This window comes from Phragmites australis, chromosome 13, assembly GCF_958298935.1.
Source record: "Phragmites australis chromosome 13, lpPhrAust1.1, whole genome shotgun sequence".
NCBI lineage: Eukaryota > Viridiplantae > Streptophyta > Magnoliopsida > Poales > Poaceae > Phragmites > Phragmites australis.
In genome coordinates, this window is record NC_084933.1 from 612153 (window position 1) to 680727 (window position 68575).

The following is a 68575-nucleotide window of genomic DNA, read 5'->3' on the forward strand; positions in this document are numbered from 1 at the left end:
TTGCTGCCATTGATTTTTCGTTGGCAAGTATCTCTCCTTGTTAATTCATGAGTTGTTTTATGGACCTCTCTCTTTCGTTTACAGTGGTGTTGCAAGCTTGCAGTGTTGTATCATAATGTATACGTACTTGCTTTCTTTACAGATAGAGAATGACGAAGATGTTCTTTGGGTACCAGATGTCAGAGAAACCTTTGAGTCGCTCGCAGTGAGGGGTTTGAAGTTTTTGGACTGGTAATTTTCTTTTCTATGATCAATTAATTTATTTTCTTTGAGTATGTGATCATGAAACACTACTACCATCTTGTATCACTTTTGTTTGTGCTGCTTTGTTTGAGTAAGGTGGCATTCGATAACTGCATGCTTTGCATTTGAGAAAATTGCATGGTAGATCCCTAAACTTGTAAGGTTGTACCACTTTACTCCCTCAACTTGCATTTTACATTCAGAAGAAATCTTCAGAGGAACACCAGCAAACTGTGAGCTCCGGTCGCTGGTGTTGGTTGACAGAAGGTGAGCCCTGCGTGTGTGCCTGTGTGTCAATGGCGTTCTCTGTTTTTTCCATAGGTGATTGATCGTTTTGCACTTTCTGTAACGGCAATGATGTATCTTTTCCATGCTGCAGTATGCTTGGGTCGGATTTACCTAGTTTCAATTACCCTGGCAAGATTCCAGCCGGACTTGATCTGCCTAGCGATGTCGCGGATAAGAAGAACCTTGAGGAGCAAAGTTGTTACGGCGGCGTGGCGTGATGACCTATCACCTTCACAACTTTACAGCGACATGACGCGTGGCATGGCGACACTATACACACGTGGCGAATACAAACATTATAGTATAGGATATTAGCACAAAAGATAAATAGCAATGTAAATATAGCACAAAAGACAAATAGTAATGTACTATGTAGCATAAAAGACAAATAGCAATGTAAATGTAGCATAAAAGATATAGCACTTTCTCATCAATCATCATTCAAAGTTTCAAGTCTCTCATCTCTCAAAAATCATCCAATGCAAACTCATCGAAATCGTTTGAAGTATCCATGTTCTCCGCATCATCTTCAGTAGCATCTATTGGTTTGTCACCAAAATCATCAACATCAACATCATCCACAATGATATCTTCTTCCTCTCCCTTCTCCTCATCATCTTCAACCACTCTTGCTTCTTCAACCACTCTTGATATATGTCTTGCACGATGAGCGTAGGTCCTAGGAAGGTTACGACCTCGAAGCTCATGTGATGCACCAATTGCTTCATCAACTTGGTCCCATGTGATGTCCAAAGCACTAGAACATTGAGGTTGAGCTGTTGGGTCAATCCATTCATTTTCCCAATCGAAGTCTTCCATAACCAAAGGATCATAGCTTTTACCCGCTTCCTCACGGCGTTTTTAGAACCTACTAGTCATTTTCCGATTGTAGGCAACATAAACCAAATCATTCAATCTTTTATGCTCTAGCCGGTTTCTCTTCTTTGTATGAATCTACAAGCAACCATAAAAGCAAGTAAAGTTAACAAAAATGTATTATTAATTTTGCTAATTGAAATGTGAAACTTGAGTACTTCACTTACAAATTCAAAAATGCTCCAATTACGCTCACAACCAGATGATGAAGCACAAAGACTAACAATACGCTTAGCAAATCTTTGTAAGTCAATAGATTGGCCACCATACGCACGCCACCAATCAACTAAATTGACAATAAACATGCATATATTACGGATTAAGCTACAAATAACATGCTGTAATTAAAATTTTAAATCACTTACGAGGGTTCTTCGACTTCATAGTTTGGAGGGCTATACAATTCTTGAAGATGCCTCCACGTTGATCTTCATAGAGCATGGATTGTTCTTCAATTTTGTTTCGAAGGGTCTCATCTTGCACCATTCGTGCAAGCACATCATTGAAACAACCCCTTAGGTGCCCAACATATTCATCATTCTCTTTTTGGATGGCATAGAATTTTCCTGGGTTCAAAAAGAGGGCAGCACCATAGAGTGGGGTGTCCATTTGCCTATCCCAACGACCCTCAATAATTTGTAAGATATTATTGAGCAAGCTTCTCTTGTTTTCAGTACAGAAGGCAGCCTTTATCCTCTCTTTTGCATAATTCATGAGAGAAGCAACTTCTGGCATGGCAGGCCTCTCATCACTATCAACCACCCTCAACACAATGATAAGTGGTAGAGAAGCTCTAAGGCAATCCTCAACGGAGTTCCAAAACTCCCTAGAAAGCACAATATCATACACTTTTTTTCCGGCCTCTGTCTTTGCTAGTTTGCAACTCGTCCAATCATCAGAGGTAAATAGATATCTCAGTGCATCTCTGTGCTTGTGCAAACTTTGCAAGGTGAGAAATGTAGTAGCAAACTGAGTTGCTGCTGGTCTCACAAGATCCTTACCACCTGTCTTCTCCCTCATTGCACTAAGAAGTCTTCCATGCCTATAGATGAAAGTAGTGACATGCCTGGCACGTGAGATAGGCTTATTGAATGCCTTCAACTTTCCAACATCTTCCAACATAAGATCCAAGCAATGTGCAGCACAAGGTGTCCAATAAAGCGTAGGAAACCTGTCCATGAGAAGCTTGCCTGCTGCCTTATAGTTAGCCCCATTGTCAGTGACAACTTGCACAACTTTATCAACACTAATGTCGCTTATTCTTTTCTCTAACAAATCAGCTAGCATCACTTGATCATGAACTTCACTTGATGCATCAATCGACACTAAGAAGAAAGTCCCCTCCAGACTATTGACTAGGAAGTTGATCAAATGGTGCCCTCTCCTATCCGTCCATCCATCTAACATTAATGTGCAGCCATATTGCTTCCATGCATCCTCATGCCTCTTCCTCAAATCATCTGTCTCCTTAACAACCTTCTCGAGCAATGGCTCCCTAAGCTCATGGTAGGAAGGAGGTTTGTACCCAGAACCATATTGTGCAGTTGCCTCTATAGCAATCTCGAACTGCCTAGAATTTGCGGCATTGAATGGTATGCCACACTCATAAAAGAACCTAGCCCACTCCAAGTTGACAGCTTCTCTTTCTTATTTTGTCCTCATGCTAGCTTGGATACTGATCTGAGAAGGACCCTTCGAATGTCTTTCTTCCACAACCTCTTTTGGAGTTCTCCTAAGCATTGAACCGACTGACTTTGTGTTGGGCTCTTTTGGTGCTCTGAACTTCAAAAAGCTAGATTGTTTCCTTTTGGCAGCTGTCCCTGAACTAGGATGCACAATGCTTCTAGAAGCATTTTGGGACTCCTCTGTCACATCAAGCACATCATCATCTTCTCCTTGAAGCTCTCCATCATCATCAAGCAGAAGTGGTCTCTTCTTGCCCTTCAAAGAAGCTTGCATCTCCTGAGCAATAGCTGGTGTGGTTTTGGCACACTTCAGAATATCTCCATAACCACCCACAAGATGCTCCTTGAGCCTTGTAATTCCTCCAGTTACAGTTCTATCACACAAGCAACACTGCAAGAGATCTCTATTACCAATAGTCGGCCAAAATGCATATTTCCATCCAGGATCATTTGACCTTCCTGGCTTGCGCTTTGGATCAGTCTTTGGATCATAATTTGATGCGGCGTCCGAGGCCTCCGCACTTCTAGTCCCTTGAGTAGCCATGTTCTGAAAACAAAGTGACAACAACTAAGAATTTCAGCAACTAGAGATAATTTCAGAAACATGAAGCAGGATCAGAATGTCTGACTCCATTGTTGTAATTTTATATGGTACCAGGTGCTCCTATGAAACAATTTAACACTTTATTTACGGAAACAAAACATAATTACACAGATTTCTAAGATAATATGTAGCCTCCACTGTTTGAGACTTACAGATTCCATTGCTTTAGATTTTCCGCATTTGCCTGCTGGTGGAAATATTTTGCTGGTTCAGCTACTAGTGCAAACAAATTATTTGATCTTACTTCATAGTATCCTAAATATAATCAGTCGTAAGGGTGATTTGTGAATGGCTGAATGCACAAAACAGATAGGGGTGCGGCTGATCGGCCAAGCCCCAAGCATATCTTTGACACCAATTACTTGAGTGACCGGCCATACAGGCCAACACATACCGGGGAGCACGGCACACGGGAGCAGAGAGGGATGTGCAGCACTGCGGCGGCCCGGCGGAGGAGGAAGTGCAGCACTGCAGCAGCCCGGCGGAGGAGGAGCTGCAGCGGCTCCCGGTGGAGGAACTGCAGCGGCTGTGGCCCGGCGGAGGAGCCTGTGGGCTTGTGCCCCGGCGGAGGAGGTACTGCAGCGCCCCGGCGAACAAGGAACTGCAGCGGCCCGGCAGAGGAAGAAGATCCTGGTCGTTGCGCCCCGGTGGAGGAGGAAAATCCTGGCCGCTGCGCCCCGCCGAAGGAGGATGCGGCACAGAGGAGCACCGGGCCGAGAAGGTGTTCTGTTCTGGACTTGACTCCTCTAAATATCTTATCCTCTCCTTTCGATTTACGACGTCCGCCATATGCAACGTGACGCTACCGGACGCCATAACGACGCCATAGCGACGCCATCCTTCTGTGGCGGACGCCATAGTTTTCGGCAGCATGGTGTCGTCGTGGCGAGGTACAAAATACCGCCATGCCGCCATAACAACGATATGGCAACGCCATGATAACCTTGTTGAGGAGGCTCACAAGAACTGAGCCTGCCTGAGGCTGTTTAGCGTTTAGCACAGATAATGAACAAGGATCTGAAACCGTTCTAGTTTGCATTTAATCGAAGCTAAACAAGATCTGCAGATAGGACTTACCATTTCATTAGTACATCTTTACCACAGATACAAGCGATCATGGGATGAAATCTGAGAGTTGTATTATACTGCTCTCTTTTTTAGCAATTATGGGATGATACTTGATAGCAATTATGCTTCATCCATTGCCGTTCTTTTAAAAGAAGCCGAAATTTGTTTGGCGACATGTTCCCTTGATGTATATATGGCTCTTATCACTGGTTAGCTAAGTTAGCTAAGGTTGGGTCTTTTACTAGCTGATGATGACAGACCCCGTTGTTGGGAAGGCCGTGTGCCAGTCTAATACTAATGGCCCAGTTCTCTCAAAAAGTTTTTTTTGAATTAAAAGCTCTCTCAAAAAGTGCAAATCCCAGTTTTCTCAGTTATGCTGTGCTGCAAATACTAGCTCACGATTTGTGAAGTCCATCTGATGGTATTATGACATTGAAATTGATCGACCGAGTAAGTTTGAGGATATATTTGATAATTTCTTTGTGTGTTTCATTCCTTTGGATCTCAGCGTTCTTGATGGTTTCTCGAGTGATTGCGCTGCAAGACGCAACAGCTCAGCATCCATTCTCACAGAATACAACCTACAAGAAACCTCTGTTGCGCTTTGATTTCACCTAGCTAAAGAAATATATAATGTCAAAGTCAGGTATCACAGTCACACAACCGATGGCACCAACAGTGAAGTAAACTTGGGAAAAATCAAGATTCAGCAACCCGTGTGGGTTATTTCTTACGATGATTAGTGACTTCTACACAGGTAAATGGCGAACAACATTCCGATGGGGGTTCTACTTGCAAGTTCCAAATAACAAAATCCACGAAGATAAAAAGTTACACCACAGCATGTCAAAAGCATCAAGTATCTTACATCTTATTATTCTTTGCCATCTCTTCCACGTCGAGCTCTACTGCCAAAACTGGTGTGTCCTGGTTCATGGCCATGCCGCTGTTGCAGAGACAATTGGAACAAATACTCAGTTCACACGTAGGTATTAGATGACATGAGAGACAGAGCTGAATGGACCATATGAACCAACCTGTTCTCGACTGGACCGTGATCCACAGCTGTTCTTAAAGAGTATATCACTCGTCCAAGGATGTCAGTCATAGGCACAGGTCCAAACAAACGGCTATCTCTAGCTTCCTGTCACCAAAACAACCATGAAAAATTACAAAAAAAGGCTTTTGCTGAAACACAATACTACCTCCGATCCATTTAGGTTTGTCCTAAGTCAAATCTTTGTAACTTTGACCATCCATAACCGAAACATCATATAGGTTAACAACATAAGATTGATGTAACTAGATTCACCATGAAAAATACTTTCATAATATATAACTCTTCCCATTTGAAATAATATATTTTTTATAGATATTATTAGCCAAAGTGTCGTATTGGAGACCATGTCCATGTCCTAATGGATTTATATTTGGGATCAGAGGAAGTATGCTTTATTCACTAAATCCACACTTTATGCATCTACAGTCGAGGACGTGACAAAATCTCAGTTTTACACAACAAAGTTGATATATTTTGGTACAATACCAACTAACAGAATTATGCATGTTACTGCTTCATGCATCAATAGCTCAATAACATACATACCTTTGGTTTTAGGGCTTGGTTGTCTGCCAGGACCCAGCACTGGTCTTTGTCAAGTACAAATGGTTCATCCTTCTCGTCATTAGAGACCATCTCATAGCCTTCCAGGGCAGCCAGTCGTCGAATAATTAAATCATCAGACTTCTCTGGGTCTTTTAACAAGACGACGTCCCCAACAAAGACTTGTCTGTGAGGATAATTTTGATGCATAAAAGACTACGTTATGGAGATATTGATGCCAAAGCTGTCCCAATAAACATATTTAGTTACTATTTGAAAAGGACTCCAAGCAATATATAATGCTAAATGTTCTTTGACATATCTATTATCTGAAGAGACCCTATGAACCAACCAAACCAAGCATCCTTCATGTCATGCTTTAAGTGAGTTCGTACAAAAAAAAAAGCATAATAATGCTTATTCCATCAGTTTATTTAAAAGGAGGTATCAGGTATCGGTCAGTCCAGCACAATACATGACAGAACCTTGAGAATTAACTAAACTTCACATAATCAACACAGTTTGAAAATCATGATGTTTTATACAAAGCAGAAAACTACATTAGTAAAAGGGGATCCAATCTCTCAAATGGTATGCACATCAAACTAAATTAGGCATCATTACAAGAAAGGAATGCGCCCAACAGAAGCCAATGTGGTACTAGGGGCTGGGGGTTAGTCTCACCTTGTTAATTAAAGTTTATTAATAAAAATGCAAATGACTTTGTGAGAGCATGGTCTATCCAGCATGCAGTTAGGCCTGGTCATTACATAAATCTACACCAAACCCTATTTCTGGTCCATATCCTAGTTGTGTCTAGTGAGCAAAACCATCATCTAGATCTATATCTATTGTGCTAGTCCCAACGGCATCCCCAAGCAGTGAATAACTTCCCCACATGAGTTGCGGCCATCAATAGCAATAGAACAACAAAATCCAGTACTCAGTTTACAAATTATCAAAAGTTATGTGCCCTGTAATATGTGACTGACATTTTGCTATTTTCGCTGACAAATGTCAACTAAATTTCAGAATCAACATTAGTAGTGGAGGTGGTTAACACACCATCACGGTAATGAGACTATATTGCACCCTGATTCCGTGTTCACACGATTGGTGAGCAACACCAAAAAAAATGTTGGGAAAAATCTCAGTATGAGAAAGAACAGCATATAAATTTAATACTTACAAAAAAATTAAGTTGGAACACTTAATAAAGGCAGAAACACTTCCAGAGTTCAGTACTTACAGTACAGACTAGTTCAGTAGGTTTAGATGTTAAGAGGGTCAGGAAAGGACTAAAAATGTGAATGGGAGGATTGCAAAGCAAAATTATAGGTGTAAATGTTCAAAAATGGCACTGCCAAGATTTCAATCAAATTTATGGAATGGGCAAGTATTTCAATTGTCACTTAAACTGCTCCTGCTATTCAATTTTTTAACTAGCATGCACAGAGTTATTGTTCAACGACAATATAAACATTAGGGACAAGCATAGATTGCTTGATAACAAATATCATGCTAGAGATTGGCAACATCAAAAGAGAGGCGCAGCTAACAGAGGGTAGAGGAGAAGGAAAGTAGGTGATCACGTGGGGCTTAAATTGGCGAGCTTTCTGACAAGGAGGGTTCCTCCAGTCGCAGATACAATGGGGGCCATGGCCTCTCCACCTTTGGTCCAGTGTGTGTAGGTGAGCTTGCCTTGGAAAAAGCTTTTCCATATCGCATCAGTTAGCTCCGTACTGTTGATCTGGCCGACATTATACTTCTGCATGGATACAGATGTAAATATATATGAATGAAGAAAAGAACTGAAAAAAAAAATAGTAACATGATGAGACAACAAAAGGGAAATTTTTTGACACTGTACTTGCAGTTTATCCATGGATAAGATCGTCATGGCAACCTGTAGACGATAGAACCAAGGTAGGAGAAGCAAGGAAATGTGGACTAATGTGTATGGCACTACTACCTAGTTGAGACTGCTGATGGATTGATTGTTGCAAGGTACAATTTGGTGTGAAGTTACACTTTTTGATATCCTTTCCTATGGTCTAGCTGCTTCCCTTGGGTAGCTTAATTGGCTCCAAATCCAAGAGTATGGCAGTGTTGGTTCGATCAAGGACAAATCGATCCAACAGTATAGTACAAGTGGCAGACAGACAGATGAAAAGGACGGGAAGAGAAGAGAGGATAGAGACTGCTAGTAGCACGCACGGATCTAGAGAGAGAAGAGGAGGTAGAGGAAGCATGGGGTAGGAGGAGATGGATACCTTCCATGAGAGGGAGATGGAGTACTCGAACTTGTGGGCGGCGTAGCGGAACCACGTCGACAGCGAAACCATCCTCCTTAACCTCCTCTTGATTGTCTCCTGTACTGAACCCCTCGCCTCCTCGGGGATTCCTCCCGCCTACACGGCGGCGGCGGCGGCGGCGGCTGGTATAGTACTACCCAGTCCCTAGTCAGAGGAGACTCCCAAAGGAAGGGCCAAGGGGGGAGGCGAAGCACGGTGAGGGCGACCGGAGCTGAGGAAGAAGAGGCGAGGCGGAGGCGCAGCAGGGGATATTTTCTTTGTTTTTTTTCCTTGCTGGGTTTACTCTTTTGCCCGCCTGTATTATAGGGTTTTTTCATTTTATATTTCTTAAAACGAAAAATTGCAAAAAAAAATCGCCCGTTTTGAAAAATCGCACATATTTTACCTTCAGTGCAAGGACAGCGTTGGGCATGGGAGTTTACTTGTCAAACACCCATTTTTTTCCTTTTAGAAAGTTTTGTATTTGATAAAGAGATTGTCTCTCAGAACAAATAAATCTTAGAAAAAAGGAAAGAGTATATCTAGTTAGGGTTTCTTACCAACGAATCATAAGTTGGCGGAGAGGAGAGTGCAGTGACATAAGAGGTGGAGAGCAACAGGGGCAGACGGCGGAGAGCTGCACACTCGCGTCTGAACAGGGCCAGAGCGGAGGGGATAGAGGAAAGTGGAGAATTGGCGTCAATTGGTTTCACTCTAAGGTGTCATTTTGATATTTAGAAAAGAGAGGTGGGAAATTTTGATGTCTATTTGAATTAAAGCCAAAATTTGACCGATCAAATTTTTCTATACAAGATTTTGACTCAAAGAAGCCAAGCTACGTAAGATTCTGATGTTTAAAATGGCTGTTTCAATTTTTGACGGCCAAAATTTTAAGTCTTAAACCAAACACTGTTCTATTTGCTTCCATTTTAACATAATCCTAATTTTAATATGAACAGATTTTAACTCGGTTACTTGAGTCGACAACCAAACAGCCCAGAACCCATCCAATCCAGAGGAATCAGTTATGAATGAGAAACTAGGAGCGCGTCGTCACCACATGACTCTCTCCGCCTGCCATCACACTCGACGCACACGCTTCTCGGAAGGCAGATTTGATCGCTCCGCACGCTTGGGATGGGGCTCCATTGATATTCCCCGCGAGCAGTCCATTTGGATCTCGTCCCCTTCCATTGTTTCTTCTTCTCGTTTGCCTCTCAGCCTGTGCCTGCTAAAGGAGTGGAAACAACCGAGATGGGTGGCGACAAGCTTCCTGGAGACACGATTGTTTTTTCTTTTCTTTTTCCTGATTTTATCCCAAACCCAACTTAACACATCCAAACAAGGGAATGGTAAAAAATCTTGTATCACTATCCCAAACCTTGCAACTTAGAGCAATTTCGACTCATTCCTTATTTCTGGTTCCTATTCTTCTGAACAGAGAATTCTTTATTCATATTTTCTTCCTATTTTATAACGTGCTTATGTGATAACTGCTCTTACAACGCGTGTGTTTGTGTTGCAACTCCTCTTACAAATTCTTGTAACGTGTGTGCTTACGTAGTAACTGTTCTTACAACACGTGTGCTTGTGTTGCAATTTCTTTATAAATTTTTATAGCGTGTGTGCTTATGTGGTAACTACTCTTACAACATGTGTATTTATATTGTAACTGCTCTTATAACATATGTGCTTGTGTGACAATTGCTCTTACAAAATCTGATAACACGTGTGCTTATGTGATAACTGCTCTTATAACACGTGTATTTATATGATAACTGCTCTTACAACGCGTATATTTATGTGGTGATTGCTCTTACAACATATGTTCTTGTATGGTAACTGCTCTTACAAATTCTTATAATATTTGTGTTTGTGTGGTAACTGCTTTTACAATACGTGTGTTTGGGTGGTAACTGTACTTATAACACGTATACTTGTGTAACAACTACTCTTACAGATTCTTACAACACGTGTGCTTGTGAGATAACTGCTATTACAATATGTTTGTTTATATGGTAAATACTCTTACAACATGTGTTCACCTATCAGTCCTCACCTGCTCTCTCTCCCCCTCTCATCTCCTCACCTGCGCAAGAGCATAAACATGTGGATAGAAAATCAGAGTTGGTTAGGAAGCTGGTTGGAGAGGTTTTTATTATTATTTTTGCTAAAATTTAAGATAAGGAGAGGAGTAAGAGCCTATTAGAGTTACTCTTACAACCCATCCCATTCCGTTGTCCCAAATCATCCTGCATCCAAGCGTCACCTAAAGGTAAAAATGATTTTCTCATGAGGGCTGAGATGATAAAAGAAAATTAAATTAAATTAACATTGCATAATGGCAAAAAAAAAAATTTAAAGAGACAGTATTTTGAGTGGCAATTATGTGAACCAATCTTTGGAGTGGAAAAAATATTAAGCCTACTTTTTAAAGTGACACAAATCTAAATTTCTCATGTGAGGCTCTGTGCTAGAGTGTGAGCCGATCCCAGCCGTTACATGGTGAGGTCTGAAGGGCCAAAGAAAAGTATTATATAGAGAATAAATAGAACATGAGTATTAAATAGAAAGTAACACAATATGAATTTTTTTCGAGTGAATACAATATGAACGACGAAGTACTACATGCTTCTATGTTATTAAGTAGACAGTAGAGTTAATAATTAAATTTTAGAATAATTAGCTAAAATATTTAGTTATTTTAGTTTTTGTCACCGCTAAGAAGTGGCTTCGCTTATTTACCAGATGATTTTATATTTCATTTACACGAGTGGTATCATAATCAAATGGTCAATCTTTTCAGTGGCAAATTATCATTTTATTCTTTAGAAATATACTAGAAAAATCCTATTAAAGTTAAATTATTTGTGTATTCAAAATTATTGAGTATGGTACCAAGCCACGTCAATCAATGTAGATTAATGCTTATAACCTAAGAAAATGGATCAAAATTATCTAAAGAGTACACTCTAAGGAGATAATATATAAGATGGAGAGTATGAGTATGAAAACATCTCTAAGATTTCAAAATACTACTTGAATTTTCTTCGGACTTTGCTTTAAGATGTGAGGACAAAAAATTCTTTTGCAACGAAGTGCGGGATTAATACTAAGATGTATATAAGGCTCACCTCTAAGCAGTACCACCAACATCTCTAGACCGACTATCGGAAGGTCCCCTCCTTAGCAAAATTATTTAGGGGTTGTTTGGTTCTTGTCTTCAGCAAGTTAAGCTGAAATTTGATTACATCTAGAAATTTTGGCTTCCATTTAATTTAAAGTTAAAATTTAGCCGTGTCACGAAAAACCGATCAAATTTTTTCTATAGCAAAATTAGACAAGATTTTTAGTCTAAAATGACTGTACTAATTTTTGACCGACCAAATTTTAACTAACATAAACCAAACACTATTAACATGATTATATAACCTCAATTTTATTATAATCAAATTTTAACTTAACCTTCTATAGGCTAAAACCAAACAGCCTCTTACACTGACCGATCTGTACTCCAAATAAAGATCAAGAATAGCATCCGCTTGAAAAAGGGTCGCAGACAAGTACATCACAGGACAACACTGACACATTGTTTGACACGCGAGAGGACATACAAAGAGACAGTAACTCGTAAGCATCTTTGACTCACATGTAAATAATAATGAAGTAACTTGTAAATAATAATGAAGTAACGTGTATATACATAAAAGAATGTAAATGATTCGTAAGCACATTTTTTTAGTGAGACAAATGAGAGTGGAATTTTGTGTGTATGGGTGAAATCTGTAATCTACGAAAGGGATTTTTAAATTTTAAGTACATATATATGTTGTATATTTAAGCATTTTCGAGCTGAATCTATGCACACTATTTTCATATGCAAATCTAAATGCATACGATTTATCACAGACAACTTAAGGTGATAACACTCTTCTCGGTCACTATCAGCGACCGTTCATCACTCATGTCTATGGCTGCCATCACTATCAGTTGAAACTATATATACTATGACATCTCAGGCCTTCAAAATGACATAAAATGAAAAGGGACGGTTCCGTTTCTTCAGGTAGAGCTCCTGCAAGCAGGGGAATTGTTGTCAGATGTTTAATTTTCCAGAGCGCTACAGGCAGAACAAGATATTCCAAAGTAAAAGCCTCAAGCTATATTTTTTTCACATTTCTTTCATGCTGCTGTAAACATGTGCAACTTAAATTTATTTGCATTCAAATACTAAAATGCTTCTCCACTTTGTAAACAGGTTCTGATGCCATTGATACCCATGGTGTACGTGACAGTTATGGTAAAAATAAGTGCAGCAGCAAAAATAAGTCAAATGGAGTAAACTTCCTACAAAGGGCTCAATGCATTAGGGTTGATATTAAGGTACATATAGACTTAATGAATATGAGCACAGTCTCTGATTGAAAACCCAAAATATAAAAAGTTTCTAATTGACATGTACAATACCTCCACCGCATAAGCCACTCTCAGTAAGCTTGCCTCACCTATGGACAACCTATCAGTTGCAAACCTATAGGCAGGGCTATCAAAAAAGTTCGTAGCTCATGACCTACTCGAACTCGGCTCGCTAAAAGTTCTATTCGAGATCGATCGCCTAAGATTCGAGCCGAGCTTGAGAGCCTCTTATCCTATTTAATAATTTAACCATTTATACGTTTGATTAGGAATAGAAAAGAAGATTTATTAACAATTTATATGTTTGATTAAAAATAGAGAAGAAAATTTATGAATTTTATCTATTAACGAGTCTACTCAAGCCTACTCGAGCCAAACTGAGCTTCAGTCGAGTCGAGCTCAACTTGTTGACAGCCCTACCTGTAGGAAGGTCTTCCTTATCATGACCAACCTGAAAACAGAAATAGCAACATATCAACGAATTACGGTTTTTCTCAAAATCCTCAAATCTTTTGTAGATTTTTTCCAAACACTTCCACAGAATTTGTATATCAGAAATAATGTCAATGTCATGCCTCAATATTTATGCATCAATAATCCAAAAATTATCACTTTATAGTTTATACTTTATACAGATGCTATATGTACATGACACTACTTATAGGCACAGTTATTGCTGGCAAACCAAGAAGGTTTCCGGCTATGATGAATCACATCAGTAAAAGGTGTATTTTGATCTCTATAGGCATATATCCTGTAACACCCTACTTTGCAACTTAAGCTTATTTTTATTAAAATGTAAAATTTTAGCAACACCTATTTTGTAATTTGAGGTATAATTGGTAAAACATCACTAGCAAGTCATAATATGATACAAGCAATATCAAGACTCCTTATGACTTGATCAAGCCATACAACCTTTTTCAACGCAAATGAGATCAAAGCTCCTTTACACCAAAAGCTTATCTCGAGAACGAGCATCGCACTTTTAGCTAAGTTCATAGAGTGAATTAGAATATAAACAGTTTGAAACATGTAAGCTTCTAATCCAAGTCCCTTATGCTCGCCAAAATGATATAAATGTACCTACGAAAGAATTAATGGGGGTAAGCAATATCATGATTGTTTTTAAATCTCAGCAAGTAACGACTGTGAATATAAACATCTCATCTAGTTAAAGAGTAATTTAGAAACAACCATTGTACTCACAAAGAAAGGCCAAGGCATATGAATTTAAAGGGAGTATTCTTCCACATGACATAATGTCCGTCAACACAACAATAACAACAACAATCTCTGACACAATCTCTCATATATTATGACATTAGATTCTTCAATATTATGTGTTCTTCAAATATTGTATAAATATATGAATGTCATGATGCAACTCCATTTGAGAGTTTTGTGCTAGACGATGCCAGCAGCCTCTTATGCAACTCCATATACCGGTATGAGTCACGACACGATGGCGGTGATTGGCTTTTTATCGTCATATGAAATGCATAAGTGCATATGTATGCATGTGAATTGACATCCATTCTTAATTCGTCTTTTGATAACTCCTCATGATGAACAACACCATTACCAATCCATGATGCTAATGACATAATCAAAATCAATAAAATGGCATGGATTTAATTCATCAAATGCAATATCATCCATGATTTGAATAAATTAGAAAACGCCAAATACTTCAGTCTATTTGCAAAATAAGTAAGATACAAATATAAATATAGCACTGAACTTCACCCTTACGTTACTTGCATTTTACCGATGGCACTGTAGGGATGTCATTTAAACGTAGCATTGAATAAGTAGGAAGGTGCCTATGATAGAGTTGCGGTCATATCTGATATGACCGCAACTTTATCATAGGCGCCATGAACGACATCTGCACGAAGAACAACCTTAATCTAATGCAGGGAGTTCGGTCACAAAGAACTTGGTGGTTGAGCTCCCGTCTCCATAGGTGATCTTGAACTGGCATGGCGATGTCGATGAGCAGGCCAGTTTGCCACCGGCCCCAAACCCTAGCCTAACAATTCGACACCCGGGCTATATAAACCCTCGAGACCCTCCCCTAGAGCATCACAAACACCTTCGCTACTTCCCCTTCGGTTTCCAGAGCTCAAGAGCCGCTTGAGAGCCCTCCCGTCGAGTTGTGGTACCTACGGCGACTTCCAGGTCGATGAAACTACCATTGCAGTACCTGTGAGAAATGTATGAAAGAACAAATGAACTAGAGAGCTTTCAGTCGATGTGGAGGTTTGCAAGTAAATTGGTCGTTCATCACATTACTCCTAACTCTTGTGCCTTGGATCATGCTATCCACGCGTATGACTGTCCTCTTGGTGCTCTTTTTCATGGCACTGAAGAGCTCTGCCTTGAATACTGACGATCGAGCTGCAACAATATATCTATGCGTCCTAAATGGCAACTTTGAACGTGATGTTGTTTAGAATTAATGTGTAACAAAATACGATTCCATATCAACATATTTTAGTTTTTTTATTTTTTAAAAAAATTCAATAATTTGAATGTACTAGTTAAATATTTTGAAAAAAATAAATCAATATTTTATGTAAAAAATTGAAATATTATATAAAAATGTTGAATCGAGTCATTCAAAATGTTGAAAGGCACAAAAGTATAGATATAGTACATAATTATTAATGACATGGATTAGAAGAAAAAAAAAAGAAAATATTGAACTGGTTTTAGAAATTTTTTTATCTAAATATTTAAATATTGAATGCACAAAATTAGAAATATAATTAATGGGTCACTAGGATTAGGAAAGTGAAAGAAAAAGAAGGGGGAGATGGACGAGCACCAAGTGGAGTCCTCCTCCTCCTCCAAGCGCCGGGAGCGCCTCCTCGCCCTCCGCTCCGCCGCCAACGCATCGCCGGCGGCGGATCCTCCCCTGTTGCCTGCGGGGAGCCTCCTCCCGGACCCCGACCCCGACCCCGCGGGGGACCATGCCTCCTCCCCGCACCCGCACCCGCGCTCGCCCCAGCGATTCGACTACTACACCAACCCCGCCGCCGCCTTCTCCTCCTCCTCCTCCTACTCCGGCGGCGGCAGCAATCCCACGTGGTCCCACAGGCGCAAGAGTCCTCCCAACTGCTACCCCACGTCTCCTGCCCCGCCGCCGCCTTACGGTCCGTACCCTGCCCTAACCTACTACTAGCTAGGCTGATGTTTGTCTTCTCCCTACTAATGTTCGATTAGGGTTACATACACGCGTGCCGTGCTTTGCTTACATCTTAGGGTTTAGTTCAATCGATTCTATTTACAGGATTACACTACCAGGCCCTGACAGTTTCACTTTCAGGATTATTACTAGTCTCTAATTTTGATGGGCTGCCGTTATTCGATTTCGCCCTACTCCTTATTGAATTTAAAGCTTAACAAAACCCTCCCTACTACAAGTCTAGAACAAATCTCAACCTATAGGTTAAGGGGGAAAAAGATAGATGCAGGCTTGTTGGAAACCTATAAGTTGGTTATGCCCAACAATACAGCTATACAACTCAATCTAGGTGAATCAACAAGTGTTACTCATCTTTGCTTTCAGTTTTGTCCACATTATTTGTTTGGGGTTTACACATTCTTAGACAACTAACTTAGCATTAAGGGTTTTTCTTCCTAGTTGGGTCATTCAGATTGGGGTTTTCTATGCGTTCTGTTGGCAATGGCTGAGCTTGCGCCTAAACGAAGCAGCTTTTTTAGATGAATTGGACTGTCAGGAATCAGGATAGCGTGTATGTTGTTAAATCAAGAACTCCCTTTGCTTGAGATCTGTAAATTTTATGTAGGATGACATAAGCAAGTAAGCACCTACTTCAGAATCCTGTCCTGACCATTTTTCTGACTTTGCTTGTTTAGCTGAACTAGGGAACTATGGTAGTTACTATCCTCAACACCAGCACTATATGGCCCTATCATCCATTCACTACCCATCCCTGATGCCACCACCAGCCTTTGGCGAAGTCTTATGCAGTTCCATACTCCAATTTCAGGATACCAAGGAACTCCCCCTGGTGCTCCACCTCACTGGGGCCCACGTTCTGCATCTCCAGCTTGAGGTTCATATCCAAATTTACCTAGCTTTGGGTTCAGACTTCAGACACACTAATCCTAGCCAAGGGGGCAACCAGATAAATTATGGACCAAGAGGTAGCCCATACTCATCTTATGGACAAGGTAGAGGCCAAAACTGTTACACAAGCACAGGTTTAAGGGGGGGAGAGGGGGAAGGTGCGGCGCTGGTTTTCAGAAACGTTCTGGATGGCAATACCAGAGGAGCTACTTCAAGTGCATGGTTGATGACCCTTGGATGGACTTGCAACCTATTGTTGGCAATATACTAATACCCGGAGATACTTCAAGTGTTAAAGAAGAATCAAAGCAACCTACCACTGTTTAGATCATCGTTGCTTTCAATTTATTCCAGGACATCTGTATGCGGCGTACACATTATGATATAACTAACTTATTATTAAGGATAGTGTTCTTGGGTATGCATATAGTGGTACCATCCTGGGGGTTTCTATGTGTTCTATCAGGTCGGGACATACATAATTTTGCTTGAATGGGGCTACATTCTGATTTAATTTCTCTACAAGTGTTACAGTTGAATTGAAAAGGCTTGCTTCTGTTTTGAAGCTACTCTCTGTTTAATCTAATCATCTCTTGAGCATAATTTAGATTCTTTTATTCGATTCCAAATGCCAATATACGGATGTTGCATGTTTGAGACTATCAGATCAGTTAGGGATCTTTATTCTGCACTCTTGCTTACTGGTTTGTTAGCTGAGGAATTAGATGGTTAAGCAGTAAAGCATAAAAATTTTGTTGTATCTACTTCACCTCAGACTGATGTTATAGGATTACAGTTTAAACGGTATGTGTAAGATTGAATTTTTTGGGCATTCAGACATGTTTCTTATAACACTTCATTATACTGAAATTCGGTTAACCATAGAAACCAAAGGATGGCACTAAGAATTGACTTGCAATTATGAAAAACAGTAGCCTTACAGTAGTGGCATAATGGATATTGATTGATTGAAGTCTAAAACGCTTTCATTTTACTTATGCTGTGTGCAGTAAGGCTGCTTAATGTTTTGGGTGGCTGTTTGCATTAACATGTGACGATTACCATCATCTATTGGTTCTCACTTGTTTAGCGTAACAGTGCTGTTTTATCCTTTTGTTTCCTGTATGCTTTGATCTTTATTAATGACTCTAGCTCCTTTTAGGAGAACCAGACTGTCTGGATAGGGAGCATAAAGGCATTTTGTTAGGTTGAGAATCTTTTTTTTTTCAATTTTCATGTAGGATGTCATCACTACTGCAGAATCTCATCCTGACCATTTCTTCTTTTAACTTTGCCTGTTTAGCTGGACCAGGGAACTATGGTAGCAACTATCCTCTGCCACACCAGCACCTTATGGCTCCGTCACCAATTCACTCCCCATCCCTGATGGCACAAGATGCACCAGGGAGCAGTCAATGGCGAAGTCCTATGCAGTTCCAGGATCCAATGTCAGGATACCAAGGAACTCCTCCTGGTGCTCCTCCTCCTTGGGGCCTGCATTCTGGGTCTCCAGCTCGAGGTTATTATCCAAATTCACCTAGCTTTGGATTCAGGCACCCTAATCCCGGCCGAGGGGGCAGCCCGATGAATTATGGACCGAGAGGTAGCCCACACTCGTCCTACGGGCGAGGCAGGGGCCAAAACTACAACAACAGCCCAGGTTCATGGGGAAGAGGGGGAAGGGGTGGTGTTGGTTTCCAGAACCGTTCTGGATGGCAAGACCGGAGGAGCTTCTTCAACCAGTCCATGGTTGAGGACCCTTGGCAGGACTTGCAGCCTATTGTTGGCAACATACTGATCCCCAGGGGCCGCGCCAAGTCCTGGCTTCCAGAATCGTTGTGTGCGAAGAAGGAAACCCCTGCTCAAGGCCAAATTAAGTTGACATCATCAGGATTGAGCCTAGCAGAGTACCTTGACTTGTCTTTCAATGAGGCTTCTAACGAGATGTAGAGCTTTTGTATGTATCATTAGAATTGCAGATTGCTGTTGTTTTCCCTATGATTAATAGATTTTCCCTACCTTTCAATTATTGTTCCTGTTCTGTTTCACTTCTTCCGTTGCTGTAGATTCTGCTGCAGGATGTGAGAATGTGCCGCCATGTAACATTTATTACTACCATTTATGCATTTTAGCGATCCTGTTGTATCTTTCCAGTTTGTGTGCATTCTTGCTTGCACCTTTTCAGATCACGGTACCTAACATATGGTATCATGGAACCAGATGTTAAGTTGCACCTTTTGAAAGCATTTACATGCATCTGTTAATAAGAAATCAATAAAGTTTGTTGGTGAGGGAGAAAAGAAAGGGCAGAAGAAACGTTAGGTAGCAGGATTCAGTTTTTCTTTCTTTTTTTTTGATTTGAGGTGTGAAAGTGCTGCTACTTGCAATCCAGTTTGATGCACTCCATCCATCAATGCATGTGATACATATGCTGTTGTTCTGATCTAGTAGTATAATTCTAGCAGAACACAATTATCATTTTGACGATCGAGGGTTAGAGAAAAGTTGGCAAATTATGACGATCGAGGGTTAGATAAAAGTTGGCAAATTCTGTTAGGAAGAAGGTAGGAACCATATCGCTGTCAATTAAGCGTCTGTCAGACTTAGAACCGAAAATGAGTTGAAGATTGTTTTGTGTTTGTCAGAAGCGAATCCGTCTGAAGCTGGCCCCATACTCGTATGGTTTGATCTGATTTTGTTTGCTGGGGTGATGGCCACGTATCCTGGTAGTCATCATGTGCTACTCCATACATTTTTTTCCCCACTGATATTGCTTGCTAGAGTTTTTTCTCCTTTTTTCCCGAGCGAGGCAGGAGCGTTGCTGATTCAATTATGGAAGGAGTTTAAACAAAGTACAAACCACCACACTGCGAGTCCTTGCTTGCAGTGCGTCAAAACAGAGGGATTGTTACTTACCCTTCTTAATGTTCCACACGGTGTAAATGACAAGACCGTTTATATGGAAGCAAATTCTATAGGATTTGGTCCTGCGAAAGATTCTCTCCCCTATGATAATATATGTTTACTCTCTCTCCTCTTCAGCGAAGTTAAACTATTAAATCACGAGATAGATAATATAGATGATATCTCACGAAAATCTTTTTGACAGGATTCTATAGAATTTGCTTTCCGTTTATATCGTGCTGCTTGTTGTTTGGGTGCTCTTGGAGAACGTTCTCACGCCACCAATCTGCCGTGCTATCAAAGTTTTCTGGGACAAGGTTTGCAGAGCAGTTGTGCTGAGCCGTGGACATCACCCTTGACCTGATGGCCTTGGCATATGGGCATAGCATGCTTAAGTGCATGGCTGTCTCAGAGTTGATTCTGACACAAGGAGCAATTTGGTTGGTGTGACCAGCCTTTGATAACAAGATTGTCGCCTGTAGGGATTTTATTTTGGATCATGGTCCAAGCGAAAGAACTTGTATTTGTGTTCCGTCCTTGGTTTCCAAACGACATTCACGTCGAAAAGCGGTGATCAGCAAGCTGATCAGCTCCCATCCGACCTCACAGAACACACGATCAATTCTTGTAAGAGTTGGATTATCATGCTCACTTTCCCCGGTGAAGCTCCTTCCAATATGATTAATTTCTTTTAGCTCCTACTCATCGAGAGTGGTTCTGAAATCTGTCATCAGACGTCGATTCAAATAAGCATTACTCTTGTCTGCCACTTGATAGATGAGATTAAAGTCGCCTATAATAAGGCATGGCTGAGGAGAAGAAGGTCTCATGCCCTTTAGCTATTGAATACACTCTCTGGCCATTATCATCTTGAGGCCCATACACAGATGTTGCGGTCTAGTAGGTGCCATCGCATTTCATCAAAAGTTTAGCTGATACTGTATGGAATGGAGCTTTTGGTCTGATAGAGAGAAGTAGTTGCTGTGACAAGCCAAAAGGATACCTCCTCTGGTTACTTGTGCAGGCAAGACAAAACAATTATCAATGAACCAATCGCCCACTACTTCCAAGAGGATGCTTGTGCTAGCAACTGCTAATTTTGTCAACTGTATCACTGCATTTTTTTTCAGTGAGAGAGTTGAGAGTTTTTCTGGACGGAATGCATTTTGTAGGAAGGCATGTCGCCTAACCTTGCACCCTCCGCTCTGGTTGTGGCATTTGAAGCAGAGGAGGCACAATGTCAGCGAACACCTGAGCAAGAAAGGAGTTGAGCTCGGCCCCTGCTGCTTGATCAGCTTGCTGCACAACCTGTGGCTCAGTTATCGGAGCAACAGCAGTTGCCTTGTGCACATGATAAGCTACAGCCGGCCCACCGTGCACCTCCAGTCCCCTCTCTGGCCTCCGGGCCATGCACAACATCTTCCATTCCTGGGCAGATAGACGAGCATCCATTCTGCTTGCATCGATTCCTGGGAGAAGACCTGACGGACGTGCGAGGATCCCTGTGAGCTTTTCATTCAGTTTTGTTGCATTCTCTTCTCAGTAGCAGCACCAGTTTTCAAATCAGCGTACCTAACATCAGCTCAGATGGTGTTAAGTTGCACTCTTATTTTGAAAGCAGCGCAATGGACGGCATGCACTTGTTAAATTACAACTCCATGGACTTTATTTGGGAAATAGACGGCTGTCGTACAAATGAAAGAAGCAACAAATGTTTGGCGGTATGTATGTCTGTGATTTTTCTTGGTGCTTGATGAGTCACCACTCTTTTCTTGCATTGCATACAAAGTCAGCTGAGAAGGAAAAAAAGAAAATGCTGCTTTAATTTGGAGGGATCACAGTTTGGTGGCAATCTATCACTGTCTGTGTCTGAGATAGATGATAGCTGCTGTGTCGTTGTTCTCTTCTCGTGGAACGTTCTAAAATTGTAGCACAACACAATCATCATGTGTTGCACCGCAGCAGTTTGAATGTTTGACGAGAGGAGCGAAAAGTTGGCAAATTCTGTTAGGACGAAGAAAGAAAGGGGTCGATCTCTTCTCCGGCGGCTGCTGTCGAGTGTCCGTCAGACTTGGAACCATCTGAGAAGGAGTTGAAGATTGTTTTGCGTTTGGCGGAAGCGAATTCCTCAGAAGCTGGCCCCAAGAATTCTGGTATGATGGCGATGGCGATGACGATGTATCCTATCCTGGTATCGACATTGTACAACTCCAAACCTGAACATTAACTATCATGAGATGAGAGCATTGGTCTGCTGAAAAACTAGACATTGTGCCGTGGTACTAGGAGGTGATGGCACGCATGTTCAGGCTGACTCCAGATTAGATCAATTAGCAGATGATGAGATGCCACCATGCACGCATGTGAATAATCAGGGTACGGACTTTGGTGACAGTATATTATTCTCTTGTGAGATTCTCGCTCAATCTCGCCGGGGTTGGATTGGGCTTTGTTGAGGAAAGATATAATCTCCAGATAGTAGTTCACCCCAAATCGGTTGCTGATGCTTAGGCCTTCACCTCTCCATCCCCAACCTTTCTAATTTTTCTTTTCTGAAAAAATAAGATATAGTGGGAGGCGCATGCTTGTTTGTTCTTAATATATATGCGTCATCTCTGATGACATAATATAGTTAACAATCCAGAATATATAAGTAATATACTAGTAGTATATAGGGGTGGGCAATCGGGTAATACGGTTAACTTGGTTCGGTTTTTACGGTTTATAATAATTTAGGTTTTTGAAAATTTGAAACCGATTTATCCTAAGAAATATAAGAAACTGAACCTAATTAACCTATTTATTTCGGTTAAGTTATTTCAGATTTCTATTTTTAACCGAAATCTTCAAAAGGAGGAGCGAGGATTTGTCGCGCAGGCGAGAAGCAAGAGAGCAAGAGCGCGTGGGCGAGAGGTACGGGCGTGGGGCAGTGCGCTACATGCTGCCGTGGTTGCAAAGTGAAAGGGGTTAAAGGATTAGGGTATAGCTATTATGTTGAACTTATTGGGTTAGGCCAAAGTTGTATTTTACATCGATTCGGTTTATTAGGTTAGTTCAGTTTTTTAAAGTTGAAAATTGAACTACAAACTGAAAATCGGCCAGTAACATTTTAGAAACCAAAGAGAACCGAAAACCGAACAAATCACAAAAAATGGTTATTTTGGTCCGGTTTCTTTCTTCGGTTTTCAGATTATTTGCCCACCCCTGGTAGTATATACGTTACATGAGGTGCCATGGATGATTGCCAATGGCTGCCTTGATGGCGTACTAAAATGTAGAGCAGACTAGGAGGAGGAATTTAAGTTTTTTTTGCCACCCTACAAAGTTGGCTTCCTGAAATGTCATAGAAGGGAGAATAAAACTTTCTCATTTGCCGCTTTAAGCCGTGAAGCAACTTGATGCCCCTCTTTTTCTTCTATCTAGTGCACAAGATTTGTGTTTTATTTTCATGTATAATATTTTCTCATGTTTTAATGAATATCTTAGTACATTATTTCTTGGTTAACCTCTTATTAACTACCTAGTGTACAAGATTTGTGTTTTATTGTTAAACCTATAGGAAAATGTGCAAAATTTGCAAATCCAGGAACACAATTGTGAAGATCTCACGAAAATGAAGACAACCGCAAAAATCTCACCCCGTTTGGAGTTTCCAGTGGGAAAGAAGGGGTGCGGTACGAGCACAATGGTCACCTGTACCAGGTCCCCCAGATCCGATGCGTCAAGGTAACAACTTTTGTGAAGGGGGTTAGTGATGGAAAGAGAGTCCTGGATTAATGAACTATTACAGGGAATTCACGATACTATCATCGCACTTAATGGGTTGGTCTAGAATTAATCGCTTGGCGCGAGAAGAGGATTCGCAGACGTCGAAGAGAAATTACCTTGTCAGATCCGAACAACCAGAAGACAGGGAATATAAGGGTGTGTTGCTTAAGCAGCGTTTGTATCCACTATGGTAGAACTTTAATTTCACCATTTATTCTTGTATATCAAATCCTGGCTACACTCAACACTAGCTACATAGCAGTGATGTGTCCCTACCAAGTTTTTACTATATTACTAAAACCCTAGTTCAAATGCTGCATTTATTTTCTTTATAATTGTTATTCAAATTCTGCGATTATTATTAATACAATCACCTTCCCTTGTATCACGACACGTTTGACGAGATTTTGCAGGATAGAAATCCAACGAGGCTCAATATTGACTTATCTCGCCTCCCTGAGGGATTGTAATTTGAACCTAAGGTCACTCTAGGGAAGCAAACTGATAGGAATATATATTCTGTATACTATAAAAAGTATATAAAGATCGAATACATCTTACTTGATGTGGGATTAATCATGGATGTCACAAAGTAAGGTATGTAAAGAATATACCTAGAAACTGCTCATCCTGGATATGTAAGTTATCCTCTACTCGAAAAGTGTTCCTAGATATATAGAGTCTAACAATCTAAGTAGGACACGTTCCAGATATCCAAGTAGGATCACGCTATAAGTTCCGTTGAGTATATAAAGCGATGAGAGAGGTACGCCCAAGACATCAGCCAATTCCAACCCACAATCGCTAATCACAATCGAAACACAAGCAAGCTGCGCCTTCATATCTCCAACATCACGAAATCTCTAAAACTAATCGAGTAAAAGACCAACACCCATCAAAGATCTACGACAGAAGCAACTCGTAGTCGACTAGATCTTAAGTTCTAGACATATAAAAATCCATCTAGTTCTTAAGATTAGACTCATCAATAATCTATATTGTACTATGTGATATAAGAATAATTAAGACAAGACAAGATATATAACTATTAGCCAACTTGAGAGCCTACTCTGTATCTCTCTTCACGGTATATTTCATCTAGTATCTCTATTTTCTATATCGTAATATAGACTAGTTGAGTAGAAGACCAACACTAGTTGAGTAGAAGACTATTAGCCAGAGTCGCGGACTCTCCAAGACTAATTGAGTAGAAGACCAACACTCATCGAAGATCTACTACGCAAGCAACTCATAGTCAACTAGATCAAGTCTTAGACCCTTCAAAATCCATCTAGTTTTTAAGTTTAGACTCATCCATAATCTATATTGTACTCTGTAATTTAAGAATAATCAAAACAAAATAGAATACAAGACTATTAGCCAACTCGAGAGCCTAAACATGTATAACTTTGTTTCTCTCTTCACGGTATATTTCATCTAGTATCTCTATTTTCTATATCGTAATATTAGGCAAGTGGTGCACAGATCCTTGACAGAGACGTGCACGCTTCTGACATTGGAGAAGCATCCTTGGGGACGCAGCAATGACACGGTGCTAAAGTTAGATCGTTGATGGGGTAGTCATTTGCACTGTCTATTAGATAGTTGGTAAATTGTGGATACCCAGCGTTGGAGCTTCAATCGCCCATCAACGTTGATGTGAATGCCCTGGCCTGCGTACGTATGAACTATTTGACTATCTACCTCCAAATGCAATCATCGGCTTGCTTAAAGCACACGCTTCGTTTCTTTTGTTTTGTTTTTTCGTTTCTTTTGTTTGGTTTTTTAAAAGGGAAAAGACAAAGAACAAAGGATATGCTCGACTCTGCTCGTTTCGTTTCTGACGAGCGAGCGGATGGATTCATATATGAATGAAAGGACGGAACTGACACTTTGAATTATTTGACCTTTTCTATCATTCCATTTCCACCAGACTTGCATTTTCTTCTTCATATTTTGTCCATTAACATTTCCTGTCTTTTTCTTGATCATTAACATCTCAATCTCCTGTTATATTATATTACTTTTAATTCTATTTCATAAAAAATGACTGCTGGGTTGAGATGGGAGGAGTAGCAGCAACATAACTGGAGGATTAGGTCTGACAATAACGCAGGCCAGAGCTGAGTGCAGCAAGAACGTACTTATTCGAAATCCAAATAAAAAAACCCAGATTGCCCTTAAAACATTTAACGGGTGAGAAAACATCTTGGGTCTTAAATCTGGCGGGATCTAAAACTTGACGGGGACCCATGAGTGGGAGTGATGGCGGCGGGAGTGATCATGTGGATTGGGCGCGAGCAACGTGGACTGCACTAGGTTAGGCTAGGTTGCGATCAGTTGGCTGAGCTAGGGTGATTTTTTGGATGCCCGCATGCGAACATGAGCCTCAGCACCCGATCTGAACTCAATTCGAATCACTGACCTGCGACTCCTGCGAAGCAAAATTTGCCTCCAATTTCGCCTCCACTAGATGTAAAACTCAGGAAGACCTGACTCGGCCTGTCCCGTTGCGAGCCCTATGGAGGAGGGAAGGAATTGAGTAGCATACATACCCTACCATGCATGCATATAGTATCCATAGAGTTCAATTCCGATCCATGGCCGGCATGCTCGTGGAGAACACACCCACAATATCGATGCGCTTGCTTCAACAGGTAGAGAGGGTACCGCCGAGCACCACTCATGGGTACAATCCACGGAATAAATGTACGTATAAATCTCTGATTTGGCCGGATCCAGATCATCTGCAGTTGCAGCTGAGGATTCCAATCGGATTTGGCCTGAAATGGCAAGGCTGTGGCTCAGGTTGTAAGTCGGGCATAACTTGGCTCTCTCCTTGGAAGGCAGACTAGTACGATGAATGTTATCCCTGCCCTTCTTCTTCCTCCTCCGAACCCTATCCAATTCCTATGTTGCTGCTCTTCTGGAACCTTCTAGCCCCAAGTCCCTCGAGTTCGTGACAAGCAGGCTAGGTTTTGCGAATACACTATTCCGAAAAATGTCTGACGCCCACAGTTTTATTTCGGTATGAATCTGCTGTCGAAAACAGCACAAATTCATGGCTGGGCGTGAGGAATACTGTGGAATGGAAGGGTGGTGTGGCCCAGCGCCAACCTCAACGAAGCCGCGTTGGTTTGAAGGAAGGCTTTTGACCGAGCTGGACTCCATCATGCCCACTTGCTAAGTAGGAGCACAATTTCAATTTGCTGCTAACAACTGCTCAATTTGGTGCTAAAAACTACAACTTCAATTTGATTCCAAAACTAGTTCCTTGTCAAGTCAAATCTTTTCAACTTGTAACACTGCTGCACTGAATTTAAAGGCGATTAGCTTATTTAATTCTACTGTAGCATGGAAAAAATATGTATGAGATCTGTAGCAGTAGTAAAAATGCTGCAAAAACTTCCGGACCTGGCTGACGACGTCGTCTGCCTCTCCCTTGCATCCTAGGCCTTCTTCTCCTGTTGCTTCCTCTGGTCCACGGCGACCGGAGCCTCCTCTTCCTCGCACCTCTCTCTCTCCCACCGTCACCAACCCAGACCAAACTTTCTTCCTCTCTCCTCCAGCTCCATCCGATTCGAGCCTGCCCAAGCCAAACTCCCGCTGACTTCAACATCCCCCGCGATTCGCGCCATGATTATTCTTCCCTCCCCGAGAGCATCGCCCCAACAAATCATCTCCTTTCTTCTTGCTCCAAACGCCTGATACCCAAGCCAAGGAAGAAGAAGCAATTGATTGGTTGGGGGCAGAGAAAGAAGCAGGGCTAGGCAGTCGGCAATAATGGCGTCGATCCGGCGGCCGCACTCGCCGGCGAAGCAGCACCTGCTCCGTCACCACCAACCCTTCGCCTCCTCCTCGCCGCCCTCCTCCCCTCTCCGCCACTCCTCCTCCTCCTCCTCGTCGCCAAGAACCCATCACCACCTCGGCGGCGGCTACCCGCACCCGTTCCACTTCTTTTCCCGCCGCCCGCTCCCGCGCTTCGCCGCCTGCTTTCTCCTCGGCTCCTTCCTCGGCCTCCTCCACTTCTTCTCCCACCTCCCTCAAACACCCCACCTCCAACCAGCTTCCCTCAATTCCATCGTCTCCACTCCCAACCTACACCACCACCAACTCAACCAGCAGCTACTCCCCATCCAACTACAAGACGACGACAAGAAGAAGCTGCTCATCGTTCTCACGCCCACGCACGCCCGGGCCGCGCAGGCCTACTACCTCAGCCGGATGGGCCAGACGCTGCGCCTTGTCCAGCCGCCCATCCTCTGGGTCGTCGTCGAGGCCGGCAAGCCCACGCCCGAGGCCGCCGCAGCGCTCCGGCGCACCTCCGTCATGCACCGCTACGTCGGATGCTGCGACAAGCTCAACGCTTCTGCTGATTCCGTCGACTACCGCCCGCACCAGATGAATGCCGCGCTCGAGCTCGTCGAGAACCACCGCCTCGACGGCATCGTCTACTTCGCCGACGAGGAGGGCGTCTACTCCCTCCAGCTCTTCCAACGGCTGCGCCAAATCAGGTACTGCACTGCTCATCTTCTGATCCATTTAATTCTTGAGTCCTCCAGATTCAGCGACGCACTTGCAAAAGGTGCAATCTTTGATGAATCACTTGGTACAAGAGTAGTACATCTTTAAGGTCATTTGCAATTGCTGCTGTCAACAAGATTTCAGCCTTTGCAATTCTTTTGATTCTAGGGAAAGGATCAAAGGAACCATCTTTTCGCTGTTACGTAGTCTGAGTTGAGTTAAAGATTGAAACTTTATGAAATGCATTGCGAGATATTGCTGAGTGAACAAAGGGCTCAAAATTCTTACCAATCGCCTTCTCCCAGATTCAGTAGCAACAGTGATTTGCTTTGTAGGCTTTCGTTGGTAATTCTTACAATTTAGTACCATTCAACTTAAGAAAGTTAGTTTTACCCCTAGAACATCAGATATCTATTAGTCTGGCAAACATGCTTTGAAATCTCATATTCTGTGTTACTGAGAAAATTGGATGCTGCATAAAAATCAGGTTGTTGACTTATTGCAAACTCTGTGATGATTAGGAGCTTCGGCACATGGCCTGTTCCAGTGCTCTCTGAAAATAGAAAGGATGGTGTGGTGCTGGAAGGCCCAGTGTGTAAAGAGAACCAAGTTGTGGGATGGCACACAAGTGAGGATGGAAGCAAGCTCCGCAGATTTCATGTTGCTATATCAGGTTTCGCATTCAATAGCACCATGCTTTGGGATCCCAGGCTGAGGTCCCATTTGGCCTGGAATTCAATCCGGCATCCGGACACGGTGAAACAGAGTTTCCAAGTAAGTTGCCTGTTTCCTTTCGAATCTCCTGATGCCTGAGTTTCATACTACGTTCTTATTTCTTAATGCTATAGGAGGCTCGTACTATATTCTTATTCATGTTGCGAAGAAGCTTTGTAGGCAATTGATCAAATTTTGTCTCTTTCCAACAATTACTCGAACAAACCTGGATATGTGAAGAATTGAACAACAACAAAAATTGCAGTGGAATAAATATGACTAGAAAATAGTTGTCTAGCCATCAAACACATGGTGATCACCAAATGGGAGACCTTTCTGCTCCCCTTGTTTGGACATTGTTTCTAATGCCTTTCTGCATGTAGTATAACAAGATGGGATGGTTGTTACTTTGCAGGGAACCACATTTGTAGAGCAACTAGTGGAGGATGAGAGCCAGATGGAAGGCATACCTGCTGACTGCTCTGAAATAATGAACTGGCATGTGCCATTTGGATCTGAGAATCATGCTTATCCTAAAGGATGGCGAATTGCAACGAATCTGGATGTGATTATTCCTCTTAAATAGTATCACCATCTATGTTCATCAAAGCACTAACTCCTTTGACAGGTTTGTTTTGTACCTTTTGTAAATCAGCTTTGGTTCTCTACACATGGATTCTTAGTTGTTGCCATTTCTTACATTCTTCAACTTGACGCTAGCATATATATACAAAAGGGTTATTCGGCCCCCTTCAATTGCCTTTTGTATTTCAATGATATCTGCTCCACAAAATCACAGAAAGTTTGCCATCTCAGGGCACACTATAATAGATTAATTGGCTTGTGATTGCGATGCCTTTCAGCTTTGATTATCTACCCGGAGTCCATATGGTTGATTACAGCAGACTTTTACTTTCAATACCCTCTTTTTTAGGCCATAGGTACAAAACATTTGTCTCATATCACCTATGCTTTTCATCTGTGTAATTGGAAGTGTTTGCTAGATTAGCTCGACATTTTGGAAATATAAAAGAATTCCGCTATTACTATCCGTCTCAAAGGCATCCAATAATTTGTAGTAGATTGCCAACGTGATTGATTAGGAACGTGATCCAAATTTCTAGATAGCAATAGTTCAGCGATTAATTGTAAATGAAAATCAATTGATCACTACAAATTTTTAGTTTCTCAAAATTTGGACTATCTATTTGTTTGCATTCATCATCGTTGTCCTTTCCACCTCTCAATAAGTTTACATCATACCGTAATACTATCTTCAATCTCAGCTAATTTGTTGTTATGGTGTTTCAGGCATATACTGTAGAAATTAAGCCATGAAGCTTTGGCTTGACCAGTTCAGAGGAATTCCAGGTTGACTACATTCGAGAAGCAGCTCTTGAGAAGAGGATACTCCAGGTTTTGCACAACCTCGCGTGGAATCTGTGTTGTTATAGTCGAACTTTTGGGAAATATTTTGTAGGATGAAAATTAGTGCGGCGTCAACAAATGAGCCATCTCGCTGCCTTGTATATGTTCGTGTTGTAGCAATTTGTATTCATTTTTTGAGTTCAAAAGCCAAAAGGCAATATATACAAAGTTTTATGTCTTCTGCGTAGTTACGGATTGTTTAAGGAGTTTCAATAAAAGCACGAGTCTATTTTATCTGCAACGCAAGTACCGAAATTATCTTGTGGGATGACCATGTAAAATTTGCTATCCTAGGAGATAATAAGCTGTGGTTGTTGGAACCATGTCCGCCTACAGGACCGAAGGGTTCTATCCAGGTAGAGAGAGGAGTAGAGGTGAGAGGAATCCTCTCCTCTTGACATCTTGAGTTCTTTATATAGGTGAGGGGGAGAGGTGAACTTCCTCTCTAATCCTTTTGTGGGCTTGGATTTTTTTCCTAACAGTAACTCTTCAGCTGTAAACTCCGATGGAACAGCGGGACGAACAGCTACAACTAGAAAAAGGCCTAAACTTATTATCGCCATGTATATCTCGCTAAAAACTCTACCTTGAAAATTCAGTAGGAAAAAAGGATGGAGAAAAGAGCACGTACATGGCAATAATTTTTCTTTACATGATTGCTAGAGCTAGATACATTCTTATCACCGTGCTTCTTCTGCTTGGTGAAGGCTGAAGACTTCGGTACTTGGGGAAGGTATTTCTTCCTTCATAGCCGAAATCGAAGGTACATTTTCGTCTCGCTCAGCAAAGGGGGGCTTGGTGAAGCCTGTTGCCGAGGCTTCGGTAAACAAGGCCTCAACGTAGTCGACGAAGCGAAGGTGGAAAGCTGATGTCGCGGCTCGCCGAAATCGATGTTCACACGTCTCCGCTCATGTGCGCTGGCCAAACTCTTGGGACCCAGGACAGGATTTTAACCCGGGTACCCCTGTAGCCCCTCTTGGCTGGTGTTTGTGAGTGGTGAAAGATGCCACATGGTTGACATAGCCGAAGTCGGCGTGGGAAAAGTCATCGCGATGTAGGCGTATTCGTCGTGGCCGAAGCTCCTTTGGTCGACGGAGTCGCAGTCGATGGAGGCGAAGCCGTCGTGACCGAAGCCCCTCTGGTCGACAGAGTCAAAACCGATGGAGGTGAAGTTGTTGTGGTTGGAGCCCTTCTGGTCGAAGTAGACAGAGGCAAAGATGTCGAGGATTTCATCCAGAGTCTCATTGACGCTGTCGAAGTTGAAGGCGAAGATGATGACGACTCATCCTGAGTCTTACCGGTGTAGTCGAAACCTAAGGTGAGGGAGACTCTCTCTGAGTCAATGCCGATGCCGTAGGTAATGACGAGTTGATGTCAAAGGTGCCAACATAGTTGAAGTAGTAGCCATTATCGACGAAGGTGGTCGACGATGCACTGTGTACGAAGGGATCTTTGGCTCCACGGAGCGCAAATGGCCGTGTTTTCAAGACTTACTGTCTAAGGTTCGAGTGGAGCGTTGCTTTCACCTGAAGCTGAGCGGAAGCTCTACCCTCTTTGGTGGGCTTTTGTCCGCCTTTTAAGTCGATTGGTATGCTGCCTTTACCTAAGGACCAACGACACTTCGACTTCCTATCCTTCAAGACCATAGGTGCTTTGCATCCTTCATGCGCGGAGGATAATACCTTCGTTATATTAGGGCTTTGATGCATTTATGTAATAAATATAGAGGATAATGCTTTGGCGTTCTTGTGAGGAATGCGTGCTTCGGCGCAAATGTAACGAGAACGCATGGAAAATAAAAGCTTCTCTATGCGAGCGAAGGGTGACATTTGATGCATATGTAGTTCCGGCACATGAAGAACACTTGCTTCACACGCGCGAAAGGTAAGAATAGCTGCTTCGATGCACATAAGTAATGCAAGCGTAAAGAAAATGAGTGCTTCGGCAACTGTATTAAGAATTAACGCTTCAATGCATATGTTATGCAAGCGTTCGAAAAAAGTAAACATAAGTGGAGAATATCTCAATGCAATGCAAAATGTGCAAAGTGTATGTATTCCTGAGTGGTGATGCTATGCACATATGTGAAAAGTATGCACACATGCGAAGTGTATATATGCGCAAATTATGCATGCATGCAATTGCACAAAAAATAAACACTTCAGTATGCGAATACAATGTACGAAGCATACTTTTCACCATCTGAAACACATATGAAGGATGGGTGCTTAGTCACACCGAAGAATGAAAACTCTCAAATGAAGGATAAGAACCCTATACAGGGGGCTAAAACCTGCAAGTGAGGAATGAGGTCCCTCGAGCGAAGGGTTATTATATGTATTCAGAAGAGTAAATGCTTCGGCATATGTGCAATGGAAGCACAAAAAATAACCAATTTGGTAACAAGCAAGAATAAATATCATGGCGCAGATGTAATGCGAGTATACGAAGAGTAAACACTTTGACATGTAAAAATGAGTTATATCATGCGAAGGGTAAAAATGAATTATATCATGTTTACTTTGTCTCGAAGGCACGTTGCCTCTTATTAAGGTCAACCATCACTTTGCCTTACAATTTTTGCGAAAGCGATGTCTCGGTTTTGAGGTCGATCGACGCTTCGTCTTTCCCTTGCCGCGAAGGCACGTTGGCTCTTATTAAGGTCAACCGTTACTTCGTCTTACAATTTTTACTGAAAGTAAACATTTGCATATGCGCATTGAAAAGAATAGGCACTTTGACGCATAAAGTAAATGCGTGAAAATTAATCACTTCAGCGTATAACAATAAATTCCCTCTTGTGAAGGTTAATACCCTGCATATGAAGAGTAAAAGGTTCGGTGTCCTTGTATAATATTGGTGCACAAAAAGTAGAGACTTTCGCACTCATGCGAAGAGTTAATGTTTTGATGCATGTGTAATGTTGGCGTGTAAAAGATAAATTCTTCGATGCACTTGTGTGGCATACATGCGCAAAAGGTGAATACGCGATGCACACATGAATAGGAAATGCTTCGATGTGCTAAGGTTATGAATCCGAACGAAGGGTTAGAACCTGTGGATTTAAACCATGGCGTAGCCGGCCAAGAGTTAATTAAATCTTTTCGGACCCACTCAACAGTCAAGCGCTCAGCTCGTTGGCTAACGAAGCCATGCCACCTGTAACCCAATAAAGGTAAACAAATGGTGATCTGCCGAGTGGAGGAAGAGCCGAAGGCATGCTACTGGCTTCCTGCAGGCCCAAGAAGGGCGAGTACTTCGCACGATGAGAGTGCAACAAAGGCTCGAGGATGGCGGACACGTGCTGCCATGACTCCTTGGAAAGCCATGTCTGTGCTGATTGCACGCACGCGCGAAGGCCGGCGCCGTCGGAGGCGCGAAAGCCATCGCCGCTGGAGGCGCGTTATCGACTCACGGCGAAGGCATAAAAGTGCTGACGAAGCCCGGCTGAGGTACACGCATGGTGACGAAGCCTCACGTGGTCTCACGTGCGAAGGCTCCCGTTGCTGTTGTTAGCCATAATCTTGATTTGGTTAGTTTTCCGTGAAGTGGTCAAGTGATCGTGGTGCTTGCATGCAGGCATGCATGGGTGTGTTTGTGGTGCATGCTGTGCGTCTAGTGGCCATGAGTTTAGGAGTGCAGTTAAAGGCTCATTTGTGTATAAATATAAGGAGTGCTGGGTAATGAGAGAAGTGGACAGAGGAGGGAAAATGTAGCCTGTTGTAATCCCTGTGCGTGCGTCGACCAAAAAGCCTATGTTGTGTGTATTAGCTTCTTCGTTGTGTTTCTCTCCCGTGTGCGTGAGAATGTTGAGTTTGCTAGCTTCTATGTGTGTGGACAGTGTTAGCTTGTGTACATTGCTTGTTTTACTTGCTCTGCGTGTGTGCTAACCTCAGGAGAAGAGGAGAGAGAGAGGTGCTAATCAAGTGAATTAGCATCAACAGCTGTAAGCGCAGAATGCGAGGGTCCACACACGTTGATGCCCGGCGAAGGCTCCCCGTGTTGACGATGACCGGCGAAGTCCTATGCATGGTGACGATGCGCAGCGAAAGCCCACGCACGAAGAGGTTGCCATGGAGCCCCGCCGCGCGAAGAACTGCTGGCCTGCTCTTTGCGGAAAGGTACGTCGAGTCGTCGACGACGCCGAGGCCATCCTTGTACTAGGGTGGGCCACCTTTGTCCTTGGAGCGGCTACCGACAACGACCAGCGTCAACGCGAAATCGACGGCGTCTAGCGTCAGCGCGCCCGTCCCAAACGGGTTCGCCACGGGGTGGTCCGCCGTGGCGCCCTCCGGCAGCGACAGCCGCTAGTACCGGTCGTTGAGGATCCGGCTGAGGAACGCGACATCGGTGCACTCCGCCCCCGACCGCGTGCGCGCCACACCGCCGAAGAAGGGCATCAGTAGGACAGTCGTGGACGGAGTCGGGCGCGAGATCGGCGTGTTCCGCCGCCGAGCTGAACCGCACGGCGAGGTGGTGCGCGATGTTGCCACTGGCCGAGTCGCCGGTCATGAACACTCGGCCGGAGTCCGCGGCCTCGGCGAGCCACGGGTCGCCGTCGTCCCTCGCCTCTTTCCACAGCTCCCGTACGTAGCCATAGCAGCGAGTTGTCCAGCGGAGACGAAAGACCTCGGTGCGTCGAAGGCAAGGCGACACCGAAGCTCCTAGGACCACGTCTGCGAGGTGGACGAGGTCCGCGAATGCCCATCTAGCTGCACTGGATTGCACAGACGCCATTGGTTCCAGAGGGCCCACGCGTGTGATGGCACAGGTGCGTTAGCCCCGCTCGCGTTGTGCGACGGCACCCGCGGTAGCGGAGGTCCACATGCAGTGGCGAATTCCGTCTAGTTCGATGGCCTGGCGGCAGCCGGCGAAGGCGCGAGCGCGCAGTGACGACGCCCGGCGAAGACCCATTCGCGACAGCAAAGGACCACTCACTTCGGAACCGGATCCCCGCGGAATCGCTTTAGCAGAGGCCTGCTGGTAGGTGGCCGCCTGTCGAAGGCCCACGCGCGGTCGAGCCAGGGCGAAGTCGTACAGATAGCATCTGCGCAGGTTAGTACAACCAATGCCTAGTGTATCTGTGTATGCAGGCAGGACAAAAATTGGGCAACGAGCAAGTGCTAAAATTTATTTAGCCGTTGCGGTTGCTAGCTTGTAAATATAACTCTCTTTGGCATGGAAAAAGACATATTCGCCAGCGAAGGCAGCAACACAAAGCGATCAAGTTGGTAGCTGTGTGATTACTGTAGTTGTTGGGGGTCCCCTTGCCGGTGGCCCTCGGAGACGTAGTGGTTTGCATGGATTTAAGTCCGAAGCGAAGTCGGGATCAAGCTCTGATCCAGTCAGAGGGTCAATGGATTACCGCGTGGGTTACATGAACTTACTAACTTTTGATAGGGTATAAATATTAAAAAAGACCTTTGTATAGGCTGATTGTTTACATAGGCTCTTTGTGGTCTAAACCTTTGACCTTTCCCCCAACACTGGTATTTCGTAGCATAAATATAAGCAACAGAAATGCATTTGAGCGCAACTCTCAACACAACCATACTGAAGGAAAATTTGGAGGCAATGCGGTAAAAATTGACGCATCAGAGGATCTAAACAAACGTATTGGCTTTATATTGCTTGCCATGCCATTGCAACCCAGATCTAGTCAGCATGATCACGGGATCTAAGTAACTCACATTACAACTACTCATACAAAAAGATTGCCCATCTAATCTCCCAAGCTATAATCTCAGTTCAGGAGCTCCTCTTCAATCAGCTGATCATCAAGCCTCGCATCCCCTGTACCTCTTCAGTCACCTTGCTGGCTTGGATTGTGCTGATAGCACTAGCAATGTTTCCCTGGATCAGATGTATCAAAGAAAACTGAATCAGTTGCACAGCAAACGTTGGTCAATTCACCAGAGTAATCTTTTTAAATAACAAGCTTGAATCAAATAATAAATTCAACATGAAATAAGAGTTTACCCTACAAACTCCAAGCTTTGTGCGCAGACCCTGCCATTGTGGCATCCCAAAGATCCTCTCAGTATGCCGACTGAAATGTACACAGTAGACCACGTATTAAACAAAGTAAGAACATAATATCATAAGATGGACAAAGAAACCTCGATCCACATCCAAAATATGAAGATCAACTGAGGAAGTCTTAAAAGGTGAATGAATACCTGGCGATGACAGTCTGATTAAGCTGATCAACTTTACAATCCAATATCTTGCATGAAATTGCTTTCACAATCCAAGACTCCACCTCATCATCATTGATCTAACAGAGTGTTACAAAAGTCAATAAAAAGCTTCAGCAAGTGAATAATAGCAAGATGGAACAGTCAATTACCTTAAGTGTATCTATGATTGCAGAATAAGGGATCTCGCCAGAGCAACGGCTGCTCAGATCAAGCAAAGACATCAGCCGCATTTTGGTTATGCATTCCTCATGAACCAGTCCTGTCGATTGCTCATAATTAGAAATCCAAGAAATGAAGCCAAAATGTTTAGAGATACTTGAATTGCAAGGAAATAAAACAAATGCTGGTCCAGCATGTGAACATACCATAATCTTTCAGCAAGGTAGTGTTAGCAGTCTGAAACTCTAAATAGGAATCGAGCCTCTGAGTAAGGAATATCTTTAAAAGCTCATAAACCATTTGGTACTTTTCATCCTTCTCAAGCTGTGCAACAGCTGGCATATTGAGCAGATCACACTGCAATAACATTAGATTTCTGTCAAACCAGGACACTGATCCAAATATAAAGCATGTGCAGGGTCATGAAGCGCCATCGCACCATATTTATATTTCATCAAGATTCGGATTTGATAATAACTCAATATATTCGCAGTTACTGTTGACATACAATACATAATCCGTACACTGCTAGAGTAGAGGAGCAAGTTGGTATATGACCTATCTATCCCAGTACAAAACTTGTAAGTCTACTGCTATATCAACTCCATCAATTTATGATCTCACAAGTTCAGGCTTGTGAAAATAATGAGAGCACAAATATGTGCAGTCTATACATAAGCAAATAGCATTAGAGTATCTTTCAATTGTGAAAATAAAGCGGACATGTTAGTAACCAAATTCAACTGTGCGATCAGGCAAATTTACATTTGGTGATACGGTATAAGAGGAATACGTTACATCGTAATTCTGAAGGGGTGAAACTGGTGAATAGTTCAGGATAAATCATCTGTTTTAGGCACTATGTTACCTCGAGTTTTTTCATCCACGCAGATGGTAGGCTTAATCACAGAGGTGTAAACTGGAGAAAGTACCTGAAAGAGACTAGACGACTTCACAAACTCAATGATTGCCGCAACAGCCTCTTGCTTTGCATCATCTATCGCATCGGAGTCATCACCCTTGAAAGTGGCGAGGTACTTGTTCAGAAAGTTGAAGTACTCCTTGCTCATACTGTCAATCATAAGAAAAGGTCGAACTGCATCAATGCAAAATCTCGCCAGGTAAATATTTGTATTCCTAAGCAAATGAAAATAAGGAACTCAAAAGGTAGTAATGAACATCACTTGTCGCACCCCTTCTGGTCTTTGAGGATCCTGGTGACAGCGAGGAACAGCTCCCTCTGCTCCAAATTGCCAATTCCCCAGTCGCTGACGAAGTTGTCGATGTTCTTGAAAGATGGGATGATGAACTCGGCAGCCTTCCCGGCGGTGGCTAGCTCGAGAGCCCTCTTATAGATATATGCCTTGCCGTAGGGGCTCGGGAGCAGATTGTACAAGCTGAAGAGACTACATACATCGGGAGCAGCCCTGTAAGCGAACCTTGGATCCAAGGAACGAACAATCCAATTGATGGAATGCTCTGTTAGTTGTTGCTTACACTTTGAGGCGCAGCGCCGGCTTGTCGTCGGGCTGCTGGGTGAGCTTGGCGCAGATTAGCTCGGTGATCTGCAGCGCCTCGTCCTCGGATCCGGCCTTGGTGACGAGGCTGCAGATGACGGACAGGACGCACTCGAGATCTACATGAAAGGATGAACAAGGCTCAATTCAAGAACAAGCCGATCCTTATTTGGAATCAAGAGAGAGAAAGATGCCTTTGTCCGGGACGCGCGACGGGGAGGTGAGGAGGAGGTCGGCGGAGGCGAGCATGAGGGAGGCCATGTCGAGCCACCGGCCGGCGAGGATGTGCTCCTGCACCTCGATGCAGAGGCGGGTGACCTCGGGGTCGGCGACCTCCGGGCCCGCGTCGGCCCATGCGAGCTCGGCGGTGAAGCGCACCACCGCCAGCATCGGCTCCTCCTCCGTCGTGTTCACGATCGTCGCCATCTTGTTGTTCCTTCGCTGTTGCTGCCGCTGCCGCCGGAGATCGGGAGCGGGAAGTGGCGGCGAGAGGAGAAAACCCTAAAACCCGGAGCGATACCCAACGCCAGCCCCACAAGTCAGCACCCAACCTCACACTACAGCCGTCGGATCAACCATCAACGGTTGGGATGGATTAAAATTCGGATACGAAAGTCTGAACATATTCATTAAAACCGGATGAAATAACTCAAGTCTGGAAGTTTTCTTATTAATTTTTTAAAGTTAGTTTAGGCTAAAGTTGAGATCATGTTTGGCAGGATTTTAACTCTCAGCTTCATCTCATTTATAAGTTAATATAAAATGATTTAAGTACCTATTTTTAATCTAGAATGTAAGCAAGATCACTCACTTAAATACTTCTAATATATCATCCGTTGTAGATCTATGAATTTCTAAGCTAGAAATATCTTGCTCCAATTTTTTTTAAAGTTAGAACCCTACCGAACAAACTTATAAAACTCTTGTGTTCAAGCTTTTTAGTTCAAAGTTAAATAGCCAAAGTCAAGTCAGGCACCCAACCTCACTTTGCTGCCGTCGGATCAACCATCAACGGTTGGATGGATTAAAATTTGGATACGAAAGTCAGAACATATTCATTAAAACCGGATGAAATAACTCAAGTCTGGAAGTTTTCCTGTTAAATTTTTTAAGTTAGTTTAGGCCAATGTTGAGACCCTGTTTGATAGGGCTCCGGCTCTCAGCTTCATCTCATTTATAAGTTAATATAAAATAATTTAAGTATCTATTTTAATCTAAAATGTAAACAAAATAACTTATTTAAACACTTCTAATATATCCTCTACTTTAGCTATATAAATTTCTGAGCTAAAAATATCTTGCTTTGAGAAAATTTAAAGCTAAAGCTCTACCAAATAGGTCCATAAAACTCTTATGTTCAAGCTTTTTAGTTCAAAGTTAAATAGCCAAAGTCTAGTTTTTTGAGTTTTCAAGTTCAATATCTTTAGTACAAATGTGTTGGATATTTGTACATAATCTTAATTGAAACTTCTTTTTAGTTTACAAGTTCTCAAGCTGATGGCTTCAACTTCTAAAACTCACTAATATGCCTGCAAGATAAGGCTGCACGTTCACTACAAGATCCATCTTTAGAAAACTATTGTTACATGCACTCGGTAAGTACATGGGGGAATATGTAGTGGAAATGTAAAAACCACTTCACAAACATGTTTAGAATTTCTAAAAAATTGCGCCAAAAAAGATCAAACTCCACTTTGGTTATGAGATATGAAATTGACAAATAGCAAAGGAAAAAACTATTTTTAGCACAAACATTGTTCATCCTGATTTGTCTTCTTTTTAGTTTTTGTTAATTTCATATCTCACAAACGAGTCGCGTTTGTTCTTGAAAATTGGCATGGTTACATAATACCACTTCCTCTACATATGACCTTTCTTTAGAGTTTTTTTTTCAAAATTTTTAAACATGTTTCTAAAGTTGTTCCCAAGTAGAGGCCCATGCCTGCATCACCCGCCGAAGTAATTTCACCATGGACTGATGCACATCGTATAAAAAGGGAGCCACAAATTCCCGCACAATATCCTCACCCATCGATGAGAAATTTTATGGTGGTCCAAAATTAATATGAGCTATTTATTTTTAAAGTTCAACGGTCCAGATTAGTCAGGATACTACTTATTTCTCACAGGTAGTATAAGTAATATATGTGAGTAGTATGGTAGTATTAGGGTTATTTTGAGGAGAAAAATACGTGGCATGAAAGTAATTAGCTGCAGTTATATGTCTCTAAATAGAGTAATATTTTATTAATGTTTTAACATTTTAATCTGCATTCGGCATAAGAGTTCATTTGCTACTCATCGGCTAGGTTAGCGATCCAACGTTTACAGCGCCAATCTTTCTATTAGTAAAAGAATAGTGCGTAATTTTAACAAAATTATCATAATTACTAAAATATTCAATTACGTGAATCGTCAGATTAAATTTATACTACCTCCTACCTCTAGATAATATGAACCACCGTAAAAAAGCTCCCATCAATAGCATATTAGGGTTCCATCTTGACAGTCGTTTCTGAACCCTGCTGTAAATCAGAATACAACAATGTTGCTTGGGTGGTTTCTTGTTAGAAGATGGGCACCATTTTCTTATGTGAACCCTATTATCGACTCAAATCACGTTCACTAGAAAAACAAAATCATCTCAACAATGATAGTGACAAACCATTCTTCTTTCTACATTACATCTGGCTGGGAATGCCACCCTTTTCTTCTTTCACTGTAATAATAATCGGACTATGACAGAATTTAACCAATAAATCTTCGCAAACGAAGAAACAAAAAGGAGAAAAAGTAAGAGAGTAAGCCATCATATTATTGGTTCGCCGTAAACTGAATGCACTCTCCAGAACACAGATCTGCAGAGTTACAACTGTGGAGGGAAGCCGTGGCTCCTATAAAGATGCTGAGCAGGAGAAAGTTCTCAATCTTCTGCGGTGTCATGGCTCTGAGCTGGGGCTTCTGTGTCAGCCGCATGATCAGCTGCCAACTTTTCCTCAAGAACCCTCTCGCCACGCTCCCTGTAACAATTAAAATGGAATCATTGAGCTCTAAAGCGATAAAAATAATTCCTTCTGAGATACCATGATTTCCAATTTTTCATTCTCGCAGCACCAGTCTCACTGAGTAATATGTTTTGCACCATAGTTTAACACTACTGTTATGATATTAGCTCTATTAGCACCGGACCTTAAATACAATCTAGGCGCCTCACTTGAGTCTTTAGTATTACCATCACAATCACCCCTATCTACAAGAGAACTATATACCTTCTTCTTGATGCCTTGGTGGGATCTACGACTGGGAGGGCCAGTTCAGAAGGCCTAGACCTTGCACACAGCATCCGATCAAACAGGTTGGCGACAGGGTCTGTGACTGGTCTGCAAGGAAAACAAAAGAAGGGAATGATATCAAAAGTAAGATCAATAATGAGTATTTTCTTATGTAAAAGAAAGATTGAATATTTACCGGAAGGCATCTGGGAACAAACTGGGGAAAGAGAAGTCATCGCTTGCGTCACCCTTCAGTCCTGTCAGTGGGTTCCTTTGGAAGTATCTCAGGTACAGCCAGCTAACATACATCCCGGACACCAAAGTTGGAAGGAAGTTGATGGAATCAGGAACGATGAAGGCCATGATAGTTGAGAAACATACGACAAAGAATGGCATCCACTGCAGTTGTAAGAGAGAAAGGAAGAGATAAGAGAACTCGACACCAACAAACTTTAACTTGCTGTGGAAGAAGTATATAGCAATAGTGTAATATAGTTGCAGGCTTGGAAATCGCTTGACAGTAGTCCATCAATATACCTTTGCCTTTATTTTCCAGAAAAAGCACATGGGGAGCTCAAGGTTTGGTAAGAGTTGCTTCAGGGCCACAAGAAAACCAGCAAGGCAACCATGGAAGCCAGAAAGTGGTGTGATACTGCACAGCGTAGCATAGCAAGATGAGCTAGTGATTGTAACATACGATATTTCAGGCAGTAATGTTATTTTCCCAGATTGTACTGTGTTACTTGAATGATGCCAAAATAACCAAGAGTACTAATGTGGTTCTTAGTAGCAGACCTAAGAGTATGGTTTTAATCAATAGAACGAAATGTGAACAAGAGCACATCGACTGGCCATTTTTATGCAAAAGGACATGGGCAAAAGCACATCAATAGAACTAAGAAAAATGCCTGGTAAATGGTAATCAGGGAAATCTTAATGGAGTGAAGGATGGCTTGAAACTTACAGGAAGCTCTCCTTTCCAGTGACATAGTACAGTGCAATAGCAATGCAGAATGCGAGGACACCGCATATGGAGTTGACCAAAATAATGAACTTCAAGAACTCCTTGCGGCCCCATACTGGTTCAATGTCCTTCCCGCAGAAGAGAAGACCAAGAGAACTGCCAATAGCCTATAAAACCAAAAAAAAAAATGTTTGTTACCATTGAGTCATGTCACATAAAAGAACGAAGAAAAGGTGCCCAATTTATGCTGTAGGCGTCATGCCACTCAATTTTTTGAGCATAACATGGTCAGAAACAAACACCTAGCAGTGATGCTATTCCAAGTGATGAACGAATTTCGACAGCATATGTTTTGCTTCAACTCAAATGTTTGATTTTGGGTGTTGTTGTGTAAGTATTTAAGATCTCACAAATATTTCACAGTAATGACGTAGCAGAGTAATTTGGGGGAAATTCGGCTCACCCCTGGAAGGACTTGCTCGATGTAACCAGCCGTGAAGACGGTCCATACATATGGGATTGTCCTGCAAGATGAAGAATAGGTTTAGAAATGTACTTGGAGCCACCACTTTGCATGCGATGCTGTTTCTTTAGTTGAGACGAAATGCTTTGCCTGGCGTACGTACTTTGAGGGGATGATGGCGAGGTAGTTGAGGGAGGAAGGGAGGAGCTGGAGCAGCACGTATCCTCCGATGAGTACGACGACCAGGCCCTTGCAGGTGCGGGTGAACTCCTTGCCGGGGACCTGCCAATAAAAGTCATCAGCAGGCATGCAGTTGCAGCAATGCAGCAAACACGGATCTGAATCTGACGAGCCCCCAGAGACGAAATGAAGCGCGCGGCTTGGCTAAGCAAGATGCTGTATTGCATCACAATTGGTCAACGCCGCGAGCTCCCAGATCCCAAAGCCACACCGTCAGATCTCTCTACTCGAACCAAGAAAAGAAACTTGGTTGGTGAGAGAAGTTGGTAGGACAGGGTCAAGCAAGCGGAAGCACTGGCTGCCACCAGATCTCTGGCGCGGCGCAAGCTATAAACGAGGGATCCGATCGCCTCCACCGCCAGAATCAGATTCATCAGTGACCCAGAAAGCTCAATTCGGCCGCAGGCGAAGCATGTAAACAAGCGAGCGAGCCCGACACCCGGGACAAGATGAGGAGCAAGAAGTGCAGGAGGCGAAGCAAGCTAGTGGTGCTTACGACGGCGGGCGGAGCTCCGGCTGGTTCTGCTCCTGAAGCCGGAGCCGTGGCCGTCGGTTCCTGCAGCGGCTGGCTCTCCATCATCACTACTCTCTCTCGCAGATCTCCCTCTGCCTGCCTCCACCTCTGTCAGTTTGGCGGAGACGTGGAGTGGTGGCAATAAGAGGAGAGGAGAAGGGTTGTTGGGGTCACTCCACTCCGGTCAAAGCTGCCTTTCCTTCCTTCCCCTCGCTCGCGATGCTGCCCACCCAGCAACAGCAGAAAGCAACCTCCTCTCCTCTCCTCTCCTTCCTCCTATCCTTCCATAGGAGCCACTTCTTCTACTCTCTAAATTATAGTGTCTATTTCGCTAATCTCCTTTGATTTATTTCATGTGGGCCCGTCCCACCACTATCTTACTCTCGTTGTTGTTGCGTCAGGACCTGTTTTTTAAAGCTTTCCTGATCAAATTCTTCTAAAAAGGTGATTTTTTTATGATTATATAGCTAAAAATAATTATATATAGAAAGTGAATTAAATAAAGTTAGTTTTTTATTCTTAAAATCTAGTTTATTTAAAAAATTACTTCCATATAATTACTTTATGAACTAAAAATTATAAATTACTATTTGATAGAGCTTTCACTTATTTTACTCTGAAAACTCTACTAAACATCCGCACAAACGTTCCAACCACTGTTAGGAGAGTATTACTTCTCTCTCGAGAAAAAAAAAACATAAAAAGCTAGGGAATTGTTCATAATTTTGTCAGGTTTAAACACCTTTATCCTAATAATGTTTTAAAAAAACCTCTTAGAAGTTATTTCTAAAAAGGAAAAACGCAAAACCTCCCCCTAAAAGTCACTTGATTTTGACTTCCCAAAAGTTATTTTGTTGAAAAAAACCCTCAAAGATTTGATTTTGTTGCAAAAATACTCCTAAAAATTAAAAAAAAACTTCTAAAAAAAACTAGAGACAATTCTAAAACCTTTGTGAATTTTTTTTTGAAAAATAATATCATTTGCATCATATTTCATGGAAAGGAAGTTTGAAAAAAAAAGAAAAATGTGTAGCTCATTTATTAATTCAAGCTAAATGCATAGTTAATTATTTACTAATCCAAAAATCATGAAACTAATTTTTTTAGTCTTCTTACATGATCCTCTATCTTCTAAAAATACATGAAATCTTGAAATAGTTATTGTAACGTACAGAATTGAGTAAATGTGTTGCAAATAGATTAATTCATAACTAATCCATAACACCCCCAAAATTAGTGAAACTACTTTTATTAGTTTACTTAAACAATTAGTTGTGTAGGAAAAATAATGGTAGACATGACAAAGTTAAAATAACATAAGTTAATAAATGAGTTGCACATTTTTCTTTTTTTTTCAAACTTTCTCTCCATGAAATATGATGCAAAGGATATTATTTTTGAAAAAACATTTCACAGAAGGTCTTCCAATTGTCTCTAGTTTTTTTAGAATTTTTTTGTGATTTTTTTAATTTTTGGGATTCTTTTAATAAAGTTAAACTTTTAGTTTTTTTTAACAAAATAACTTTGAAGGAAAGTCAAAATCCAAGTGATTTTTGGGTTTTTTTTTTGCATTTTTCCCCTTCTAAAATTCAAACCGTTAGCCACACCATCACGATTGCGCTGCACAAGTCTGTTTGATGCACCAATGCAATATGTTGTCGTGGCGTTGCCATTATCATTAGCATGGAAAGCAATAGCCACGACGATGATAATGGCAGCGTGCCCAAATTGTTTTAACTCTCAAAGTATTTTCTTGGAATGTTTATTTATAAAGTATTATTGAAAGAAGGTTTGAAAGTATTTTCTTGGAATGTAGTTGGTATATAATATGTAGAAATACAAAAAACCAGAAGTAATAAATTTGTGAAATGAGACTAAGCATGGATCGGAGGAGAAGAGAGGAATTCAAGCGGTACGTAGAGGGTGAGTTGGGCAGCTGTTGCTTTCCTGATCCTAACTCTCTTTTTCTCACAATTTTGTTTTTGTGAAGCTAGCGTACATGGCACCAGAAATAACCATTTTTTGTGACTTTGTTTAACAAATACTCCTAGCAGCACATCTCTCACTGTTTCCTCGTTCTTAATCTTCGTTTCTACCAGAACAAAAACAAAAACAAAATCAGTATTTCTATATATGCTTATTCCAGGTAATGCGATACCATCAGATATGTTTTCTCTCATTGTGAGAGTGGGTACCTATACTATCAGCATCACCAAAGGTGCCAGGTTGATGCAAACTTTCATTGTTGAAACCAACACGACATCATCTAATATTTTTTAAAAAAACTAACATTTATTAACTCTTATCATTACATTAAGATGATACAACTGTATAAGAGTATGTTCTCTGTCTCTGCATTTTAGATACACACAGCCTAAAAAAAAGAAAACAAAAACTGTTTCAATGTAGCTAGAGAAAAACTAAACAAGATACAAACAATATTCCACATCTTATTTTATTAAGTAAATTTCACAAACATACAACTATTTGTACTTTTGTAACGCAAAATTACAATTTTTAAACCTATTTCATAAAATTACAATTATTTATACTCTTAATTTTACTGATAAGTAGTAATGCAATCTCTGGTCCAAACAGAAGTAATAATCATCAAATATAGACAGCTATATGGGTATATGTATGTGATGATGGAATAACTTCTTGTCCACCATGTTGTTTCTGTTTGTTATATTTTGCGTTGTTACCTATGATGATAATTAGCCCATATGAATGTCAAGGACTCTTCCACTGAAGCACTGTTTCTGTCTTTCAGACTTCCATGATCCTATCGTAGTAGCAGACTAACTCGTCCAGTTCCACCAAAGCATTGCTTCTATCTTCCATTATTCATATCAGTAGTAGACATACAGTTAGAATCTCTAGGAGAAGACAAAGAAAGTGTGGGCTTGTGTGCAAAATGTGCGTCATGCAGACTTTATTTTGGTGAAAATGAGCAAAAATAGCATTCAACCGAAAAAAGCTCTTAACAACAACCAAAAAAAAAACCTTTTATATGTCACTTATCCAAAACATATATAAATTTGTTTTGGTCCTGTACTTGAGCTTCTTGGCAAGTAATCTCATATATTTGGAACATACTCTTCTCATTGTTCTGAATTTTGAATAAGGAGGTCTGCAAGAATGCCTTTTTGACTTTCCTCTGTATTAGCACTTATTTTTGTGTCATATCTTGATGTTCGTCTAGGGTGATTGATGTTGAGACAAACAGGATGCACTTATTCTGGTGTTTGCAATGGCCTTTTGTGCTACTATTCTTGGAAATGGCATTCTGTTGTCTACTCTTTTTAGCCTGTACTTACGATCTGTTCAATTATCCAGGTGGTCTTCCTTGTAAGCTTGAAGGCATTTTGGAGTCCCCAATTGTTAATGGATACCGTAACAAGTGCGAGTTCTCTGTAGGATATTCCTTGGAGGGCAAAAAGACAGTAGGATTTATGCTTGGGAATTTCAGGTTGGCTTATCTCTTTCTCATTTTCTTTACTCCTCTTGCTCCAGTAATAATGACTGGTACAACAAAATTCCAGGGAAGGTGTGACTGCTGTTGAGGAACCTGTGAACTGCCCAAATGTCTCAGGAATTTCCTGCAAATATGCTCGGATGTTCCAAGATTTTCTGCAGTCATCAAGCTTGCCTTTGTGGAGCAGAATTGATAATTGTGGGTTTTGGCGCCAATTCACAGTATTCTCTCTCTGACTTTTAAATCCTCAGCCAGATGCTTCTGTTTTATGTTTGTATTGGGATTTGGCATTAACTTCTTATGTTGGGATTGCATTAGGTTCGTGAGGGAAGGAGTCCAGATCAAGCTGTTGTTTCACAGAATGCAGAATCACAAATATCAGAAGTCATGCTTATTGTGCAGGTAGTTTGGAATGAAAATGCATTTCTAGTGTCACTTCAATGTAGTATAAACTTTCCTACTGGCTGATCACTGCCGTCCTATCTAACTTCGCCTATACTTTCAGGTGTGTTCAATAGGCGTTGATGAGGCTCTAATGAAAGAAGAGTTTGACAAGCTGTCCGCTGCCCTGCTACAAAGAGCAGCAGCATCCTCACCTCCATTGCCGCTGACAACTATTGTAGTGCAAGTAAGTTTGCCCAGCTGCTTCAGACCTATGATTTCTGTGCATGTTTCCCTTCATGTGTTCGATAGGATATTCTTTTTAACTTCATTTCTTTTACTATCTTTGCTTTTAAAGTGTATTGTACTTCAATATGCTGTCCAGTAAAAATGTATGTTATTAATGAATTACCGTGTTATGGTGGTCGTCAGCTCAGAAATCTTGTTTAACATTTATCTGGGAGTACTTAAGAGTGCTGGTAGCATTAAACTGAACTTTACATAGTACTAATTTGTATGGTCCTGCCTAACACTGTACACATTCTTCTTTTGTTTTTAGTGGTTTTTTGGATCATGTGGATGGGAAATAAGTTTTTAGAAATAGGTTTTATTAGGATTTTTTGGGAAAAAAGATTTAAGTTGTTATTCCATTAGATAAGTTCATAGAGGATTCTGTTTGGACTAGTTGTTCAACAGTTGAGAATGTCTAGATTGGAAACTGATTTCGTGAAAAACAACTAGGGTTGGTATTCCATAAAACTCATAATATGAGTGTTAGCAAAAAAAATTTGATGTTTTTATCCTGGTTTTACCTTTCCTAACCAAACCAGATTGACCAAATCTATTTTTGATAAAACTAGAGATCAAACAACCCCTTAGGGATGTTATAAGCAGTTTATGTTGATAAGTAGGCTGTGTATGTTGTTCTTGAAATTGAAGAATAATGAAATCTACTTATACATGCAGGATCATAAAGGAATATCTAATGCTGCACCAGCTGATTGTCCACTGATCCCACTATTTGTGCCAAAGGGAGATCAGTTGGAAGGCGGAGAAGAGGATAAAACAAGAATCCACGATCACATCAACAATTTAAAGTTCTCCATTTCACCAACAGCATTTTTTCAGGTCTGTAGCTGAAACAGCAAACTACTTTGCCAGTTATCTTTTATGGTTAAATATAATAATGACACACAATTACACAGGTCAATACTCTCCGCTGCAGAAAGATTGTATACCCTTGCTGGTGATTGGGCCAATCTCAATTCGGACACATTACTTTTTGATGTATGTTGTGGGACTGGAACTATTGGCCTGACCTTAGCACATCGTGTTGGAATGGTGATTTCTTTTGCACATTTTAAGTGATTTTAGATTATGAGTCTTCTTTTCTAGTGTAATGGACATGTCTTGTGTTAGAGGACTCTGTGTTTTCTTTGGAAGAGTTTTTCTCAAAATTAATTACTAAATGAACCAGGTTGTTGGGATTGAAATGAATGAATCAGCAGTTGCAGATGCTCAGAGAAATGCTCTTATTAACGACATAAAAAATTGCCGCTTTGTCTGTGGAAAGGTGAGGTTCATATTTCCTACATAAAATTTATAGCACTTTTCTCATTTTTAACTACCATCATATCATTCTGTTTAGTTCCTTTGACTTCCTAATCTTTCCGCTTCCTGAAATAATCTCATTAGAGTTCATATGTTGGGATTAAACAGGCCGAAGATGTGATGGGGTCTCTTCTCACAGAATATCTAGGTTCACCACAGCAGAACATTGCAGCTTCTGAAAGTAATTCTGAAATCAATGATGCAAGCAAAAATGAGGATATAATGGATTGCTTAGAAAACAATGGTGAAAATATGGATAGTTCAACACAGAATAACAACAATGGTGAAAGTGAGCAGACTAGAGACATGTCAGTTGATCATCCCACTTGTGCCAGTGATGAGGAAATGAAGGGAAATTCAGTGGATAGGGTTAGCAAAGAGGTTGATAGGGTTAACAAAGAGGTTGATGGCAGTCATGATGCTGGTGTACAAAATTGTGGGGAATCATCGTTGATCAATGATGAACCCATTGATACAACATCAGCTGAAACTGATAGTTTGGAGCATGGCAAGGCATGCCAGCATGGTTCTTCCATTCCGAACAACGATGTGTTTGCTGCTACTGCATGCCAGTTCAAGAATGTTGTTGCTATTGTAGATCCTCCACGTGTTGGCCTTCACCCTACTGTAAGTAGATTTCAACCTTTTGCCGAGAGATTGTAGTAGTAAATTCCTGAAACTATTTGCTTGTTTTTTCTTGCTACTGAAGTTTAAATGCACTGTGGCTTGCCTCTTGTATTAATCAGAGGGCTGGCTATCTTAGTTTATTCCTCCATATGCCTTGAAGCTGTTCCTTAATTATGATTCAAAGAATGGGCCTTGTTATTTTTCAAATATCTTCATGTTAATAGCTAGCACCTATTTGGCTGACTAAACCATTGGGTAACACAACGATTGAGTGATTGTTCTTGTACTATTGTTATATATGATATCCTATGTTCTGCTTCTTACTAAGCTACTAACCTTCATGGAGGGTCATACTCATATCCTGAGTATCTTGATAGGTGATCAAGGCATTGAGGACTCATCCACGTATTCGACGTCTAGTGTAAGTGTTCCACATACCTGCATTCTACCACACTATCATAGCCGAATATGCAACTGTTCTGAAACTCACCGCTTGTTTTCTTTTTCTTTTCTCGCAGGTATATTTCCTGCAATCCAGGTAGTCTAGTTGCCAATGCGATTGAGCTCTGCACCCCAACATCTGAGAAACAAGAAAAGAACAAAGGCAACCGAGGATGGCGATCTATGAGTGCTGGTCTTGCTAGGCAGCGGATGAAGTCGATGCCCAACTCCGAACCTTTTATTCCCAAGAGGGCGATGGCTGTTGATCTGTTTCCTCACACCTCACATTGCGAGATGGTTATGCTTTTCGAGAGGTGAAGGAAGTATCTATAAAAGGCAGCGTGCATCAAATTCTTCTTTGGAGATTGTGACCTTTGTGTCGAGGACCATATCAATTTTCCTTCAGTTTGATCCTTATGTTGTAACACCTGTTTGACTCAGAAGCTATGACTGTTGATCACTGCTGTCGGAGATTTGTGTTATTTTGATGTGATCACTAGTACAATGTGATCTGGGCGTTATTTTTTCTCAAACGTTTCATTTTCTTGTTCAATCTTCAGTGGATGCCATGGAACTTAAGGCGATATATGCTAGTACTAAATTGAAGATGAAACCTAACCTGCCTCGGCTTTTATATTGATGGTCCGATCTGCGCTTCTGCAGTGGCATTCTAATCAGGGAAACCCCTATTTGGGTACTGGACCTAGTGTTTACTCCAACTGTGGTAAGCACTTGTGTCTTTCTTTTTTTCCTTTGTTTTTCTGAATGGAATTGCTGTTTTTTCATTTGATCTTAAAGTGTTTGGAAAACATAATCACATGTCCCTAAATTGTCCTATTGCATCCTTTTGAAGTGCCCCGTCTCATCTTTTGTACGATATAAATACTTTACCTGACTTAGTCGCTTGATTACTAATGATTAAAGATGGATATATTAGAAGACAAGAATTTTTTTTATCGATTTCGTAACCATAAATTTGTAGGTGCATCTTGATCGTTTATATATTTTTTTCTTTAAGAAAAAGCGTGTGCTCAGGTTTAAATAAAAAAAGAAACGAATAATGCACTGGACAGGTGTTGGTTGCAATCTTGACTTATAATAAAGCTGAGTTCTTACTCATTGGCCGGATTTGCTTTGATAGGACCTACACTAAAACTAAATATCTAATGCATGATGACGATGAAGACATATTCTGGCGGCCAAAGTAAAGCAACGGCAATCTCATCCCAAAAATCAAAGGGAATAAAAATGAAAATGATTTGATAGAAAATTAGTACTCTCTTCGGTTCAAAATAAGTGTTGTTTTAAATATTGATATAATTTTAAAAAATACAACTTTAATTATTACTTTTTTTATAATATATTGATAAAATATAGCGAATATGTACTATTATGAAATACTTTTTAAGATAAATTTACCTGTGTTATTTTTAAGTATTCAAACTTAACACATAAAAAATATTTTGTAGCTAAAATTTAAAATAGTTAACTACACATAATTTAAAATAAGTGTGTTATTTTAAATTAAGGGAGTACTAGAAAACAGATATTAAAATGAAGTGAGTACGCGTCTGGCGTCATATCTGCTGCTGAAGTTGAGAGGGAGGAGAGGCAGGCATGATATTTTTAGGTGGCAAGCATGCAAATGGATGGACATTTAATATCACACCTCCATTAGCTGCGATAATGCGATGAGAAGAGTTTTCTTCGACTCCTACATAAATTTGTGACCTAACAACCGCTTGAGTGCCGGTGATGATAACCTACCGACGACATGTGCAGAGTCAATTCCTTGTTTTGCCTGTACAGGTATCTTACTGAAGTTCTTACTCAAGTTGTAGAGGCTTTTTTTTTTGTCTGTTCCATAAAAAAAAAATAGGGATAGGTGATATTTTAAGAGTAGAAATGAATTAGAACACTTAGAATTATTTTTATTTCAAAAATAATATAAGATAAATATATATTAATTTCTATCTTAAATATGTTCTAGATTTATCTAATGTGTCTATTCTACCGATCAAAGTTTTTACAATATATCTAAAAAGGTAAATTGCAAATAAGTAAATATGGAAATATAAATAAGGTAGGGAGAGCAAACTCGGTATAAGGATTTTTTTTCTGGTATCGATGACATGAATGCCATCTCTAGTTCACGTTAGAGCTTCACAAATGATATTGTCGGAGGGTGAACTTCACAAGCAGGGATCCGGAGGGACCCCTTTGAGATTCAGTCAGGGGATGATTCTGAATCTACCTCGTACGTAAATTAAATGAGAGTAAATGAGATGCAGGCGGGATGGATGATCGGATGCAAGTGGAAATAAATGCTCAAGAGATTTTAGACAGGTTCGGGCCGCACGGAGCGTAATATCCTACTCCTGTGTGTATGCTATAAATACTCTGAAAATGCCTCTCTGAGGATCTCTTGTGTTACAAGGATTTCTGTCTAAGTCTAGAGCTTCGTGTGTCTTGTTCTTCGTTAGCTTGTCTCGGTGTTATTCAACTCGTGAGACTTGATCGACTTCCAAAACTTGTCCGGTTTTGAAGAACCCGTCCTGGTCGTCGGGATGCACCCCCTCCTTTTATACTGTCGGGAGGGGGCTAGGCGTGCCCAGAAAGGAGGGCACAAGTCCCAAGATGCTATAAATGGAAAATAACCATCATGGGCTGTAGCTTGATGTTACGGGGGGTTGAAAACGCGCCCCCGTCCGGTCCTGTCGTCATCATCCCACATTTTAGCGGGTGCAGCAGGGGTGGCCCACCGGGCAGCCACCGAGCAACCCCGCGTGCCCGCCCGGTCAGAGCAGGCCTGACACAGCAGGGTGGCAGGTGATGTGCCTCGAGCCCAGCGACGTTATCCCGAGACGCGCCGGATGACGCGCGACGGGACCCGCCACATTAAATGTCCCCACGCCTCCCTGCCAGGCAGTGGCAAGGACTGATAGCAGGCGTGGGGAGAGTGGTTGGAACTGACAGGCCATGCTCCCTCTTAAATGCAGCATCGGGCCTCTCACCAATTGACACCTCACTGTTGAGCCCTTGTGGGGTCCACCGGCAAGGGGCTTCTCAGGTCCTCAGGGAACTCTGGGTGCTCGGGGACTACTATTCATAGCCTCGAGCGCCCTCTCCCGGATATGTCTTTTCTCGGTCCTCGGGGAACTTGGGTACTCGGGGACCACTGTTCATGGCCCGAGCGTCCTCTCCTGGAACTGTGCCTGCTTGGGTCCTCGGGGAACTTGGGTACTCGAGGGCTACTGTTCATGGCCCTGAGCGCCCTCTCCCGGAACTGTGACTGCTCGAGTCCTCGGGGAACTCGAGTACTCGGGGGTCCACTGTTCATGGCCCCGAGCGCCCTCTCCCGGAACTTGCACTTCTCGGATCCTTGGGGAACTCGGGTACTCGGGGGCCACTGTTCATGGCCCCGAGCGCCCTCTCCTGGAACTACCTTCTCGGGTCCTCGGGGAACTCGGGTACTCGAAGACCACTGTTCATGGCCCCGAGCGCCCTCTCCCGGAACTGTGTCTTTTCGGACCTTGGGGAGATAGTCCCTGAGGGAAGGTGCCACGTGGTACTCTGCTGTCCTGGCCTCGAGACTTGGGGACCCCTGGTTCCCATATCACTGACAGATATGCTCTCGGTCGGCACCCGATCACGACTATTGAGCCACCGAGTCACAAAGACAAGGCTTCCACCCGGATGAGCCACTAAACCACCAAGGTAAGGTCTCATTACTAGCCTCTCTTCCGGTTCATTACCACCGTGATCACTTCGGAGCTTGAGCCACCAAGGTAAGGGTTTTCGTGTCCCTATACACGCTTCTCGTCGCCGCTTTACACCAAGTCAGAAGGTTAACAAGCTTGAGCAACTTCGGCTCAAGCTTCCGGCGAGTCACTAAGACTCCAAGGCGTCGGCGTACCAAGAGGTACAAGCTTGGATCACTTCTTGATCCACTCTCTAGGCAGCAATCACATGGCAACACATTCTCTAGGGCTATAAGCACTAATCGCTCTCTAATCTTGTGCTTAATTTGTCTTGAAAGATCACTTTAAGCACTTTAATGGTTTGGATGTCTTCTCAAGTGTATATGAACTTCTCTGGACTCCAGCTAAACATCACACCTTCAAATGACTGAGTGGAGGGGTATTTATAGCCTTAAACCCGCGCACTAGCTGTTAACCCAACGACTCTGAAAACCTGTTAACACCGAATGATCCAGTGAGAATAGTAGTACTAACACTGGATCATCCGGTGAGTACACTCTCACAAACTAGCCGTTGAAACCACACTCAAGCCATTGTGAACACCGGACACTCCGGTATATACTGCAATATCATCACCAGACATTCCGGTGAGTATACCTTAGCTATCCGAGCCAACATCTTCTCTGTGTAAATTGCTCCAATGCCTTCTTCGATGCTTATCAATTCATCACCGGAATATCCAGTGAGCAATCCTCAGCTAGCTGAGCCAAATGTAACCCTCTCTGGAAATATGCTCTGGTGTACACATGACTTTATCACCGGACCATCCAATGGCTTGAGCTTCGTCTGCCTCTTTGTACTGTTCATTGTCCAGTGTATTTGTCTGCTGTACTATTGCTTCATCAACGAACTATCTGATGCCTTCAAAATCTTCTCCCAAGAACCAAATGCCCTGGTGTGTATTTGTTTGTCGAACACTGGATCATCCGGTCAGTTGATCTTCAACTTTAACTCTTGAAACTACCTCTGCTGGAATTGCTCTGATGCTTCTGCCCATTTGACATCGGACCATCCGGTGAGGCAAAATTGCCTCTATCTATATGCATTGTTCATTTTTCGGTGTGTGCAACACATTCAACACCGGACCATCCGGTGAGAACAAAACTCCTGGGACTTCTCCAATTCAACCAAACTTTGTCCCGGCTGCGGTGGTTTCTTCATGTATTGCATCCATGAGACGTACTAACGTATATTCTTGACAAACATATTAGTCCCATTAACTATATTATCATTAATCACCAAAATTACAAACATAGCCTAATAGGGTCATTTTCCCTACAATCTCCTAATTTTTGTTGATTGATGACAACACAACCAAAGCAAATGGCAAATAACAAATAATACAAAATGTAAAGTTCATAAGTGAGCACAAAGTCTTACCATATTGCTTGGATGCATGTTCTTACCAATTAGTCTCCTTTGTTGTGGCTCTCCTTTATCTATTGCCACTATCTTCCTTGATCAACTTATGCAAGAGCTTCTGTTCAGAGCCTATGGAGTGCTTGGTTGCCGATGCTTTCATCCCGCTGCCGTTGTTTAGATGATGATGTTTAGTTATTAAAGTTGTTTAGGTGAAGTCTTTATTGTAAGAAGTAAAACGATTGTAAGTTAAAGATTGCTTTTGTTATTTCACCTATGATGTCCTTATGTGTGTTAAACTTTCTGGGCACCTATAAGCCGTACTTGGTTTTGTCCGTTAAAGAGTGTGACACAGTCCCATAATGTCAAGCCCTCAAATAGCGAAAGGCCAAGAGAGTGGTATGATTTGCAGTGCTTGGGCTAGTAGGTTGGTCTGTCGGCCATGGTATTGACACAGCTCACACTGTTTCACCAGCTCGCAAGCATCCTGGAGGGCCGTGGGGCAATAGAATCATTACTGGAATGCTTTTCCGACTAGAGTGTGGTATAAATCGTGGCTACCACATATGCCTCTATGGATATCAGAGAGTAGGGTGCTCCCCTCTTCCTGAGTGATGAATTTTAGTAAAAGGCCATCGCTCCCCCTACGGTAGAGGCGTCTCTCTACCAGGGAGTATCTGCGGGCTTACCACGTGACATTTTCTGCTGACGCATCATCATTAGGGATCGCTCGATTATGAAGGTATGGCAAGATTCAATCCATCTAGGCCGTACCTAAATCAAGCTGGGCAACCACATGATGGCCACTTGAGGACTACACCAAAGGTGGTGTTGCCTCAAAAGGTGTTACCTCAGGTGCTCCATTTCCAAGAGGAGCATCCCCTTCACCTCAGTCCGAGACTCTGACCAGGACAGGTGCACAAGAAGAAGCTAGATGGGTCAGCTCATCGGTGAGGAAGTTGTCTCTGCGCAGGACATGCTTGACCTCAAAACCGATAAAGCGTCGCTCCGACCTTTTCACTTCAGCTAGGTACACCACCATTGTTGGGTCAGAGCACTAAAACTCATTTTGCACTTAGTTTACGACTAGTAGTGAGTCTTCTTTCGCTAGCAGTCGTTTTATACTAAGTGCGGAGGCTGCTCTCATTCTGGACAAGAGGCCCTCATATTTTGCAATTTTGGCAGGAAAACATAATTGAACTATATACTTGAGGGTGTCGCTAGTTGGTGAGGTCAATACCACTTTGGGCCCGCTCCCTTTAGCGTGAATGACCCGTCGAAGTGAATGGTCCAATGCTCTTCCGCCTCTAGTCGTTGTTCCTGCTCGGGCTTAAAGGATGATCACTCGGCCACAAAATCGATCAGGGTCTGGGACTTGATGGCTATCTGGGGGACGAACTGAATATCAAACTCCCCGAGCTCCACTGCCCACTTCGTTGTTCTCCTTACCGCATCCCTGCTATGGAGGATTTCCCTAATCGGGAGTGAGGAGACTACCTTGATTTTGTTGGTCTGAAAGTAGTGACTAAGGTTACGACAGGCCATCAGCATGGCATACAATAGCTTATGTGCTTATGGGTATCGAGCATTCGCGTCGTGTATGACTTCACTGACATAGTAGATTGGTCGCTGAAGACCTTTACGCTCAACGACTAAGACCGCGCTTGCGACATGTGGGGTAGCTGCAACATAGAGCAGGAGCTCCTCGTTTGGTCGAGGAGCGGTTAGTACTAGAGGGGAAGAGAGGTACCTTTTGAAATCTTGGAATGCCACCTCCACTTCTGGAATCCACAAGAAGCGCTCGCTTTTCTTCAAGAACTTGAAGAGTGGCAACCCCTTCTCTCTCATCCTCGAGATGAACCTGGTCAAAGCCGTCACACAACCTGTTAGTTTCTACACTTCCTTTAACCTGGTCGGGGATCTCAACTGATTGATGGCCCTAATCTTGTCAGGGTTTGCTTCTATTCCCTGATTGGATACGAGGAAACCGAACAACTTCCTAGATGGGACTTCGAACATGCATTTCTCCAAGTTCAGCTTCATGTGGTACTTCCAAAGGTTATCGAAAGTTTCCTGGAGGTCCGTGACCAAATCGTCCTTGATCGTGCTCTTTACGACCATCTCATCAACATGCGCCTTGACATTTCTACCAAGCTATGGTCGAATGATGAGCTGAATGCATCGTTGATAAGTGGCACCGGCGCTTTTAAGACCAAAAGGCATTTTTACTTAACAAAAAATCCGAAGGGCGTTACAAAAGCAATTTTTTCCTCATCTTTCATATACATGCTAATCTGATGGTACCCCGAACGGGCATCTAAGAAGCTTAGCATATCGCTACCGGCGGTCGAGTCAACAAGCTGGTCGATCCGGGGTAGAGGGAAGAGATCTTTCGAACATGCCTTGCTGAGATTGGTGAAGTCAACGCATATCCTCTAATTACCATTGGGGTTTTGACCATGATGGGGTTAGCCAGCCACTCCAGGTACTGCACCTCTAGGATGAAGCCTGCTTTCAGGAGCTTGTCAATCTCCTCACAAAGTGCTTCCTTTCGATCGGGTGCAAGCTGACGCACCTTTTGCTTTACTGGTCGCGAGGCCGTATGGACAACTTGTTCTCATTCACGTCCCTAGGGACTTCAGGAATATCAAACGAACTCCAAGAAAATATATCCGTGTTAGCCTGGAGGAAAGTGATGAGCGTGAGGTCCTATTTCGGGTCCAGGCTGGCCCCAATTTGGATTGTTCTGGATGGGTTGTCGTCGTTTAGGCATACTAGCTTGAGCCGATCAACGGGGTTGGCAACAACATGGACCTTCTTTGGGTGACCACTGGGCTTGGCGTTCTCGAGCTGCGACCCGAGAGTTAGCTCGACCATGTGCAGGTCCTCTTGTCCCAGTGCAGGGTGTAACACCCAAAACTTCAAAATTTGCAGTAATTTAAAATTTTGCTAGAAATTAAATAAGTGGATTTCATTTTAGCTCTATAGGAAATTAACTTCTAAATTTAATTTGGAATAGGTTGAATGTTTGTCGCATTCATGCCGTTGTATTTGCAATAAGGTTTTATTGTGTGGGAAATTCTTTTTGCTAAAATTTTCGCTAGAATTCGCTCGGTTAAAATCTCTTTTGGAATAAGTGTGAAAACCTAAAGCAAGGAAGAAAAGAAAAGGATTTCTCTAATGGAAAACCTTCCTGGGCCGTCTTCCCCGCGCCGGCCCAACCCGCCTCTTTCCCCCTCCCTTTTCTCTCCCGCCGTGGGCCGCGCCCCTCCTTTTTCCGCGCCGGCCCGCAGGCCGAGCCGGCCTACCGCGCCCACCGAGCCGCTCGCCTCTGCCCGCCTCGCTGCCAAGTGGGCCCAGCTCTGAGCCGAGCCACCCTCCCGCCCGAGCCGCCGAGCCGCCGGCTCGCCTTCTTCCTCATTCCGCCGCCGGACACCGACGCCCCCAAATCGCCGCGACCGTTTCAAATCGAAGCCTCCCCGTGCTTTAACTCTCCAATCAAACCACACCACCGTGATCGCCGCCCCCTATTTCCTCCATTTGAGCCGTTTCCCCCTTGAATACCCACTCGTTTGCATGGAAACCGAAGTTTTTAAGTGCTTTCAAGCCGCCGGCCGACTCTCCTCGAATCCGGCCGTTCCACTCCTCCTCTCGGGTATTTAAGAGCTCTATCGGCATCCTTGTTCGGTTCCGCACCCGAATACCCCATCTCCCCTCTCTCTTGTGCACGGATTCGAGCCGCCGCCGTCACCTCCATTGCCGCCGGTAAGGAGCTCGGTCGCCACTCTCTTTCTCCTCAACCGAACCGTGATTAAGCTCGTTCTTCGCTATTTTGGTGCCGTCGGACCTCTAGGAGTTCACCCCGGCGCTTCTTGGAGCTTCACCCGCCGTCGAACGCCGTTCCCGCCAAGCCGCTTCACCTCCGCCCGCCGTTCTCCGTCGCCGGCCATCTTCGGACCTCCTCCGCCGCCGTCAAGCCCGCAGTAAGTTTCCCCGCGAGCTCCTCGTTGCTTTGCGCCTAGTCCCGAAGCAAACCGTGGCCGGATGCGCCTTTTGCGCATCGCCGGCGAGCCCGCCACCGTCCCCGTCGTCGCCGGCCGCCGCTCCCACTGTTGAAACCGCCGGTGCCACCCCCTTTTGATTTTTGGCCGTCGGATCTCGGTTCTTCGGCCCGGATTAGACCGGCCAATTCTTATACCCCTTCGGTCCACCATGGACCGGTGGACCGATGCCCTTTCAGTGGTCCACAAGCCCGTGGACCAATTCCATGTCATTTCCAATTAAGAAATAATTCAGTAATTGTTTTATTGCGTCATAATCCAATTTCCAGTATAAAATTATTTCGGTTTACTCTCTGGAAAACATGTAAAACTTGCAGTTTAGTCCCTACATCTTCAAAAGCTTATAACTTTTTGCTCGTAGCTCCGATTTTGGCGATTTTTGCGTCAAATCGTTTGTAGCGTCGTGTAGAATCTTTTTGTAAAGTTTTTGAATAGTTTCAGTACTGTTTGGTGTGCTGTTCTTAGAGTTTTGTTTGGTTTGTGTTTTTCCGGTCCGTCGTTTAGGAGCTGAGCAGTTCGGCAACCTCCAAGACCAAGTTTTCGAGGACTTTGAGCAGCAATCCGGTGAAGGCAAGTGCCCTTGAGCATTTCTATACCAGTTTTAGGACTTGCAGGTGTAGTCTTTGTCCTTCAATATGCATGCTGTCCAAAATGATATCCCATGCTAGGGTTTACTAGTTTTGTCTCAATATTTTCCTTGTCGCCGTTGATGTATCGGGTTAAGAAGATGGGTAGATCATGCTAGCGCTGTCCGGGTGGGAAAATGGTTAATATTGACTAATGAACCCTGTAACACTGTCCCGGTGGAAAAATGATAATTCTTTGTAGCAACATGGTATAGGTCTTCCCCAACAGAATGGATGGATTGTGGTGGTGCCTATGGCAAGTTTGTGTATGTATCTGTTTGGGGTCCTAAGGACCGGTTCTTGGGCATGTAACCAAGTTATATCCGTACAACCACGAGGCCTATATGGGTACGGCCTGGCCAAATAATTAGCGACCACCGGTTCTGTGGGCATCACTGGTCGAGTATGTGGCACAAGAGGGGGCTTCTGCAGCGACTCGGTCGGCTGTTAGCGGTGAAACCTTAGTGGGTGCCTACAAATCGGCGGGAGTTTTGTAAAGGCCTTGTAGTGAGACCCCGACTCCTTACCCCGGAAGTATGGAGTAACAAGGGAATCACGACTCGTGGATCTGTGCAAACTCTGCAGAGTATCAAACTGGTCGATCAGCCGTGCTCACGGTCAAGAGCGAGCTTGGACTTCTTCAAGATTAGTTGGATCTGGGTTTTGGTATGGTTGGTCGGGTAGCCAGGTAATGGGATTATCTGGTGAGCTTTGGGGTAACCGGGTATGGGATACCCGGTGAGTCAAATCCCTTTTGTTATAACAAGTGTCTTCACACCTAGTAAATAGGATGCCTGTTGTTAGGAGTATAGGTTAAGGCATCGTTTTAGTTGCTTAGTGCTAATAACCCCTGTCAAGCCTTTTTCTTGTGTAAAGCCTCATACCCTACTTTCCCCCTGCACTTGCAGAGTACAACCTTTTGTACTCACCCTTGTTATTCTCCCTTGCATTCTTTCGCCAATCAGAAGCTGTCTTTGAAGCTGGTACCTTCGACCTCGATGACTTCGATCCCGAGCTGCTGTTCTAGGCTGTGGAGCCCCCGGTTGACGTCTTCGCCTGTGGAAGCTGGAGCCGCTGACGCTGAAGACCCCTCTTGTCTCCCGCTGTGTTTTCTTTCAGACCCTCGGGTCATTTTGTAATAAGGTCAAGTACGATATATCTTTTGCACTGTGATGATAACACTAATGATGTAAGCGCATGTATGGAATTTGTTCCTGGCATACATGTGTTGTGCCCGGTTTTGTTTCCTTTAAAACTGGGTGTTACAGAAGTGGTATCAGAGCCGTGTTGACCGTAGGACGCAGCCTAGGTAGACTGGACACGCTAAGGACTTATGTTTGTACAAAATTTACCTTCACAAAATTGTTTTCCTCCAGTTATTTCTTTCTCAGTCTGCTGCTTTTTATAAAATGGTTACTAATTTCTGACTTTTCCAAAATTTTAGATGGCCCGTACGAAGATCACCCCACGCAAGCGCGTGCTGGTTCCCGACATGGAGGTTCCTGCGGGTGCAGTCTGGAGGTACCAACCCCCAGCTGAGTTCTACTCCGACGGACAGCTGGCAGGGTACTTCGCCCGCACGTTGTGGTATCTGCTGCAGGGTCTTGGCTACCACGACGCTCCACTCTTCAAAGGCGTCAGAGTTCCGCTTGGAGACCGTGGATACTCCTGGACAGTGGAGGTAACAATGTTCGAGAAGCCCTCCGCCGACGACCTTCGCCGAGTCCGCCGAGTCCACACAGCCACCGCCCCCAGAGCTACGTTCGAAGCAGGGATCGAGGACGCTGCTCGCCAGGCTCTGGCTGTTCTCTGCCGGGAGAACAGACAGGACCTCCGCCTCACCCAGTTCGGGAAGTTCCCGCAGCGCCCGTCAGGCAGTCTGGAGGTCATCTTCGCGCCCGTCAACAATGAGCCGGATCTCCGTTTGCGAGAGCAGGTCCGCCTCACCGCCGCCCTCTACGCCGAGCTGGACAGAGCACTCGATGAGTTGGAGGATCTTCACCAGCGCCACGCCGAGCAGGAGCAAATGATCTACGAGCTAGAGATCATGCTGCAGGATCCCGACCAGCACCCCGACGAGGCTCCACCAGCACCGCCTTCCGCCCCTGCACCGCCCCGCTCTCCTTCGCGCAAGAGGCTCCGTCAGGCAGATGTTGCAGGACCTTCAGGCACCGCCGGCCAGGAGTAGAGTCGAGCTAGGAAGATGTCCCCTAGCAGAATAAGTCGTTTAGACTCGTGTCATTTGTAGTAGGGTGTGCTTGTGCTTGTGCCTGTTCTGTGTAGACCTTGTTTTGAGTTGGATCTTTGCTTGAGTGTTGGTGTGATGTAGGGGTTTCCCCTCTACATTTCATCAGTTATTATAATAATAGTCGGGAGTCCTTTCTTTCCGTTCCCTTCAGTTTCTTTCAGTTCTTGTCTCGTCTTCCATCCCTGTTTTTCCCTTATGCTTCTCGCGCCTTGGCAACAACAGATGGTGAACACCCGACGTAGCAACAACACCAACGACAACATCAACAACAACACTGTCAACAACAACGCTGCCAACAATAACAACCTTCCTCCCCCGCCACCCCTCATGGACGCTAACCAAGTCATGACTCTTCTTCAAGGTTTGGTCCAAGCCATCAACCAGCAGCCTCAGGCTCAGCAGGCACCGCTGCAGCAGCCACAGTCTAGACTCAGGACTTTCTTGAGCACCCAGCCACCTACCTTTTCTCAGGCAATAGAGCCAATGGAGGCAGATGATTGGCTAAGTACAATCGACAGCAAGCTTCAGATAGCTCAGTGCAATGGAAGAGAAAAAGTTCTCTTTGCATCCCACCAACTCAGTGGGCCAGCTCAGGAGTGGTGGACTGCTTACACTGCCGCTCATGAGGACCCCCAGGAGATCACCTGGGCAGAATTCCGAAGCAGTTTCCGCGCTCACCATGTTCCTATCGGAGAAATAAAACTGAAAAGGAAGGAGTTCCTCAGTCTCAAGCAAGGCCCTATGTCTGTAAGAGAGTACCTCACTAAGTTCACTCAACTGTCTCGCTACGCCCCCAGTGATGTTGACACAGATGAGAAGAAGCAGGACTGTTTTCTTGAAGGTCTAAACTCCGGTCTACAGTATGCCCTCTCTGCCAACGAGTACCCTAATTTTCAGAAATTGGTGGATAGAGCTTTCATATTAGAAAAGAAGCGCCAGAATCTAGGTGAAGAACGTAAGCGCCATCTGCAGGGTCAGTCTTCTGGCAGTAACACTCGCCCCCGTTTCAACGCCCCTGCCACTGGTCCGATGTTCCGCCAGGGAGGTCAGAACCAGCTGCAGCAAAACCAGCAGAGGTCGCCGCAGAAGATGCAAAGCCAGGTTACAGGGTCTTACAAGCCCCCGATTCAGCAACAACAACAGCCTCGCCCCAACTTCCAGCAGCAGCGACCCAACCACAACCAGCCACAACCGCAGAAACGCACAGGTCAGGGGTCAGGCAACATTGGTCCGTGTTTTAGTTGCGGCCAATTCGGGCATCTTTCCAAGCAATGCCCTAAGAAGCAGCAAGGTCAGGCCCAAGGTAGCAACAACCAGCAGCAGCAGCCCCGCCAGAACGCGATGCATGGTCGCGTCAACCACGTTGCAGTGGAGGAAGCCCAAGAAGCTCCCGACGTAGTGCTGGGTATGTTCTCTGCAAACTCTCACCCCGCAACAGTATTATTCGATTCAGGTGCTACGCATTCTTTCATATCATACCAGTTTGTGAATGCTTATAAATTGCCAAGAGCATTAATGAAAAATAGAGTACTAGTAAGTTCTCCTGGAGGAGCAATGGAATCAAGGCAGGTATGCCCTAAAGTAAATATAAGCATAAGGGGGGTAGATTTTCTTGCCAATCTCATCATTCTGGAATCCAAAGGAATCGATATCATTTTGGGAATGGATTGGCTGACCAAGTACAAAGGAGTCATAGGATGTGCAACAAAGACAGTACAACTGACGCATACTGATGGTACCAAAGTGGAATTCCAAGCTACAACAGAGTCAGCCATCAACGCCAGATTGAACAAAACCAATGCAGTGGAAGATAGCAGGGTGGTCAGCGAATTTCCTGATGTCTTCCCGGAAGATTTACCAGGTATGCCACCTGATCGAGAAATTGAATTTGCCATTAAATTAGTACCTGGAACGGCTCCTATATATAAGAGGCCATATAGAATGGATGCCAATCAGTTGGCTGAGCTCAAGGAGCAAATGCAAGAGCTACTAGACAAAGGGTTTATTCGCCCCAGTTCTTCGCCCTGGGGAGCCCCTGTAATCTTCGTTCCAAAGAAGGATGGTACACAGAGGATGTGTATAGACTATCGAGCTCTGAATGAAGTAACAATCAAAAACAAATACCCTCTGCCTCGCATTGAAGATCTGTTCGATATGCTGATAGGAGCATGTGTGTTCTCCAAGATTGATCTTAGATCTGGATATCACCAGCTGAAGATTCGTGCTTCGGATATCCCCAAGACTGCATTTGTTACTCGGTACGGTCTATACGAGTACACAGTAATGTCTTTTGGACTGACCAATGCCCCAGCATACTTCATGTATCTGATGAACAAGGTTTTTATGGAATATTTGGACAAGTTCGTGGTGGTATTCATCGATGACATCCTGGTTTACTCCCAGAACGAAGTAGAACATGAGGAGCATTTAAGGATGGTATTGCAGAAACTCAGGGAGAACCAGTTGTTTGCCAAACTGAGCAAATGTGAATTTTGGTTGAAGGAAGTTCCTTTCCTCGGTCACATCATATCAGCAGGAGGTGTGTCCGTAGATCCATCCAAGGTAAGAGACGTTCTGAATTGGAAGCCACCGCAGAATGTGTCTGAGATTCGTAGTTTTCTGGGTTTAGCAGGATACTATCGTCGATTTATTGAAGGTTTCTCCAAGATAGCGAAGCCAATGACCGAACTGTTAGGGAAGGGAGCAGAGTTTAAGTGGACAACAGCTAGAGAAGCCAGTTTCAATGAATTAAAGAAAAGATTGACCTCAGCACCAGTTTTGATCATGCCAGACACTCAGAAGCCATTCTCGGTATATTGTGATGCATCCCGTCAAGGTTTGGGATGTGTGCTTATGCAAGAAGGCCACGTTATAGCTTATGCATCTCGGCAGCTAAGAAAGCATGAAGAGAATTATCCAACGCATGATTTGGAGCTAGCCGCAGTTGTTCATGCACTCAAGATTTGGAGGCATTACCTGATTGGACAAAGATGTGAGATATATTCTGATCATAAGAGCTTAAAATATATTTTCACTCAGCCGGATCTTAACCTAAGACAACGCAGATGGTTAGAGCTTATTAAGGACTATAATTTGGGAATCAACTATCATCCAGGAAAGGCGAACGTAGTAGCCGATGCCTTGAGCAGAAAATCTCAGGTTAATTCTATGACTCTCCAAGAGTTGAGTCCCGAGCTATGCAAAGAATTCGAGAGGTTGAATCTAAGTATGGTGTGTAATACCGAGATGATTGCTATGGAAATAGACTCAACACTTGAACAAGATATAAGGAAGGGTCAGCTTGAAGATGACAAGATTTTGGAGATCAAGCAGTTGATCAAAGCAGGCAAAGCCCCGGACTTTTCTGAAGACAAGCAGGGTACAATATGGTATAAGCATAGGATTTGTGTTCCGGACATAAAGTCTATTCGGGATACTATTTTAAAGGAAGCTCATGATTCAGCGTATTCTATTCACCATGGGAGCACCAAGATGTATCAAGATCTTAAGGATCAGTACTGGTGGTATGGAATGAAACGTGCAGTAGCAGAACACGTAGCTTTGTGTGATATCTGTCATCGGGTCAAAGCTGAACATCAAAGACCCGCAGGACTGCTACAGCCACTAAAAATACCTGAATGGAAGTGGGAAGAAATTAGCATGGATTTCATAGTGGGTCTACCACGAACGCAATCAGGATATGATTCTATATGGGTTGTGGTTGATCGGTTGACGAAAGTGGCTCACTTTATTCCAGTTAAGGAATCCTATCGAGGTCCAAAGTTAGCCGAGTTGTACATGTCCAAGGTTGTATGTCTGCATGGAGTGCCTAAGATAATTGTATCTGATCGTGGCAGTCAGTTTACTTCAAGGTTCTGGCGACGTCTGCATGAATCGCTGGATACAAGGTTGAATTTTAGTTCAGCCTATCACCCACAGACTGATGGGCAAACGGAAAGAGTAAATCAAATTCTTGAAGATATGCTGAGAGCATGTGCACTCAAGAATGGTAACAGTTGGGACAAGAATCTACCGTATGCAGAATTCTCATACAATAACAGCTTCCAAGCTAGTTTGAAGATGTCCCCTTTTGAAGCTTTGTATGGGAGAAAATGTAGAACCCCGTTGTTCTGGAATCAAACCGGGGAAAGCCAAGTTTTTGGTCCTGAAGTCCTGAGAGAAGCAGAAAGGCAAGTACACGAGATCCGGGATAATTTGAAAACCGCACAGTCAAGGCAGAAGAGTTATGCGGATCATCGACGTCGGGAACTAACCTTTGAAATAGGAGACTTTGTGTATCTCAAAGTATCACCAATCCGAGGGCTACGTAGATTCAAAGTCAAAGGCAAGCTATCACCTCGGTTTATTGGTCCGTACCAGATACTGGGAAGACGAGGAGAAGTAGCTTACCAGCTGAAGTTACCACCTCAACTTTCAGGAGTACACGATGTCTTTCACGTATCACAGTTAAAAAAGTGCTTAAGAGTTCCAGAGGAACAGTTACCAGTAGAAGACCTGGATGTGCGAGAAGATCTGTCTTATGCCGAATATCCGGTCAAGATTCTTGAGACGTCAGAACGAGTTACCAGGAACAAGAGAGTCAAAATGTGCAGAGTGCAGTGGAAGCATCACTCAGAAGAAGAAGCCACCTGGGAAAGAGAAGACGATTTGAAGACGGAGTTTCCCCATCTCTTCTCCGATCTTTTCGAATCTCGAGGGCGAGATTCATCGTAAGGGGGGTAGGTTTGTAACACCCAAAACTTCAAAATTTGCAGTAATTTAAAATTTTGCTAGAAATTAAATAAGTGGATTTCATTTTAGCTCTATAGGAAATTAACTTCTAAATTTAATTTGGAATAGGTTGAATGTTTGTCGCATTCATGCCGTTGTATTTGCAATAAGGTTTTATTGTGTGGGAAATTCTTTTTGCTAAAATTTTCGCTAGAATTCGCTCGGTTAAAATCTCTTTTGGAATAAGTGTGAAAACCTAAAGCAAGGAAGAAAAGAAAAGGATTTCTCTAATGGAAAACCTTCCTGGGCCGTCTTCCCCGCGCCGGCCCAACCCGCCTCTTTCCCCCTCCCTTTTCTCTCCCGCCGTGGGCCGCGCCCCTCCTTTTTCCGCGCCGGCCCGCAGGCCGAGCCGGCCTACCGCGCCCACCGAGCCGCTCGCCTCTGCCCGCCTCGCTGCCAAGTGGGCCCAGCTCTGAGCCGAGCCACCCTCCCGCCCGAGCCGCCGAGCCGCCGGCTCGCCTTCTTCCTCATTCCGCCGCCGGACACCGACGCCCCCAAATCGCCGCGACCGTTTCAAATCGAAGCCTCCCCGTGCTTTAACTCTCCAATCAAACCACACCACCGTGATCGCCGCCCCCTATTTCCTCCATTTGAGCCGTTTCCCCCTTGAATACCCACTCGTTTGCATGGAAACCGAAGTTTTTAAGTGCTTTCAAGCCGCCGGCCGACTCTCCTCGAATCCGGCCGTTCCACTCCTCCTCTCGGGTATTTAAGAGCTCTATCGGCATCCTTGTTCGGTTCCGCACCCGAATACCCCATCTCCCCTCTCTCTTGTGCACGGATTCGAGCCGCCGCCGTCACCTCCATTGCCGCCGGTAAGGAGCTCGGTCGCCACTCTCTTTCTCCTCAACCGAACCGTGATTAAGCTCGTTCTTCGCTATTTTGGTGCCGTCGGACCTCTAGGAGTTCACCCCGGCGCTTCTTGGAGCTTCACCCGCCGTCGAACGCCGTTCCCGCCAAGCCGCTTCACCTCCGCCCGCCGTTCTCCGTCGCCGGCCATCTTCGGACCTCCTCCGCCGCCGTCAAGCCCGCAGTAAGTTTCCCCGCGAGCTCCTCGTTGCTTTGCGCCTAGTCCCGAAGCAAACCGTGGCCGGATGCGCCTTTTGCGCATCGCCGGTGAGCCCGCCACCGTCCCCGTCGTCGCCGGCCGCCGCTCCCACTGTTGAAACCGCCGGTGCCACCCCCTTTTGATTTTCGGCCGTCGGATCTCGGTTCTTCGGCCCGGATTAGACCGGCCAATTCTTATACCCCTTCGGTCCACCATGGACCGGTGGACCGATGCCCTTTCAGTGGTCCACAAGCCCGTGGACCAATTCCATGTCATTTCCAATTAAGAAATAATTCA

At 43.3% G+C, this 68575-nt stretch overlaps 7 protein-coding genes and 1 pseudogene across 12 annotated transcripts; 3 read left to right on the plus strand and 5 right to left on the minus strand.

Annotated features, from left to right (window-relative positions):
* Nucleotides 1-980: 980 nt before the first annotated feature.
* Nucleotides 981-2814, minus strand: LOC133889239 (uncharacterized). Of its 2 annotated transcripts, XM_062329736.1 has the most exons (3): nucleotides 1773-2814; nucleotides 1575-1693; nucleotides 981-1485 (listed from the first exon to the last, which is right to left on the minus strand). In XM_062329736.1, the coding sequence occupies exons 1-3, from the start codon at nucleotides 2812-2814 to the stop codon at nucleotides 1393-1395; spliced, it is 1254 nt and encodes a 417-aa protein (XP_062185720.1). In that variant the 3' UTR covers nucleotides 981-1392. The 2 variants fall into 2 exon arrangements, with proteins under 2 accessions (XP_062185720.1, XP_062185719.1); XM_062329735.1 differs by having other exon boundaries at nucleotides 981-1693.
* Nucleotides 2815-5469: 2655 nt separating this feature from the next.
* LOC133888797 (mitochondrial ATP-independent inner membrane protease subunit 2) lies at nucleotides 5470-8969 on the minus strand. Its single transcript, XM_062329161.1, has 5 exons — nucleotides 8641-8969; nucleotides 7960-8135; nucleotides 6371-6554; nucleotides 5802-5908; nucleotides 5470-5710 (listed from the first exon to the last, which is right to left on the minus strand). Exons 1-5 carry the CDS (start codon nucleotides 8710-8712, stop codon nucleotides 5629-5631), a joined length of 621 nt encoding a protein of 206 aa, XP_062185145.1. The 5' UTR covers nucleotides 8713-8969; the 3' UTR covers nucleotides 5470-5628.
* A 6901-nt stretch (nucleotides 8970-15870) lies between these two features.
* On the plus strand, nucleotides 15871-19409 carry LOC133888958 (protein SICKLE-like). 2 transcript variants are annotated; one of them, XM_062329373.1, is made up of 3 exons: nucleotides 15871-16238; nucleotides 18342-18386; nucleotides 18483-19409. In XM_062329373.1, the coding sequence occupies exons 1-3, from the start codon at nucleotides 15899-15901 to the stop codon at nucleotides 19127-19129; spliced, it is 1032 nt and encodes a 343-aa protein (XP_062185357.1). In that variant the 5' UTR covers nucleotides 15871-15898; the 3' UTR covers nucleotides 19130-19409. The 2 variants fall into 2 exon arrangements, with proteins under 2 accessions (XP_062185357.1, XP_062185358.1); XM_062329374.1 differs by lacking the exon at nucleotides 18342-18386.
* A 7868-nt stretch (nucleotides 19410-27277) lies between these two features.
* LOC133888976 (probable glucuronosyltransferase Os04g0103100) lies at nucleotides 27278-30758 on the plus strand. Of its 2 annotated transcripts, none has more exons than XM_062329402.1 (4): nucleotides 27278-28365; nucleotides 28897-29149; nucleotides 29505-29717; nucleotides 29953-30383. In XM_062329402.1, the coding sequence occupies exons 1-3, from the start codon at nucleotides 27635-27637 to the stop codon at nucleotides 29673-29675; spliced, it is 1155 nt and encodes a 384-aa protein (XP_062185386.1). In that variant the 5' UTR covers nucleotides 27278-27634; the 3' UTR covers nucleotides 29676-29717; nucleotides 29953-30383. The 2 variants fall into 2 exon arrangements, with proteins under 2 accessions (XP_062185386.1, XP_062185385.1); XM_062329401.1 differs by lacking the exon at nucleotides 29953-30383 and adding an exon at nucleotides 30401-30758 and having other exon boundaries at nucleotides 27279-28365.
* Nucleotides 30759-34677: 3919 nt separating this feature from the next.
* Nucleotides 34678-35254, minus strand: LOC133888312 (carboxylesterase 15-like). The gene is made up of 2 exons (XM_062328500.1): nucleotides 34874-35254; nucleotides 34678-34824 (listed from the first exon to the last, which is right to left on the minus strand). The coding sequence occupies exons 1-2, from the start codon at nucleotides 35252-35254 to the stop codon at nucleotides 34678-34680; spliced, it is 528 nt and encodes a 175-aa protein (XP_062184484.1).
* Nucleotides 35255-36121: 867 nt separating this feature from the next.
* On the minus strand, nucleotides 36122-38918 carry LOC133889197 (uncharacterized). 3 transcript variants are annotated; one of them, XM_062329677.1, is made up of 9 exons: nucleotides 38588-38918; nucleotides 38374-38512; nucleotides 38061-38282; nucleotides 37809-37947; nucleotides 37083-37233; nucleotides 36867-36976; nucleotides 36697-36794; nucleotides 36502-36566; nucleotides 36122-36370 (listed from the first exon to the last, which is right to left on the minus strand). In XM_062329677.1, the coding sequence occupies exons 1-9, from the start codon at nucleotides 38817-38819 to the stop codon at nucleotides 36357-36359; spliced, it is 1170 nt and encodes a 389-aa protein (XP_062185661.1). In that variant the 5' UTR covers nucleotides 38820-38918; the 3' UTR covers nucleotides 36122-36356. The 3 variants fall into 3 exon arrangements, with proteins under 3 accessions (XP_062185661.1, XP_062185659.1, XP_062185660.1); XM_062329675.1 differs by having other exon boundaries at nucleotides 36497-36566; nucleotides 38588-38916; XM_062329676.1 differs by having other exon boundaries at nucleotides 36497-36566; nucleotides 38070-38282; nucleotides 38588-38914.
* Nucleotides 38919-40996: 2078 nt separating this feature from the next.
* On the minus strand, nucleotides 40997-44139 carry LOC133888819 (rhomboid-like protein 19). The gene is made up of 8 exons (XM_062329191.1): nucleotides 43829-44139; nucleotides 43256-43374; nucleotides 43093-43153; nucleotides 42630-42796; nucleotides 42203-42317; nucleotides 41862-42064; nucleotides 41663-41773; nucleotides 40997-41413 (listed from the first exon to the last, which is right to left on the minus strand). The coding sequence occupies exons 1-8, from the start codon at nucleotides 43910-43912 to the stop codon at nucleotides 41317-41319; spliced, it is 957 nt and encodes a 318-aa protein (XP_062185175.1). The 5' UTR covers nucleotides 43913-44139; the 3' UTR covers nucleotides 40997-41316.
* A 2267-nt stretch (nucleotides 44140-46406) lies between these two features.
* On the plus strand, nucleotides 46407-50937 carry LOC133889852 (zinc finger CCCH domain-containing protein 24-like; annotated as a pseudogene).
* The last annotated feature ends 17638 nt before the right edge of the window (nucleotides 50938-68575 follow it).

What these genes read in the sequence shown, in the direction of transcription:
- LOC133889239 (XM_062329735.1), bottom strand. Translation starts at nt 2,814, where the DNA reads ATGTTAGATGGATGGACGGATAGGAGAGGGCACCATTTGATCAACTTC. An exon ending in TATGAAGTCGAAGAACCCTC is followed by an intron (nt 1,694 to 1,772) that starts GTAAGTGATTTA and finishes TTGTCAATTTAG; the next exon opens with TTGATTGGTGGCGTGCGTAT.
- LOC133888797 (XM_062329161.1), bottom strand. Translation starts at nt 8,712, where the DNA reads ATGGTTTCGCTGTCGACGTGGTTCCGCTACGCCGCCCACAAGTTCGAG. An exon ending in ACCAAGCCCTAAAACCAAAG is followed by an intron (nt 5,909 to 6,370) that starts GTATGTATGTTA and finishes TTTTGGTGACAG; the next exon opens with GAAGCTAGAGATAGCCGTTT. An exon ending in CACGGTCCAGTCGAGAACAG is followed by an intron (nt 5,711 to 5,801) that starts GTTGGTTCATAT and finishes TCTCTGCAACAG; the next exon opens with CGGCATGGCCATGAACCAGG.
- LOC133888958 (XM_062329373.1), top strand. Translation starts at nt 15,899, where the DNA reads ATGGACGAGCACCAAGTGGAGTCCTCCTCCTCCTCCAAGCGCCGGGAG. An exon ending in TGCCCCGCCGCCGCCTTACG is followed by an intron (nt 16,239 to 18,341) that starts GTCCGTACCCTG and finishes AGCTCCTTTTAG; the next exon opens with GAGAACCAGACTGTCTGGAT. An exon ending in GCATAAAGGCATTTTGTTAG is followed by an intron (nt 18,387 to 18,482) that starts GTTGAGAATCTT and finishes TTGCCTGTTTAG; the next exon opens with CTGGACCAGGGAACTATGGT.
- LOC133888976 (XM_062329402.1), top strand. Translation starts at nt 27,635, where the DNA reads ATGGCGTCGATCCGGCGGCCGCACTCGCCGGCGAAGCAGCACCTGCTC. An exon ending in CAACGGCTGCGCCAAATCAG is followed by an intron (nt 28,366 to 28,896) that starts GTACTGCACTGC and finishes TGTGATGATTAG; the next exon opens with GAGCTTCGGCACATGGCCTG. An exon ending in CGGTGAAACAGAGTTTCCAA is followed by an intron (nt 29,150 to 29,504) that starts GTAAGTTGCCTG and finishes GTTACTTTGCAG; the next exon opens with GGAACCACATTTGTAGAGCA.
- LOC133888312 (XM_062328500.1), bottom strand. Translation starts at nt 35,254, where the DNA reads ATGGCGTCTGTGCAATCCAGTGCAGCTAGATGGGCATTCGCGGACCTC. An exon ending in CGCACGCGGTCGGGGGCGGA is followed by an intron (nt 34,825 to 34,873) that starts GTGCACCGATGT and finishes GACCGGTACTAG; the next exon opens with CGGCTGTCGCTGCCGGAGGG.
- LOC133889197 (XM_062329675.1), bottom strand. Translation starts at nt 38,819, where the DNA reads ATGGCGACGATCGTGAACACGACGGAGGAGGAGCCGATGCTGGCGGTG. An exon ending in GACCAGAAGGGGTGCGACAA is followed by an intron (nt 37,948 to 38,060) that starts GTGATGTTCATT and finishes TATGATTGACAG; the next exon opens with TATGAGCAAGGAGTACTTCA. An exon ending in CAAAGCTTGGAGTTTGTAGG is followed by an intron (nt 36,371 to 36,496) that starts GTAAACTCTTAT and finishes CATCTGATCCAG; the next exon opens with GGAAACATTGCTAGTGCTAT.
- LOC133888819 (XM_062329191.1), bottom strand. Translation starts at nt 43,912, where the DNA reads ATGATGGAGAGCCAGCCGCTGCAGGAACCGACGGCCACGGCTCCGGCT. An exon ending in CTCGCCATCATCCCCTCAAA is followed by an intron (nt 43,154 to 43,255) that starts GTACGTACGCCA and finishes TTCATCTTGCAG; the next exon opens with GACAATCCCATATGTATGGA. An exon ending in TTGTTCCCAGATGCCTTCCG is followed by an intron (nt 41,774 to 41,861) that starts GTAAATATTCAA and finishes TTTTCCTTGCAG; the next exon opens with ACCAGTCACAGACCCTGTCG.